This window comes from Rhinopithecus bieti, unplaced genomic scaffold, assembly GCF_001698545.2.
Source record: "Rhinopithecus bieti isolate Rb0 unplaced genomic scaffold, ASM169854v2 scaffold_11941, whole genome shotgun sequence".
Classification (NCBI taxonomy): Eukaryota; Metazoa; Chordata; class Mammalia; order Primates; family Cercopithecidae; genus Rhinopithecus; species Rhinopithecus bieti.
Window position 1 is genome coordinate 176,826 of NW_016807068.1, and position 68,020 is coordinate 244,845.

Consider the following 68,020-nt stretch of genomic DNA (forward strand, 5'->3'; position numbering starts at 1 on the left):
TGTGGTGTTTTTTTGTTTTTTTTTTTTTTTTTTTTTTTTTTTTTTTTTTTTTACACCTCAAACTTGGAATCCCTAAGCCCCCTTCCTCAGACACCTGGACCCCAGGAACACAAGGGCAGGGAAGGGTTTTGTTACTGGGTTTCTTAGCTGGGGCTGCAGGGCCCGTGCTTGCCACCAGGGGGCAGCGGGCCCAGCTGTGCTCAGAAGGCACCTGAAGCCAGGGAAGCCCCCAGGGTCATCCTGGCCCCCGCCGCCCGCCCTGCCTGCCCCTCCCATCCCGTCCTCTCCCCGCCTCCCGCCCCTCCCCTCCCGATCCTGCCTCCTCCCCGCCTGTCCCTCCCGCCCCCACGTAGTGCCCGACAGGAAACTTCCCACCTGGCACTGCCCCCAACCAAAGTCATGAGGGCAAGACTCCGGTTCCTGCCCTCACAGGGTCCCAGAAACAAAGGCAGTGAGGACCTGGCCCACGTCCCTGCTGCAAGTCCCTGGCACGGGGTGTCTGATTCTCCTTCGCTGTGGCGGGAAGCTGGCCGGATTTGAAGGTAATACCCAAGACCCCGATTCCCGACACGGGGCAGAGGCGAGGGGAACGGTCTAGGGAGCAGGCAGGCCCTGCCTTGAGGCCGAAGGCCTCTGATGTGAGCAGGCACGCATCTCTGAATGGGGCTGCGGGGGTGGACACTCTGGTGCCTTCCTGCAGGGGAGGGGGATGGCAGGCTGCAGAGGAAGGCCAGAATCCACCGGCCTGCGGCTCCCTAGGCGGGGCCAGGGGTCCAGGCAGGGTCTGTTTGGGGCGTGGGGCCCCAGGTGGGGTCTATTTGGGGTGTGCTTATGCAGGATTCTACCCGTGGATTTTCCTCTAGCTTCAGGACAGGGTCTGGCTCTCCCAGAGGAACAGGGTAGGAGCCCAGCTCCTGCTGTTTTCCTGTAGGTCAGAGCCTGCAGTGGGAGGGTAACTGGGGCCTGTGGAAGGGGACTTCTGGGGTCAGCCCCCAGGCAGGAGAGAGAGGCCCAGGTCCCTGGAGTTCCTGCCTCTAGGGCTGCTGAGTTTGGGGGTACAGACCACAGGACACTGGACATCTTGCTCCCTACCCTTGGCCAAGCTCAGGCCCAGGGCTTAGGGAAAAGGACTGTCCATGCTCCTCTAGTGGCCCAAGGTTGTAGCCATTGGCATTGACCACATGACTGACCACCTGGGCTAGGCCAGGGTCTCCTGGATCAGCCCTGCAACTCTGAGGATAATGTCTTTCCCCACCCCACATCCCCTCTCCCCTTTCCTGGACAGATGGGAGGGAAGCCTGTGAAGCCAGGGCTTGGAAACGAAGCCTTCTACGCCAGTGGAAGGAATCACTGACTTGGAAACCAGGGCCTACCTTCTGTCTGCCTGGGGATCCAAGATGCAGCTGGTAGTTGCAGTTGGGTGGAACGCTGGCACCATTATCTGCCACAACCACCCACAGTGGTGGATGGGCGACAGGGCTGAGGCTGACACTCTGGAGCATGGATGAACAAAGGGTAGGATGTGGCCCTGTATGTGGCTATCAGAGATGCCCCAGACCTGGGATGTGGGCTTCAGGGTAGCTGGCCAAGGAGTTGCCCCTTCCACTGGCTCAGTGGGCGGAAGGGCACACGCACGAGGATGGTCTTGGTCCCTGGGGGAGACACCTTCTCCAGAGGCCACAGCCCTCTGGATGCAGGGAAACTGGCTTTGCCACAGCCAGCAACAACTTGACTTGGGGCTCCTGTCTCTGCCTCCACGGATTCCAGCCAACCACAATTGCAAGCTCAGGGCAGGGCAGGCACGTGCTAGAGGTGCTCATAGGCCCCATCATGCTCCCTTGCTCTGTGTCCTCCCAGGCCAGAGTCTGTGCAGACACAGCAGGGCCTGACTTTTCCAGCCTTCATGTGGGGGCCCACAGGTCCCACTCCCCAAGGAATCTGGGCCACTGCATGCCCTCACCCAGCCATGGTGGGGTGCGCAGCCATTGTCCCCACACTTGCAAGTATATCCATCTTTGTGCAGCAAACACGTAGCCTTAGGTCGAGCATCTGCATTATCTGACCTCTTTCCTCTGGAGCACCAGTTAGCTGCAGCCTGCCTGTCCTTTCTCACACTTGATAGGGATGACACGCAAAGGGCAGGGCCTAACTGCCACACATCTGCAGCTCCTTACCTCGCCCTCCAGGAGGCTAGTTCCCAGGGCAATGCAGCTTTTCAGGCTTCTTGCAGAGGCGCGATTCACTCTGTGAAGACCCTCACATGTGCTGACAACATGCATCCCCAACCCTGGACAGGATCCCAGGGCAGCATACTTGGGAAAGGGGCATCCTGCCTGACACTTCAAACTGCTGTATAGCCACACTCTGCACAGCGGCTGCCCCACAACCCACCTGGCCCTGGTGTCAGCATTTTTGTTTTGTTTTGCCAACCTGGAGTGAGGTAGGCAAAAGGACTCATGGTCTTTGACTATGGAGTCATCGATGCCAGCTGCAGTTCAGCCGTTGCCCTGTGGAGGGCTCTATCTCCCCCACAGAGCTTCTGGCATTTGCTGCTTTGCTGCATCTGTAACAGCCCCGGCCCGAGATTCTCAATGCTTGCTTTAAGAAAGTGACTGAGGCTAGCAGGGCTCTCGGGAGTGTCTGTGCACTGCCTCCTGACTGCGGAAACACGAGGGCCTTCACACACAGTTCAGGAGTGCAGGACCACGCAGCCTGAATGATAATGGGCTGCGACCTGTGCTACCTTGAGCTGCCAGCTCGCATTGGGCCCTGGCTGCCCTGGGGTCCTCAGTGCTGCCTTCATCATGAGAAGCTGAGGGACACCTAGCACCCACCACCTGGTGGTGCCCCTCCCCTGCAGGTGCTGGACCTGCCGCTCAAAGGGGAGCCCCAGCTCAGGCAGAGGTACCTCAGCTGCCTGCTGGCAGTGCCCAGGGCACATACCCCAACCCTTGGCCTCAGCCTGTGCGGTAGGTGCCAAGAGGCCCAAGCTCAGAGGTTACTGGAGGGGCTAAAAGGGTGTGCTATGCCCACACTCAGCCTGGGCCTGGTCCTGGCAAGTCTGCAGTCATGCATATTTGCTACCTCCCCCACAAAGCACCTTTGCCGCCTGTGGTTTGGGCAGTGCCAGCTCCATCTGTAGGAGGCCGGATGATGTCTCAGGGCATTTCCGTGCAGACCAGGGATCCCTGGGAGCTAGCAGGGGGGCCCAGCATACAGGTCCCTGGAAAGTTGTTGGCTGGAGCTCATTCATTGGACAGACACATATGAAGCACCTACTGTGTAAAGCTGCTTTTGCAGGCACTTCACATGATTCATTGAACAGAGCAGACAGAAACCCCGGCCCTTCTTAGGGGCTTCCATCCTAGACAAGTGCCAGCGGCCCCAGTGGATGCCATGGGCAGGCAATGCACACAGCCATGGCACGTGCCATCCCTGCGGATTCAGATGCCTCCTCCCCTGCTGGGGTGGGGCAGCCAACCAGGGGCCAACTGAAAAAGTGCTGCACTCTGGGTCAAGGACAGGGCTGGCAGAGTGCCAGTCTCCACAAACTGTGGATCCACTAGAGGGTTCAGGCCTGGGGCATCCTCTGCAGGAGGATCCCACGAGAGTCCATTCCCCATCACAGGCCTCCACTGCTCACCGCTGTGCCTTGATTGGCCTGGACAAGCCCACCCACACCTCCATCATGCCCACTGTGAAGAGGGGCCGGAGACCCACCACTCCTGAGAACAGCATCCTTGCGAAGACCCAGCTGTGAGCGCACAGCAGGCACAGCCCCTCAGGCCCAAGTGAGGATTCAGCAGCAGATGGGATTCCACCCCCACACCCGTGGCCTCTCCAGGTGCCCACAGGCCCTGCGAAGGCTACTCCAAAGGTAGGGAAGTGGCAGAGGCCAGCCCAGCCCAGCCCTCCCCTCTGGGTACCCAGAGGAAGGCCCTGGCCACTGGCTCCAGAGCCCATCACCTGGAGGTGATGGAGGCCAACCCAGTCCTGCCTGGAAGCCCTGGTGAGCTTGCCCAGCGCTGTTCCAACCTCTTCCTGAGCCCACAGGGCAGAGCCAGGGGGTGGCCCAATGGCCTGAGACGAGGGGACCGGGCTGAGAGGAGACTCCAGAGAAGGCACATCAGACAGACTCCTATCAGCTCAGGCATCCTGGCCTAAGGAGGCAGGGCCCCCAAAAGAGCCAGGTCATGGCGCCATCTCCAACCTCCCAGCAGACCTGCTGCAGGTCAGAAGGGCCACATCCCTTCTTGGGTCCCTGACCTCATTGGTCCTCACCTGAAAACGGGCACCCAGGCAGTGGCCATGAACAGGCAGGCCACGAGCCTCGACAGGGATGGGCCCCAGGTCACAGGGAGGGCAGTTTATTTCTGGAAGGGCCCTGGAGCAGGAGGCTGCCTCTCGTCCACCCGTCCTTCTGTCCTCAACACAGGTGCTATGGGGCCACAGTGGCATCAACAGCCTCCCTCAGCTGCTGCAGCAGCTCTTTGGGCTGTGGTGAGAACGCACTGGTGTCCACTCTCTGGAAGTTGGGGTGCGCAACCAAGGAGGCCAGCACCTCTGTGATGCGCCCAGCATCAAAGGCTGCCTGTTCGAAGCCCAACCCAGCACTGTCCTCAGCGGCTGCCTCCCTCAGGACCAGGAGCCTCTTCTCAGCAATGACCTTGAGGAAGTGGTAAAAATCTTCAAAGTTGATGCCCGAGCAGGACCTCATGATGACCTGGGCAGACGGAAGAGGCCAGTGAGCTGACACCATGGACACAGTCCAAGCTGCAAAGCATCCGACATGCGCCCAGTCCCCAAGGACGAAGAGGGGACCAATAAGACAGAGGCACTGAGAAGCCGGACAGTGACCAAGGGAATCTGAGCCTGAAAGCCTGAAATGCAGCCTGAAAGCCTCCCCCAGGGCTCAGCCCAGGCTGTCCCACAGTCACAGCCAGCACCTACCCACAGCTCGGCCTGACAGCCACACCCGCCCTGAGCCTGCAGGCCTCCCAGGGACCTGGCACTGATAGCCTCCACACGCAGCTGCTCCACCTGGCAGTGGTGGTGCCAGTCGGGCATGGAGTCCCTCCACTCGCTGACCTCTTCCTGCACGGCACATAGCTCCTGCTGCAGGAAGCGCCACATGTTAGCCAGGTTGAAGCCATTGACCCAGTTGTGGTTGATGGAGATGGTGTCGTCCTGGAAGGGGCACAGTACAGGCAGGCCTGAGCCCATGGCAGGTGCCTCCCAACCAGCCCACATCTCCTGCACCAGGAACCCACTGTGGGGTCCAGCCCTCTGCAGCCAAGAAGGCCTTCCTATCTCCCAGCAGGGCTTGCTCAGCAGGGAAGTGGGTGGTGGGCTCGGACCACCTCAGCCAGTGAACCCAGAGCAAGTAGACCCAGGGACCGGCAAGGGGTGAAACAGAAGTTAGGCCTCAGTGACACCACCTTGTGAAGGGGTCAGCCTCACCCATGAGCCACCCCATTCCAGCCCCACTCTGGCTGGGAGAGTGGGTAGGTGGTGCTATCGTCTTCCTGCAGGAAAGCCCCTCACAGGGGGCAGGAGAGCAACACATTACCAGGTTGTGCACCTGGTGGTGCCACCCACTGGGCACAAACACCATCTCGCCCGCCTCCTGCGTGATCTCCAAGGGTGGGCCTGCAAGCTGGCTCCGCGGGTGCAGGTGCGTATCGCAGAGTGCCGGGGAGGTCACGTCATAGGGCAGGTTGCCGTGGCGGTCCCGCAGGGCCTCTTCCTGCCCTGGGGGGAAGAGGAGCCACTTCTTCCTCCCACAGACATTGACAGACCAGCTGAAGGAGCGGAAGATGTCAGCATGGAACGGGGACCTGCAGCAGCAAGAGCGCCTGGTTCGTGCCTGTAGGGGCTGGTATGGGCTTTGTTTGGCACCCCAGAGGCCTGGTCCAATTGAAGGAGGGGTGGCCCCTTGGTCTCGAGGAATGGCACCCACTGTGAAGCCTGTGCCAAGCAGACCCCTCCTGCCACCCTGAGCCTCCCGGGGTCCGCTCCGTCACCAGGTCCCTTTGGGTTCCACATCCGTGGCCTCACCAGCTGCCTGCAGGCCCTGCGTAGACAAAGCGGTAGTCATCCACATCCAGTGCATCCCAGAACTCATTCAGCCAGTCGGATGAGAAGTACACAGGCAAGGTGAAAACGTCCTCCACCGGGAAGTCCCTGTGAGGAGGGCGCAAGGGCACCACCGACAGCACGTGAGGCACGAGGACTAGGGCAGCACGAGTGGGGCAACTGAGATCACTTGGCTTCAGTGGAGCTTTCAGATGGTTGCAGCCCCCAAAGAGCCCCAGCACCTACTCTGAGCCAGCTGCTGGTGGGGGAGTGGGGTGGGGCAGTCTGACCACAATGGTTCTGCTTATGAAAAAGTACTAATCATGCCTATAATCCCAGTGCTTTGAGATGCTGAGGTGGATGCATCACTTGAGCTTAGGAGTTCAAGAACAGCCTGGGCAATATGGCGAAATGTAGTCTCTTAAAAAAAAAAAAAAATTAGCCGGGCGTGGAGGTGCATGCCTGTAATCCCGGCTACTAGGGAGGCTGAGGGGATCTATCTAAAAAAAAAAAAAAAAAAAAAAAGGAAAAAAAAAACATATTGATCTCCCAAAGAAGAACACTTGCAGCCATGCGGAAGACAATCCAGTTTCTTTTACACCGATTAAAATGCCTCACGGGGAAAAATAGCTCCTCTTTGTGCAGCTAGGGGCCACCTTCATCAGAAAGGCCTCTGGATTCCCGCAGCGATAGGGAAGGTAGCGCCTTGGTGCGTCCCAAGCCCCATTACCTGCACAGGTGCCAGTCTTTGAGGTAGAGACAGCCCCTGGGAGAGGAGTAGCCCCCCTCGATGTACTCTTTCCAGTAGGTGATGTAGTCTCTCAGAGGCATGTGCTCTTTGGGGTTCGAGTTGTATTCTTGGACCCCACAGTTTGCAACTGGTACAACCACGTCTCCTGAAATGAAAGTCAGGCACGGTCCATGCCATCTCCCTGGGCCCCGTCCTCACTCCAAACCGTCTGCAGAGAAACTCTCCGGGGTCACGCGTCTGGCCCCCCTCACCCTCCCTGGTGCCCCTCTCTAGGCAGAGGCCTCCTGGGCCTGGGTCCCGCCGGCCTGTCCTCCCCGCCCGGGGTCTGCGCCCGCCGCCCCACCGTAGGTCCGCAGCAGATGGTCGAAGTCGGGCCTCCCCGCGGGCGTCACCCAGCGCCGCCGGCTGCCCCAGCCCTGCGTGAAGGCGCTGGAGAACACGCAGGGCAGGTTGGGCAGGAGGAAGCCCCGCACAAAGTCGGCGTAGGAGAAGGCGCCCGGCTCCGAGACGAAGGCTACCCGGCCCGGAGCCTGGCCGATGCCGGGGACACCACCCCCCAGGCCTCGGAAGTGGCGGTCAGCGAGGGCGAGCGTCTCGCGGTCCATCCAGCTCGGCACGGGTCGAAGGACCCTTCTCCTCACTTCCGCCGGAGCGGAAACGGTGAGGACCAGCCTCGAAACCAGAAGACAGAGAGCGCCGCGTTTCCGCTGGACCAGCGCCTGGGGCTTCGGCCCTACACGCATGCGCGCGGCTCGCCGCGGTCTTCACTGCGCAGGCGCCGAGGCGTAGAGGCGCAGCAAACGCCTGTGGGTTACGTCTGGCTTTCCCCAGGTGAGCGACGGCGGTGGTCTGTTGGGGGCCCGACCCAAGCCGTAGCGTACGCCCTCGGCTCAGTCCGCGCGCTGTGGCTGACAGCCCGAGTCCTCCTTCCCACATCCCCGGGGGGTGGGGAGTATGCGGGCTGCGCTGGAAGAGGGGCGGAGACAGAGGCGGTTCTAGGGGTGGGAGTGCGGCGGTGCGGGGGCGCCCAAGGATGGTGGGACCCAGAGGGAGAGCTGGGGGGCCCTGGGATGGTGGGATCTAGCGGACATGGTAGGGTCCTGGAGGGGACGGTGGGGACCTGGAGAGAACGGTGGCACTTGGAGGGGATGGAGACAGTGGGGATCTGGAGGGGACGGTGGGACCTGGAGGGGATGGGAAGAGTGGGGACCTGGAGGGGATGGTGGGGTCTGGAGGGCATGGGGACAGTAGGGACCTGGAGGGGATGGTGGGATCTGGAGGGGATGGGGACAAATGGGGACCTGGTGAGGACGGTGGGGACCTGGAGAGGACGGTGGCACTTGGAGGAGATGGGGACACTGGGGACCTAGAGGGGATAGTGGGGATCTGGAGGGGACGGTAGCCCTTGGAGGGGATGGAGACAGTGGGGACCTGGAGGGATCAGTGGCACCTGAAGGGGACAGTGGGGTCTAGAGAGGATGGTGGGGACCTGGAGGAAAATGGTGGGGGGGGGGGCGCTGGAGGGGGCAGGGTAACCTAGATGGGAGAATGGGGCCCACAGGGGACCTGGAGGGCATGGCATGGGGCCCCAGGGGATGACGAGTGTCTGGAAAAGATGGTGGGGAATGAGGGAGGGTATGAAATGAAGATGTGGTGGGAGTGTGGGTAGGCATTTGGGGCTGTGTACACATGAGCGGGGCTGAAATGGGAGGACATTGGAGTAGTGACATGAGTAGTGTTTTGCCGAATTTACAACTGGAGTTACCCCAAAAGTGGCGGCAAGGGAGTGTCCCACACTGTCCTCAGGTGGGACCAGTTGGGATACCAAAGAAAGAAGTGCTAAATGCATGGTGAGCCCAGGGCAGTTTTTTTGGGGTGGGGGAGGTGGGGAGACGGTGTGCAGTGGCGCGATGACAGCTTACTGCAGCCTCCACCTCCTGGGCTTGACTAATTCTCCTGCTTCAGCCTCCCAAGTAGCTGGGACTACAGGCATGAGCCACTATGCCCAGCTTAGTTTTCTGGTTGTTTTGTTTTGGTTTGTTTTGTTTTGTTTTGTTTTTTGTAGAGACAGGGTCTCTGTTGCCCAAGCCAGTGTCGAACTTTTGAGCTCAGGCGATCCTCCTGCCTTGGCCTCCCTAAGTGCTGGGATTACAGGTGTGAGCCACTGTGCCAGGCCCTGCCTAGAACTTTTGTTAGGGTAACTTTCATATAGAGTGGGCTGCAGCAGTCCTCGAGATGGGCAGTAAGGGAAAAGGGATGTCCTGCCTAGGTATGTCTCTTGGAAGAGGGATGGGTTATGCAGTTTATAGGAAGGTTTCAGGAATTTGGCTCAGGGCCAAGGTCATTTTCTTTGTAGTGAACCTAGATACTTTCTTCCATGCCTGGAAATGTTCAAGGCCCTGGATTGGGTTGAAGCCTGGTGGGGAAAACCTGTGGTTGGGGCACAGAGGGGTCAGGGTACTCTGATTTTCGACCAGGACACAGAAGTGGGGGCCAAGGGGGACCCTATGTGATGTATGTCTTGGTGTGCTGGAGAAATCAGCTCAGACTTACCCACATGGATGCAGAAGGGAAGATAGCAAATTTATTGCCCACAAAGCCTGGCAGGCTGTGTGCGCATAGGCGCTCTGTGAGAGAGTGCAGAGTCTGGGCAGCATTTCCCAGGCATCTTGACAGGGAGACAGAAGGAGGAGCAGTTAGAACCGCTCATCTCTCGCAGAGAAATGAGAGGCAGCTTGTGCTGGTTTGCACACAGTGAGAGGCCTTTGAGTTAGGTTTGGAGGTCTGATGACAGTCTATGGGCCATCAGACCGTGACTGTGTCTTGTAAAATGTGGACACTGGGGTGTCTCATTCCAGACCAAACAGAGGCATCCTAAGGGGGAGAGGGGCACCTGCCTTCCCCTTATGAAGCAATGGAAATGTTTTATTTACCCTTATGAGCGGGGAAACGGGAGGTTCTAGGAGTGCTGGGGCTCTGGGCCTTGCTGGAAGACTCTTTCCAAGGGGTGTGAGGTTTACCCAGGAGAACAGGGAGGAGCAGAAGAGGGAGGACTAAGGTCTGAGGAGTTGGAGGGAGGACTAGGAGGAAAGTGAGTTTTGGGAGTCTGAGTCCAGGTAAAGGTGGGATATGGGGGCAGGAGCAGGAGGTGGAGAGTTGTTTTGGGGATTGTGTGATTCAATGTGTGCTACGGTCCCTTCCTGGTCAGCCCCATTGTGACTTGTGTGGTAACGGTATGCAATCGTTTGTTGGGTTTTTTTTACACTAGAGAATCAGAATGTCTGGAGAAGCTACAGTGCGGAGAAAGAATCACCTCCAGTTCCATCCAGAGATGACCGGGTTTTTTTGCTTTGTTTGTTTTTTGAGACGGCATCTTACTCTGTTGCCCAGGCCGGAGTGCAGTGGCACGATCTTGGCTCACTGCAACCTCCGCCTCCCAGGTTGAAGTGATTCTCCTGCCTCAGCCTCCTGAGTAGCGCCTCCCAGGTTCAAGTGATTCTCCTACCTCAGGCTCCTGAGTAGCGGGGATTACAGGCGCATACCACCATGCCCGGCTAATTTTTGTATTTTTAGTAGAGACAGGTTTCACCATGTTGGTCAGGCTGGTCTCAAACTCCTGACCTCGTGATCTGCCCGACTTGGCCTCCCAAAGTGCTGGGATTACAGGCGTGAGCCACCACGCCTGACTGAGATGACCGGTTTTTATTTCCTGGTGCAGAGCCAGTTTTTCCACGTTCCTTCACATTCATTCATTCCTTCATTCTCGCTCTCTGCTCTTCTGTCCCCCTAGTCCTTGCCTATACGTTCACGCACAGGTGCGCACACACACACACATACACAGAGTCTCTTTCTCCATCGTGTATAATATACATATGTAAACTTTTGCTGCTTTTAGCCTTTTGTTTTTTACTTGACAGTATGCTGTAGCATCTTGCCACATATTGACCTCAATATTGACAATTAAACTGACCTTAATCGACCTTGGTCCCTAGTCCGCAGGGTGCCCCCTGGGGTCAGTGTCACTGCTGTATACACAGGAGGCCTGGAGTGTTATCAGCTCTCATGGGACTGGAACACAGGCTTGTGTCACCCAGAGCCCCCTAGGTCAGCCCTGGGATCGCTTGGGAATGGCAAGAAATCCACATTCTTGGGCCCCACACAGTACTCCATTAGGATGTTTTTATTGTTTTTGTTTTAAGACAGGGTCTTCCATTGTCACTCAGGCTGGAGTGCAGTAGTACAATCTTGGCTCACTGCAACTTCTGCCTTCTGGGCCGAAGTGATCCTCCCACCTCAGCCTCCCAGAGTGCTGAGATTACAGGTGTGAGCCACTGTGCCTGGCCAGGATGGGTTTTAAGTCAGCACTTTGGAGAAAATGCAGTACGCTTTGTGCTGAATGTGTGCTCCTCTGTCACTGTGTTGAATGCAAACAGCCCCAGTGAGCGTATCTGCACCTTATGGCTAGAGTTGGGAACCTCTGAGGGAGTGGAAAGAGGGTCTGGGGAGCAGGGGAGGGGACCCTGGAAAGATTGGCCGCACCCTATCGCCCCTGTGGGCACACACAGCCACCACTGTTCTCACTGAGCTTCATGGTCGCAAGTTAGTGGAAGGTGTGCAAGATGTTTGTTCTGTGACTGTGGAAATTAACTAAAAATAAGTTGTTTACTGGGTACTGAGCCTCACTCAGGGGATCCTTGAGTGATGGAAATGCTGAAAGAGACCCATTGTACAGATTGTCCTGCGTGCTGAGCCATCCCTGTGCTGCAGACTTCCTCCCCGAGAGCGTCACTTGTGTGAGTTGGCTGCAGACACCCTTGGGCCCCTGGCCATGACCTCCCTCAAGGATTCAGCTGTGTGTTCTCAGGGTCAGCCCAGGTCCCCAGGCCCATACCTGCACTGGAGGAGGCAGGTTGCAGATTGCAGCAGGCAGGGACACTGTGAGGGCTCCAGGACTTAGACTAATTGCAGAACTGTGTGGTACAGGAGGGCATTGGCACAGCCCTGTTTCCATGTGGTGTGGTTGTGGTCGACTCAGCACAAATTCACTGGGTGCCTATGGTGTACAGCGGGCCTTGCAGCCCTCCCATGACAGTTGCCTTCTCTAGTGTGACAGACATGACAGCACCAGCTCTCTTGAGTTGTGCTTGGGCCGTGGTTGGTGACAGTGCCTTAGGAAGGTGAGGAAGCCCTCTGAACAGAGACCTGAGGAGTGGAGCCACCAGTGAGACTTCCTGGCATGGAAAGGCTGCTGGGAGCAGAGGGCAGAGGAAGGCCAGGGCGGGGAGGCCGCACATCCCGTAGAGCCCATGAGGCTGCGGTGAGGAACTTGGATCCCATTCCAAGTACACAGGGAAGGGCTTTGGGCAGAGAAGTGACATATTCTAATTCTGTTCAATGACTGTCTCATTGACTGCTGGAGGGGGAGTGGGTGATGGGGACAGGATGAGGTCAGGAGGTTGCCTGAGAGGTTGTCCAGGTGTGGAGGGAGGGAAGACTGCCTTGGATGGTAGAACTGTGGAAAGTAACTAAAAGTAGGTTGTTTCCTGGATATTGAGTATCACTCGGGGTCACACATATGATGGAAAGACTGAAAGAGACCCATTGTACAGATTGCAGTGTGTGATGAGTGAGTCCCTGTGACTACGACTCCTTCCCCAAGTGTGTTGCTTGTGCTGGTTGGCCCAGACAATACCTGTGCCAGGTCAGTGGTGTGGTCTTGGGGTAGAAGGCGGGGACACAGCTGCCAGGACATGCTCATGGCATGTTTGTGAGGGGGAGGAAGAGAGGAGTCAGAAGTCCTGGGCCCGTGGTGCCTTTACTGAAAGAGGAACCGACTCTGGTGCTGCTACACTGGGGTGCCCATTAGGGGTGGGAGGAGATGCCCAGCAGGTGATAGGGGAGGAGCTGAAGGAGGGGCTGTGAAGTTGGGGTACCCATTAGGGGTGGGGGCAAATGCCCAGTGGGTGATAGGGAACGGACTATGAAGTTGGGGTGCCTGTTAGGGTCAGGGACAGATGCCCAGCGGGTGATAGGGGAGGGCCTGTGAAGTTGGATTGCCCGTTAGGGGTTGGGGCAGATCAGCAGGTGATCAGAGGTCCAAGTTTGAAGCGTGAAGGAGTCTGGCTGGAGTGGGTGTTTGGAAGGTAGCGGCTTGTGGGTGATGTTGAGTTTCTGGCCTGTTGTCTCACCTGGAAAAAGAGGGTGTGCCCTGTGCAGTCAGGTACATGAGGAGGCTATGGCCAAGGAGAGTGGATGCAGGCACTCATGGAGATAGGGTTGGAGACCTGGAGAGAGTAGTGGCCAGGGAGCCAGGGTTCAGTGACTCTCAGCAAGGCCCCTCGGCTCAGGGACCAGGTCCAGCTACCACGTTTTTGTAAGTGAGGTCCCGTGGGGCAGCACACCCTGTGTCGGTGTCTTGTGTGTGGCCACTTTCATTCCACCCCAGCAGAGCTGTGTAGTTGTGACAGAGACCATGCATGGTCCTTCACAGAGAATGCAGTGCCTGGCATGGGAGGGGTGGAGAGGTCTTGGGGCTGAGAGAGAGAGGGTGGGATCAGGGCCCCAGGAGGAGGGTCTGGCCTTGGAGGTGAACAGGGACCATGTTCTCCCATGGCCTCTGTGTGGGGCCAGGGGTGTCGTCGGGTAGGAGAATGCCTGGCCAGCGTGGGGATCGTGTCCAAGATTGGGCTGCTTCTGATGTTCCATGGGGTGTCCTCGATTCTGTCGTTGCACTGCATCTCTGTTGGCTAAGGTTTTCTGGGAATGAAGCCCTGGAAACCTGCAATTGGAAAAGCGAGGCTACAAGTTTCTCTTCTGGCTTCTTCCTGGGTTGTTGTCAAACTTGAATACTTTCCTTATATTTATTGTTTAAAATGTGATAATGAGAAGAGCCTTGGTTGTTCGTGTCCTAGTTGTTTGGTCTGTTTTCCCTTCTTTCTTTTTTTTCTTTTTTTAAAGAGACGGAATTTCACTCCATTGCCCAGGCTGGAGTGCAGTGGTACAATCACGACTCACCGCAGCCTGGACCTCCCAGGCTCAAGTGATCCTCCTACCTCAGCCTCCTGAGTAGCTGGGACCACAGGTGCACACCAGCATGCCCAGCTTTCTTTTTGAATTTGAAACATTTTAGAGCTGGTGACCTTAGGTCTTCTGGTCTTATTTTAACAGTGGGTAAACAGGTCCAGAAGGTAAGGTGATGTTTCCAGAGCTGTAAACTGTGCTGCAATACCAGTAACAGGATTTCTCCGGGAAGTTTGTGCATAATTTCCCTCCACACTCCTGGAATACCTCCCAACCATGCCTGCTTAGCAATGGTTAGCACACGTTCACTGTCCATGCCGTGTCTAGCTCTCTGTATGGAGGTGGTGGTGGTAAGGTGTGGTCCCTCCCCTCAAAGGCCAGGTATGGCTGAGGTCTGGGCAGCCTCTTCAGCCAGGAGCACAGGCACAGCAACTCCAGGGCTGAGCAGGGAGGGCCACGGCCCCTCCTGTGGGTACTGGCTTGCCTGACTTTGGGGACCATGACTGAGTTGGTATGGTTTTTCCTCCTCCTAATTCTGAGAAGCAGACATCTTTGTGTACCCATAGTCCAGAACCTGCTGGGTGGCCCTGCAGCTGCTGTGGCAGAACAGCATCATAGGTCCTGTGTGTGGCCTGCCGGGCCCTCGCCATGGCCCTGATGGGGAACAGGTGGCCCTGGAGGGGGCGGGTCCTGTGTATGGCCCACTGGGCCCTTGCTGTGACCCGGGGGGTGCTGGGGGTGTAGCTAGGTTGGCCATGGTACTGAAGGTCTTGGCGCCCTCTTCTGTGTCTCCTGAGGGGTCATGTAGGGTGCTCAGGTGAGTGTTCCCCTGTTGCAGAGGAAGGTGCAGTGAGATACCTGCTGCCTAGGGCTCCCTCTGGCCTCCACCTGGTGGTGACAGATGGTATCGCCTAGGAAGGGCAGCGCTGGCCCACCCGTGGATCTGCTTGGCCTTGGTATGTGCCAGGCACTGGTGTGCCAGGCCCTTGGTGTGTGCTGTAAGCCCATCTGTCAGGCCCTCCCCAGAGGAAGAGGCCAGTCTTAAATCTCCCAGAGCCTTCCTGGGCAGGGAGAGTGCGAGGTGCTTTGTGTGTGTTGATGTTGGGATTGCCTGCAGTCTGGCTGAGACAAGTTCTCACAAGGTCTCCCGTGGGCTCCAGCCTCCCTGAGCCCCGGCTCTCCTCTGTGACTGGGTGCTGTGGTCACTGCTAGCCTTGGCCCGTTGCTACCCCTGCATTGCGTGTTCCTCAAGACTGCAGAAGCCTCCCCTTCCCGGCAGTCCCAGGCCTTGCAGCCTCTTCCAGAAGGTTCTCTGGCACCTGCTCCCTTCACTGCTCAGTGGCAGTCAGAGGCCGTGTCATCATTGCTGGCCTTTAAATGTCTCTATCTGTCTGCTCCCCTGGACCTCCCTTGGTGCCTGGACTGTGTCCTGTGCCTCCTTAAGAGCTGCTTTCTTGGAGTTGGGAGACATGGTCAGCCAAGGTGCCCTGGGTTCCTCGAGCTTTCATCGTGATAAGCTGCCTACAGGGTCCCTCAGACCCTGACATTTTTGTTATTTCTAAGTCTCGTATCTTATTTTGTGTTGATGATAGAATTCTGTTACTTAATATAGCAGCTTCCTTTTCGGCTTCTCCTAATTTCAGGTATAGTCAACCCTCAGTACCTGTGGTTTGCTCCCAGGACCTCCTGCAGATGCCCAAGTCCCTGGTGTGAAGTGGCGTGGTATCACGTGTCCCCTCTGCACATCCTACCGTCAGCCTTACGTCATCTCTGTCACTTACAAGCCTGCCATGGTGGCATGCTGTGGGGGTAGTTGGTGCTGTGTTGCTTAGGGAATAAAGACAGGAAAAACAGTCCGTGCATGTTCAGTGCAGGGACAGCTCTTTTTTTGAGTATTTTTTGACCTGTGGGTTGCTGAATACACAGATGTGGAGCCCAAGGATGTGGCGGGCTGGCTGTGCTGGTGATTAGTGATTAGTTCACACGACCGATGAGAGCTGGTGATCTGGACTGATGTACAGAGTGGACACCAACAGCTGATTGGCATGTATGCGTGTCTGGGAAATTCAGTCCTGACCTTTCTACAGAGATATAATAGGAGTACTGGGAGGTATTTGTGGAACACTTGAGCCACATCAGCGTAAAAGTTAGATTCATTGTGCTGTGAAGGAGTTGGGTCATTTCACTTTAATGTGACACCTTACTTTTGTATATATTGAGCACATTTCCAGTGAAGTTTCTTCTTCCTCTCTTCCCCTTCTCCCTCTCTCCGCCTCCTCTCCTTCCTCCTCATCCTTCTGTGTGTGAGTTTTTGTGGTTAGGTGTTGTCTGTGGCCAGTTCTGTTCATATACTAAAAACAGAGAGACCAATGGCAGATCCTGGGTGTGGCGACGCCCTGGCAGTCATGAAACGGGTGGATTCAAGACAATGGCAGGCTCTAGGCACTCTTGCCTGCCAGGCCAAGCCAGTGCTTGTGGGTGCTCCTGGGTGCTCACAGGGATAGTCCTGCCTCAGGGAATGGCTATGCTGTGCCGAGCACCTGAGAGTGCCCTGCCTGACCTCATGAGGCTGTGGGGCCACACAACTGTCAGCCCTGCTCAGGGATAGGGGCAGGAGGGAGGGGTTCACTCACTTGCCTGAGCCCGCAGACTCGGGTCGAGCTGGTTGCCCTGACTCTGCACCTATGTTGCCGGTGAGAGAAAGCGTGCCAGGATCTGTGTGGCCTGTGTGGCTGTGCTCTTCTCCCTGGGCTTTTGCGTGAGGCAGTGGTTTGAAATGCTCTTGGAATTGTAGCACCCAGCTGAAATTAGTTCTGGTACCCCCGTCATGCATGCGTTTATTAATTTTAATGTGATTTTCTGTTGTTTATTATAAACATCCAATAAGCCTTTTATTGAACCATTATGTACAGAAATACCAACGAATCAAAACAGAGCCTGCAAAATCACAAGTGCACCCGGGGCACGGGGTGGACAGAAGCAGCCCTATAGAGGCCCCTGCAGGGCCTTCCCCTCTCCCCAGGTGCAGCCATCTTCCTGACCTCCTAATGTTGAACTTTTCATATGCTTACTTCCCAAATGAAATAAAATTTGTACAAAGTCTTGATGTTCCCGAATAGAAACATCTTAGGGTGTTGTGAGCTGAGAGTGGGTGTGTGGCATTTGCTGCCTAAATATTTAGTGGCATCAGAGAGCAGTCTGGTGGGAAGGACCCACACCCTGGAGCAGAATGGCCTTGCAGATGTCATATGCATCACCCAGGGGGTGCAGTGGGTCTGAGATGGCTTCCACCTTCCTGTAGGGGGCCCCAGCCTTCGTGGTCTCTGCCATCTTGGCACAGTGGGCTTCCTGTCTGCCTGGATCCCAGGTGGATGCTACACACGTGGTGGATCTGCATCCCAGCTGGAGAGCCCTGGGTTCAGGAAATCCCTCATGCTGTAATGGGCATGTCCGCAAGGCAAGCCTGCTTACCTCTGCCCCCCAGAGGAGATGGCATCCTTAGTACCCAACTCACATCTTCTCTCTGGCCAAGAGGGAGAAACCAGTCGCAGCCCCAGGCTGCTTGCCATGCAGGCATTCTGGAAAACAGTCTGGGCCGAAGCTGCCGTGGACACACAGGGATGTAAGGAGAGCTGCATCCCATCCACATCCACCCAGTCTCTTCCTGTCTAGGCTTCCAGCAGGATTTCTCATTGATTAGCCTGGTTGGGACCGAATCTGTCTGGTCACAGGGCATTCAGTCAAGGCCACCCCCTCAGCCATGTCCCAGGGGCCCAGCTGCACAGACATCCTAAAGTCCCAAACATCCATCCCATTCACTCAGTGACAGGTTGTTGCCAAGGAGGGTAATGAATGAAATGGGGCCCTTCCCCCTCACAACTTCCAGCCAGATGAGCAGGTGGCACTCTCCATGTGCTGAGTGCCATGCTCTGGAGGGAGGGCGGATGTGGGAGAAGCTGGGTGGTGGCTCTGCCTGTGGCCACATGGGCAAGCTGTGGACTGGGGAGACTAGCGAGGCAGCCACCACAGTCCAGCCACACCTCCTTCCCTGCAGTGGTTGTGCACCCTGTGGTCTGCGTGTGACAATATATTGTGTGTTCTCAGATGGCTGCGTACTCATATATCATATAATTAGGGTCCCATTTGATGCAGTCTCTTCAAATGCAGGTGTGGCTTTTCAGTGTGTCTTATCTAGCCTTGTGTTGGGGACATGGTGTCTAGTGCAGCAGTTGCATGAAAGACCTGGCTCTCGAGAGTGTAAACTGCATGAGCTGCAGGAACCAGGGACCGGATCAGGGTAGGTGGTGCCCAGCAGGGCATTTGGCACACAATGGGACTCATGAACATGCTGCCAGAAAGCGGAGGACCCCACAGCCTCTAGCTGTGCCATGGAAAGCCCACACTTTTTGATGTCTGGGGGAATTACACTGGCTGGCTGTCCTGTTTGTATAAGTAAAGTCATGTTACAGCGAAATTCTGTGAGAGAAGTGGGAGAAATGCCACTCTACCCTTGGACCCCTCTCTGCTGTCAGAACCTTGGCTAGGCATCCCCGGCCTGGCTCTGACCCTGGCAGAGTCCTGCACTAGTGCCTGGATCTCGCACAAGGCCCTCATATTAACTTGCACAAGGCCCTTAACCTTACGTTATCTGTACGATGAGAGAGTTGGGCTACATGTTCCATGAGGGTTCGTTCAAATCTATCATCCAAGACTTTCCAAACTGTACTGATAAATGTAGACGTGAAAACATGATAGGACACCTTCATTGCTTGCAGCTATGTAAAACTACATACATACAGTAAGTTAGTACATGTACGTGTTACTACTCAGTTCTGTAGAACGCTGTAAGGTTAGCTGGGGTTATGAGAAGGGAAAACACTTGTCTGCAGGATTGTTTTCTCTATGCAATGAAGTTGATGAATGGAAGTTTCCGAAGGGGAATGTGCATCTAAAGGGAACATCACGGCCAAAAGACAGTGCTCTTTGGAATGGTCTGAGAGTACATCCTGGGACTGAGGTCTAAGGCCCAGGGCCCTGGCAAAGTCTCCAGTGATGTCCTCCTCAAGTCTCGTCCAGCAGTGGACACTGATCCAAGCAGGGTGGCTTTGCTGGGTGCAGGGGCACAGAGTGTGGTGAGGGAGATGACAGTATGAACCCTCTGCCTAGGGGATGGGCATGAGTCTGGGACTCAGGGGTCCTGGTTCCAAACCAGCCCTCCTGCTCTGGCTGCTCCTCCTTCACCTGCTGAGAGGGTACAAGGGCTTTGTCCTGCAGCCACAGGTGGATAGAGAGTCAGCCGTGTGCTGCAGCCTGTGTGAGCCCAGAGCTGCAGGGGAGGCGGCATCCTTTCGTGGTTGCTTGTGTCTCCAGTCCACGGGTGATGGCACAGCGTTACTGTCTCTTCTCCTTCAGAGGCAGAAGAGGCCTGACCTTGGTGCAGACAGACCCAGGAACAGATGAGCAGGGACATCTGCATCCACGCCTGGCCGTGCACCTACTACCTGGAGCCCGAGAGGCGATGGGTTGCTGGACAACTGTCCTTAACGTTGCTGTCACTCAGGTTCATGACTGACAGCACTGGAGAGATTCTGGTCAGCTTCCCCCTCTCCAGCATAGTTGAGATCAAGAAGGAGGCTTCTCATTTTATCTTCAGCTCCATCACCATCCTGGAGAAGGGCCATGCCAAACACTGGTTCAGCTCCCTGCAGCCAAGTCGAAATGTGGTCTTCAGCATCATTGAGCATTTCTGGAGGGAGCTGCTGCTGTCTCAGCCTGGAGCTGTGGCAGACGTGTCTGGCCCCAGGACCCGGGGCAAGGAGCTGACGGGACTCATGGCCGGATCCCAGAAACGCCTGGAGGACACAGCGAGGGTCCTGCACCACCAGGGCCAGCAGCTGGACAGCGTCATGAGAGGCCTGGACAAGATGGAGTCAGACCTGGAGGTGGCGGACAGGTGGGCTTGCTGTGTACACTTTGCAGGGCACACACAGAGTAAGATGCACATGTGTGGGGGCTCATTGTGCCAGGCACCGTTCCAGGCCACTGCACCATATTTGCCCACATCCAGCATTCTGAGATCATGGCTGTTCACCTGCTGTACATGCTTAGTGGGTACACACAGTAAGATCCAGCACTCGGAGACGGAGGCTGTGAATACACTGTGCGCTCTGCTGGAAACACACAGTGAGATCCGAGTGAGTGCTGGCTCACTGGGTTCCTGGCACCACTGCTCTCCACTGCACCATGCTGAGTCCACACCCAGCAAGCAGAGACTGTGCTGTGACCTCCTATTTCTGGCTTCTGTGTGGTGATGGGGATAGGCCCTGGCCTCTGAGGTCACAGAGGGTAGAGTGAGGTCTATCTTGATGATGGCCTCTGTTAGTGAGGTGTCCCCTGTCAGTGTCTGTGGCTCGTATGTGGTAACGGGGATGGGCCCTGGCGTCTGAGATCACAGAGGGTGGATTGAGGTCTGTCTTGGTGACAGTCTCTGTGAGTGAGGTGTCTCCTGTCAGCATCTGCCATTTGTTCATGAGCTATGTTCTCCTGTTATGTTTCTTAGTATGAAAATCCTCGTGTATGTCCAGAAAATTTCTTCAGTTTGTTTAAGAATGCTTTTCTTTTTCCAAGTCCCATTTTTGCTTTCTGAGTCCTGCTGTCTTCTGTTTGGGTACTCATTTCTTATTTGGCTTTCTTTTAGTGTTGCTATTCTAGTGTATGTTTCTGGTTTTTATCTTCCTACCATTTCTCATTTGTACTTGTAATTTCTTAGAACTCTTTTGTGTTCCTCCAGTTTCCTGGAAAAACCTTTGGGTCTTACATCATGGCCTGGGCATCTTCTCTGGATATTATTAATAGTCTTGTTTTGCTTATGGTTTCTTGGTTTTCAAGGTGCTTGTTTACTGCCTGTTTTTTTTTTGTCGCAGTCATTTTTCCTGAGATGGTGTGTGTGGGGCTGAGGTATCAGCCCCGGCCCCTTTACTGGGACCCTCAGTTCCTCATCCTGGGGTCTCCTGTCTGGAGCATGAGTCTTGGAGGGCTGCTTTCTGGCTCAGGTAGAAGGTTCACTCCCTCTGCCCTCGGGTTCCATCCAGTCCCTCTTCTGGGACTGGGGGGTGCCCACTTGGGTGGGTCCATCTGGGAGCTGAGGGTTTCCCAGTGCAGTGCCACATGGACTTCTGCCTGCGTGTTCCTGGTTCTTCCTGCCCCTGCTGGGAGGGTGCTGGTACTCCCTCCTCGTCACCCCATAGGGCTCTGGCATCCTAATTGCGTCATCTCTCAGCATCCCACTGCTGGCATACTGTCCGCCTTCCTGGATTTGCCAGTCTGCCCCCTTTTCAGTGTCAGGCTGCCACTGTTTGTCTGTTTCCTTTGTCTTTGGAGAAGTGTGTGTTGAGTTTGCCGTCCTCTATTGCTCTCTGCCCCTTTTTTAAGGACATGTCTTTGAGAGCACATGTGTGTGCGCACGCGCGTGTGTGTGGCTGTGTATTGTCTGTGTATGTGTGTCTGTGTGTGTCTGTGTGTTGTCTGTGTGTTTGTGTCTGCATGTGTATTTGTGTGTGTCATCTGTGTGTGTGTGTTTCAGTACACATAGTTCAGGTTTTTAAATGCTTTCAATTATTTTTATTATTTCTTGAAAAGTCGTTTTGAAGCGTGTTGTTTCTCGTTTTGTGATTATTTGGAGGAAAGTGAGAACTTCCTCCCAGCACCCACAGCTGCAGTGGGCAGAACCTCTGTGTCCCTGGAACCCCACCTCAGCATTGGCCACTGTCCCTCAGCCCTAAGGTAGGGTCGTATTGGTGCATCAGTATGGCATGCGGGTTAGTTGGACTGAGGTCACATCTTCTATTTGACTAAGAGGAGATCCTTTCAGCCAAAGATTTGCTGGCACAAGACTGGAGCCGGAAGATGACAGAGCCCCCGACAATCCCAGCTCCTCTGTGTAACTGGCAGGTATGTGTTCTACCCTGGCCAGAGTCTGCAGGGGGCCAGCAGCTGGAGCCGCAGGGACAGTCATAGGCCCAAGGCCATGACTCTGTTGCTCGGATCAGTTCTTGTTCTTTTAAGGCCTTCAGCAGGTTGCATGGGGCCTGCCCACATTACAGGCCCAGCTGCTTTCCTGGGAGTCTGCCAATTTCTATTTAATCTCATGGACACATACACCATCACAGACACGTGCAGAGTAGTGCTTGACGACTGGGCCTCGTGGCCCTGCTATATGGGCACTAATGTGACCTCCTGGTAAGGTCCCAGCCTCCTGGTGAGGTCCCTGCCCTGGTGAGCTGGGACCAGCCCTCTGCCCTCCAGCCCGTGGGATTCTGGAGCCCTCCTCATGGTGCCTCCACCCTGGCTCCTCCCTCCCCTGACTCACTGCTGAGGGGTGTCCCAGGGCTGGACCCTGAGAGTGTCTGCAGGGGGAGGTCCGGGGATATTCGCAGAAGACTGAGCCCTAGCCATAGGTGAGGGTGCTGTGGTCCTGGAGCGGAGGCTGTGGGTGCACAGTGTGGCTTTCCTTGCTTCCTGGGGTGTCGTCCTCCTCCCAGTCACAGACAAAAAAATGCCATGGAGAAGGAGCATCTTCTTCTGTGCCCAGCCGAGTTTCCACGTGGCCACCTGGCATCGGTGCCAGCTTTGTGTGCACCCAGAGACTGTGTAGAGGGAGATTGGGAGGAGGCTGCCAAGGCAAGCGACCTGCAGTCCTGCCAGGCTCACGACCTCAGTCCTCCTGCCTGGCGGGAAAGAGCTCTGAGCACCAGCGCTAAGAACGAACCAGACACGGACGCAGGCAGGCACAGGGCCTCACTCTGACGTGCTCCTCGGCACATGAGAATGGGGGTGCCGAGGATCAGCTGAGAGCGCGCCTGGCCGGCAGCGAGGCCTGTGGTGGCCAGGATGGGTGGTGGGACAGGTGGTGGGGCTGACGCAGGGCGGGCTACTCCTGGGAGACAGCTACTGAGCAGGAGAGAGACGTGGTGGTGCAGGCCGACGCAGGTGAACATAGGACAGCCTGTCCCATGAGAGTGGGAGACACGAGGTGGGCTTTTCACCTCACAATCAAGGCCACAGTGGTCAGGGAGCACTAAAGGGGCCCAGGTGCTGGGTCAGATGCTGGTGTTGTGGGTGGAACTCTTGTTTCTTTGGCTCAGCCCATCTTTGGGTAACCCACTACATTTCCAGAAGGGACAGGCCCATCGCTTGGTGCACGGCTCATTTCCCCAGGCCCACAGGCAGGGCTCCCAGCCTCCAGTACATGCAAGAAACAGAACAGACACAAGCAAGACAAATCTGACACAGGATTTTGAAAAGCAGGTCAGAAAAACAATGTGAAAGATTGGGGCCAATTACATAAAGACTTTGTTTTTAAGTATAATTATTTTTTGCAGCTTTATTGAGGTATTGCTGAGAAAACCTGTGTATGTTTCAGGCATGTGGCTTGGTGATGCGATGTTTGTACCCACTGTGAAGTCGCCACCACAGTCATGCCCATGAGCACAGCTCTCACCTCATATGCCTGTCATTTTGTTCCCTTTTTCTTTTTTTCCTTGAGAGTGTTGAGAACACCTAAGATCTGTGTTCTTGGCAGATTTCAAGTGTACTATTAGTATGGAGAGCTGCAGCTACCATGTCATTACTGCCCAGAGCTTGTTCATCCTGTAACCAAAGGTGGCCCTTGGCCACCCTCTCCCAGCTTCTCCACCCGCCCCACATCTGCCCTTCTCTCTGCTTCTGTGAGTTTGGCTTCTTGAGGTCCCACATGCGTCATGCAGGGTTTGTCTCTGTGTCTGGCGCCTTTCACTCAGCATAATGTGCTCCATGTCTGTCCATCTTGGTGAAATGGCAGGATTTCCTTCTTTTTTATGGCTGAATAAAATTCCATGGCGTATAGACACTATATTTTTGTACCCGAACTCAGGTCTCGGCCACTCATTGCTTGAAAGCCAAAACCCAAGAGATGAGCTTTGGTGAAAGGAAAGTTAGCTTTATTAAGGAAGCCAGCAACCTCTGGGTGGTAGACTCGTTTTCAAAAACCACCTCCCTGAGTTGTGACTACAGGTCAGGGGGTTTTAAGGGAAATTAGGGGAAATGATTAAAACACCCTTGTGAAACCTGCAAAGTCTCAGATGGGCAGTTAATCCTTGCTTTCTTGGTCAATGCTTTGTGGCCTTCTGCAGGCATCATCAGCCTGTTCTCATCAGACTGATCAGCCCGTTCCCAGAGCTGTTGGTTCCCAGAGCTGTTGAGTCCCAGAGTGAGTTGTTGGTTCCCAGAGTTGTTGGTTGGTGTATTTTCTTTTATTTCTGTTGAAGGTCCTGTTTTCCCAAGGCATTTTTAATAATCTACAGACTCAAGCAAAGCAATAATTATATTCAAGTAAACAAGCTTTTCTCTAAGTTGGAGTCAGTACTGTTCCATTTTCTCAATCCATTCATCTGTGGATGGACATGTGGTTTCCATGCTTTGGCTATAGTGAAGCACGATGCAGTGAACATGGGAGTGCTGGTGTCGCTTTGAGATACTGGTTTTATTTCCTTTGGCTATTGTGGAGGCTAAAGCAACTCCATCTTGGATGCTAATCGGCTTTGTTAACATCTGATTAACCCCAATTCTGGGGATGCCTCTTAAGATTTCTACCTCACTTATTGTTCCTTGTGTAAGGGCAGGTACTTACCACATACCCTGCCCTTGGGCAGGTTCATGTGGCATTCTTATCTTTTCCTGCGGGGTCTGTCTTACATATATGTCCCCTGTGGTGCAGAAGCCCTGGGTCTGGGGGCCATGGCGTGGGATCCACTGCCTCATCTCACTGCTGCCCAAGACACAGACCTGCCTTCGTGTCCATAAGTCGCTCTTAGATGCTTCCTTCTGAGAAGCGGGGTCTGTCATCTTCTTTCTGCAGCCTCTCAGCTTCCTCACGTCGCAGGCAGTTTTACATAGGCTTGCCCACTGTGGAACAGGTGTAAACCCACAAGCAGGATTGCGAAATCATGGTGGTTCTGAAAAGGAAAGGTTTCCTTGTCCCCCTCACAGGGCATTCGACAGGGGGAGTGGCTGGCTTCTTCAGTGCCCTGCTGCCCAAACCTCTAGGGGAGCATACAGACGGGCAGGCTGTGGGTCTCCAACCCCACGATAGCATCTAGGGGTGGATGTTTACAGCTCCTGGAGCCCCAGTGGGTATGTGCTACTATGTGCTCTTTCAGTTTAGCCATCTGTAGGTGGCTTGTGTTAACCATCTCAATCAGATCCTCTATCCTTTTACAAGGACAGAGGGCTTTCTGTATCCTGGGATTCTTGCCTTGGTGTACCAGAAGAATGAGACTGCACGTCGGCTTGGAAAATAAGTGCAAGGTTTTATTGAGTGGAAGTAGCTCTCAGCAGATGGGGAAGCCCAAAGGGAGATGGTTTTCCCCTGGAGTTGGGCCACTCAGTGGCCTGGGCTCTCCTCCAACTGCCCCAGCCAAACTCTACATCATTCTGCCCGTTGGTGGCCTGCAGCTGTGCTGATGCCTGTTGGTGCATTCCTGTCAACATCCAGCCACCCTTGTATCCCTCTGCTGATGTGCTCCTCTTGATGTCTGGCCACCTGTGTGTCTGCCTGCTAGGGTCTCAGGGTGTTTATAGGCACAGGACAGGGGTGTGGCAGGCCAGGGTGGTCTTGGGAAACGAATTTGGGCAGGAAAACAAAAATGCCTGCCTGTCTGTCCGTGAGGATGGAGCCCTAGTCAGGGACCATGCCCTCCTCTACCCAGCATTTCCCTTCCCCTTTTCCATATCATTTAAAGGGACTATGCCCTCCCCTTTCCAGCACTTCCAAAACTGTTCCTTGTTAATTTTTTGAGGAGCCTCCATGCTTTTTTCCGAAGTGGCGGGATAGAGAGATTTTTAAAGTGTGTGCACCCATGTCATTGTGTGCTTGGCAGGTCACCTCACAGCACTGTGATCAGAGCTGGTGGCCTGCCCTGCTCCTTCAGGAGGCACAGGAGCATTGTAGGCCTTTGAGGGGAACACTGAGGAAATGAGGGGGTCACAGGAAATTGAGAGGACTAAAACCAGGACCTGTGAGAGGGAATCAAAAGTGTTTTGCCTGGAGAGGAAAGCTGACCAAGACTGCCTAAAATAACTGATGGCTGTCACTTGAGACCTTTTTCTTTAGAAAGCTAAACTAGGTCCTTTAGTTGTGTAAACTAAAAGTAAAATCCTAAGCACCCCAGCTGACTGAATGGATCCCGTCTTATCCAAGGGGATACCAAAGTAATTCTGAAAAACTAGTTCAGACCATGAAAAGAAGGAGGGGTTCAGACATGCCTCATTATGCCCTCCTCCTCCTGCAGGTTGGAATAGGAAACACTTGCCATCAGTCATCTCTCAGTGCAGCCACCTATAAGACCTAATCTCCGTAACAACCTTGTCCCCCCCCATCTCCAGCCCAGACACTCCTTTCAGTTGATTCCAGGTTTTTATTTATTTTACTTTTTGAGATAGGGTCTTACTCTGTCACTTGGGCTGGAGTGCAGTGGCGTGATCACAGCTCGCTCCAGCCTCCAACTCCTGGGCTTAAGTGAGCCTCCCACCTCAGCCTCCCATGTAGCTGGACCACAGACATGCATTACGACGTCTGGCCAGTTTTCTTTTCTTTCTTTTCTTTTTTCTTTTATTGGAGATGGAGTCTCGCTCTGTCACCCAGTCAGGAGTGCAGTGGCGTGATCTCGGCTCTCTGCAACATCTGCCTTCGAGGTTCAAGCAATTCTCCCACCTCAGCCTCCTGAGTAGCTGGGATAACAGACACACACCACCATGCCCAGCTAATTTTTGAATTTTTGATAGAGACAGGGTTTTGCCATGTTGGCTGGGCTGGTCTCAAACTCCTGGGCCTCAAGTAATCCACCTCAGCCTCCTGAAGTGCTGGGATTACAGGTGTGAGCCACCGTACCCAGCCTAGTTTTTAAATTTTTTTGTAGAGATGGAGTCTCACTTTGTGCCCATGCTGGGATTCCAGGTTTTTAGATAATAACTCTTAACTAAAGGTGACAGGAATGCACCGACAGGCACCGGCTCGCCTGCAGGCCACCAACTGGCAGAACGACATGGAGTTTGTCTAGGACAATTGGAGGAGAACCTGGGCCACTGAGTGGCCCAACGCCAGGGGAAAACCATCTTTTAACCAATTGCCAATCAGAAAATCTTTTAATCTACCTGTGACTTGTAAGCCTCTGCTTTGAGTTATCCCGTCTTTCCAGACTGAACCAATGCATTGATTGATGTCTTATGTCCCACTAAAACATATAAACCCAAGCTGTAACCCACTACCTTGGGCACATGTTCACAGGACCTCCTGAGGCTGTGTCACTGGTCATGGTCCTCACATTTGGCTCAGAATAAATCTCTTAAAATATATTACGGACTGTGGGTTTTCTTTTGTTTTGTTTTATCAACAGTGGTAAAATAATAGGAAAGAAAATTTGGCTTCATAAAAGCAACATTTCTGACTATATACAGTTGTTGAAAGCCTAGTAAGTTATCACATGAGTTATCACTCATCTCTGTTGGATTGTGTAACATGACTCACATTGGACACTGGCCCAGAGGACCTTCAGTCCCCTTTCAGTTTTGAGATTCCTAGGTATGAGTATGATTTTTCTTCTTCTTTTTCAATATCAATTTCCTTTAAGATCTAATTTGCAAATTAGTCACCTTTAAGAAAATCCCAGCCGGGCATGGTGGCTCACGCCTGTAATCCCAGCACTTTGGGAGGCCGAGGTGGGCAGATCACAAAGTCAGGAGATCGAGACCATCCTGGCTAACATGGTGACACCCCCGTCTCTACTAGAAATACAAAAAAATTAACTGGGCATGGTGGTGGGTGCCCATAGTCCCAGCTACTCGGGAGGCTGAGGCAGGAGAATGACATGAACTCGGGAGGCGGAGCTTGCGGTGAGCTGAGAGCGTGCCACAGCACTGGAGCCTGGGTGACAGAGCAAGACTCCGACTCAAAAAGAAAAGAAAAGAAAAGAAAATCCCCTGTGTGTGACCAGGTGCCACTTTGATACACAGAATATTTCTGGACCCGGCCTCAGCCATTTAGATCAGGCTCCTGCCTGTCCTTCTGTCTGCTCAGAAGCCTCCGACCATCCTCAGCAGTACCCTGATGGTGGTGCCTCTTCTGCCCACGTGTATTTCCAGCAAACAGGGCGCTGCATGTCTGAAATGGGGTAGGTCTAGGAATGGATGTCCCAATCGTGTGGAGAGGCTGGCGAGGGGCTTTGCCTGGGGTCCTGGGGATTACACCTCCCGTGGCGTAGTACTGCCCAACAGCTGCTCTAGGTGTCTCCTTAGGCTGAGTTACTGTGCACAGCACCCAGGGCTGAGCGTCCTGGTCCTGCCGTGCCCCACTGTTTCTGGCTGTGCTTAGGGCCGTTTCTTCCTTGGCAGTGCTTCCCATGGGTTCAGGTAGGAGCATGCCTCCTGCCAGGGAGCCCAAGAAGGCAGGGAAGCAGGTTGTTCACCTCGATCTCTTTTTTTCCAGATAGGAGACTGAGTCAGGGGAACTTTATCCGGGTGAGGAGTGTCTCGGATGTGGAAGGTCAATTCCCTTAGTCCTCTGTTCTGAATTGTTCCTTTCTCTGTGGCCCCAGAGGCCATCCCATTCTCACATTTGAGTTCTGGGATATTGGTGGTGCTGTGCCTTTGTTTCTGGTTTTCAGTGGGAGGAGTGGAGCCACCTGGTGTCTGTGGCATGATTTTGGAACCAGAAATCTCTGCGTTCATCCCTAGACCTTCACTATAGTGCTAGGAGTCATCACTGTAAAAGAAAACGTGTGAGTGTTGCTCTTGGCAACTAAAACAGACCATTTTGGGTGCAGCTACCACTTTGACATTTCACATCCATCTACTGCACCACAGATATTACGGTCACTTAGAGGTAAGTCAGGGCAAGGAAGCCACGGAGTGCTCACTCATCTACCTTCATCAAAATCCCAAATGCCAGTGAGCAAACTGTCTGCGCACCTTTTGTTTTAATTTGGATAATAATACATAATCTTGACTAAGAACGGCCTATAATAAATGCAGGCTGAGGTCATATGATGTCTTCCTATTGATGTGTGAGATACTGAAGCCAACGGCAGGTCTAGTAACTGCAGTTATTTTAAAGCAGGGGTTGATGTGATATATTGAGATCTGCAATAACTAATGTGATGAGATTTCTGTTGGTGACAGTCAAAGGTTCGACTAATACTCAAGCTGTCTACATTCAGGATGGAAGGAAATGCCACGTTCAACCGGAAGTTAGTGAAAGTAGCCATGATTTTCCCCATGTAATCTTGCTAATAATTCTAATAGGCTGGCCCATGGCAGTTAGCTTAGGTGCAGTGTCACAACCATGGGAGCCATTCCTTCAAATAACCCCATCCTTCCCTCCCCCCGACATACCCACTGATTCTGTTATCTGGAGAACTCTGACTGGTGCAGTCACCCCTCTGGGCAGTATGGGGAAAGAAACAAATGAGCTCAGGGTGCTCCAGGAACAGCCTGGACATTTCTGGATCTGCTCCAAGGGAAGCCCTTAGCTCCTGTAGTTGCAGGACAGAGCTTTCTGAAAACAGAATCTGGAGTCTCCTGCTGCAGGTGGCTGAATTCTAACTGCGCATGGCATCTATTGTGACATTGAGGGCGTGACCGAGACGGAACGGGACCCTGAGAACCCCAGTGCAGACATGTGACTGCAGCCTGCAGAAGCTGGGGACGCTGAGTCCCTGAAGGCTGCAGAAACTTCCTGGCCAGTAGAGGCAGCCCTTCCTCCCAGTCTAAGTAGATTCATCCTGCAAGATGTGCTGGGTTCTCCTCAGCTCCTGTCCCCACACCTGTAGATGCTCAACTAGACTCCAATTCCAGCAGAAGCTGAAAGGATACAAAGTGTACTCTGAGGAGGAGGTGCAGTTGGCACCAACAGGAATCTGGAGCATGCGGATGAGAGTGGGTGCTGAGAGTGTGGGTGGTGGGGAAGCACTCTAATGCTGGGTCTGGCCGAGGCTGGGGGAAGGAGCCTGTTAGGCAGAGCTTCAGTTGTCACATGTGCCTCCTACGGTATGGACAGCACAGACGTAGAACATTCCATCACAGCAGAAAGGTATGTTAGATAGCTCCCTAGACAGTAAGTACAGGTTTTATTTTGAATCAAGATGACCCGTCAAGGCAGCATGGTGTGGGCAGAGCGATATTCTAGGCAGAAGGTGTGCATTTTTGCTGTTTTTTTGCTGGTTGGCTTTGCATCTGTGGATGAATGTTCTCACTGCCCTGGCCCCCAGCTTTCTCTTCTCACACTGGAAATAAAAGTCCCTGTGCCTCCTGCTTCATGGAGTGCATGTGGAAATGAAGTACAGTAAAATGGCAACATGCTTTACAAAGGTTAAAACAGTTTTCCAAAAAAAAAAAAAAAAAAAGGTATTACTCCTTAAACATGAATTGATCCAGTTTTCCATGTTTTGTTTGTTTTTTCAGATTGCTGACAGAACTGGAATCTCCTGCTTGGTGGCCCTTTAGCTCCAAGCTTTGGAAGACGCCATCAGAAACAAAGCCTAGGGAAGGTGTCTCTGTGACCAGTTGTGAACCCTTTGGGAAAGAAAGGATATTGATAAAAATTCCTGCCATTATTTCCCACAGAACAGAGTCTCACGTTAAGCCAGGGAGGCTCACTGTCCTTGTGTCTGGGTTGGAAATACATGACTCCAGTTCTTTGCTCATGCACAGGTTTGAAAGAGAGGACGTGGATGACATCAAGGTCCACTCACCTTATGAAATTAGCATCCGCCAGCGGTTTATTGGAAAGCCAGACGTGGCCTATCGTTTGATATCCGCCAAGATGCCAGAGGTTATCCCCATTTTAGAAATGCAATTCAGCAAGAAGATGGAGCTGTTAGAAGATGCGTTGGTGCTCAGAAGCACAAGAACCTCTTCACCCGCAGAGAAGAGCTGCTCAGTCTGGCATGCAGGTTAGTGACTGACAAGGCAGTGAGTGCATGCACAGACTTCTAAAATTACAGCCAGACTCAGCACGCCTGTGGGAAATGCCTAACAGATGCGTCACCTAGAGCAGCTGCTGGCCTCCAGCTTGCTAGAGACAGCTCGTTTGTTTATACATGAAAACAATTCCAGACCATTTTCCTTGTACTTGACATCTGTGAATCTGAAATCACTGAGAGTTAACTATACACTTGATAGGTGCATGGATTCCAAAGCAGGTCGGTACCATGCTTTGGATACAGTTTGTCCTCACCGAAGCTCATGTGGAAATTTGGTCCCTGGTGTGGCAGGGCTAGGAGGTGTTTGGTCACAAGGGCTCTGCCCTCTGGATGGCTCAGTGATGTTCTCGTGGTAGTGAGTGCTTCCTCTGGGAAGCCTGGATGAGTTCTGGGAATGCATTAGTTCCCAAGAGTGAGTTGTTAGGAGGCAGGATGCCCCTCTGATTCTGTCTCTTTGCCTATGTCCGCTTCCACTCTTGAGTGTCTCTGCCACAACGCGAGAGTCCTTGGTGGAAGCCAGGGCATGCCCTTGGACTTCCCAGCCCACAGAACTGTCAGCTGACTAAAGCTCTGTTCTTTGTAAATTACCCAGTCTCAGGTGCTCAGTTATGGTGATGCAGAACCTGCTATGACACAGTAAGGGCTTTCAGAATGATTGCATCAGAGCAAAAGGAAGCTCCTGCTGTTGTCTCTCTCATCTCCCCTCGTTTTGATGTGGGAACCAGCACCTCAGGATTGTGACTGGCACCATCTCACTTCCCCTGGTGGGGCCATTCCCATCACCCCTACTTTGCCTACTCCTGTTTCCCTGGACATTTAATCTAGGTTTTCCCAGCCTGGCGCCCAGACATGCTATTAGAGATATGTGTGTTTGAGAACTGTGCAGCATGATTCTGTGTGTTTGTGGCATTCTCAGATGTGTGTGGAGTGGCCACGGTGCCTTCCTGCAGACTCCGTTGTAGATTGTGAATGCTCAGCTGGCCTGTCCTTGGGGCCGGGCTGAGGGGCAGACACCCTGCTTCTTGGCATGTCCACCATGTTTGGCCCACCTCCTCCCTAGCACAGGACCGAGGCTCATGTGCTAGGAGCCACCATGGTCCTGCCTGTCTGATGGGAGGCTGGTGGCCCCTTGGTGTTATTCTTGCCTTTACCCTTTCTTTGGTTAGGAGGTGGGACCTCTGATGCATTGTATTTGTTTTGGCCCTGCAGGTTTTGCTCTATGGATGGCCTGTTGTGTCTTCTTCTTTCCTCATATGCTTTCTTCCCCGACAGATGTGCAAGACTTTCCTGCTATCCTGGACCATCAGCCTTGGCTGGCTTAGAAGCTGCAGCCACTTCCTCTAGACTCTCTTCCTCCCTTACAGGAATCTTTTATCTTGCTATGGTAAAATCCACCAATTTTCCCCTGCAGTTTGTCTTCAAGCTCTGATTAAGAAATCTCAATGTCATAAAAGACTCCATTTTCTAATATTAACATTATAGCTAATACGCATGCATGTATGTATATGATGTACACGTGTACCAGTGCATATGTATTGTGCATGTATGTGACATGGACATCCATACTCTAATGCGTGTCTATACGTAAAGCATGTAAAGCTGTGCTCTTAGGGATTTTGATCACCAGATGTCTGCTAAAAGGAAGAGATATTTGCTACCCTTTCGATTTCTCTAATTTTTCTCTTGAGAGAAAGATTTCAGTTCCCATGACCTGTTTCTCTAATATGAAAATGTTTTGCTTTCTATTCCAAATGGCTTCAAGTTTCAGAAAGAAATACACATAATAATAGATTGAGTCCCATGAGCCCCAGGGCTGAACACACACCCTAAAAATGAAAGGTGCACACCTTAGATATGCAGCATGTGGTTGAATCACAGAGAACCTACCACCTTCCTGTGTATGCCTTAAAGTCAGGGGTTGCAAAGACAGGCATTGACCCCTATGGAATGGAGCACATGGTGTGAAATGTAACGAAATCCATTGATCAAGATGGGAGATCAAAGGTCACCATGAGCTGCTGTCACTAAAGTGCAGGCCCAAACCGAAGTGTCCTAGTGGGAGACAGGCTACAGAAGCATAGGAAGTAGAGGTCTTCACCCACATTCAAGGTGAATGGCACAGGTGCACTGCTGCACATGGCTTCAGGGAGGAGGTGTGTGACGTGCTGTGGAGTTGGGGACTGTCCTGGTGGTATGGGGACTGAAGAGGGATCCCCGGGTATGGCTTCAGGCGGGAAGTTTGTGACACTCTGTGGAGTTCAGGACTACTCTCCAGGGTCCCAATAAAGAAGCACTCAGTGTGTTTAGTGGCCCTGCCATGTCGCCAACCTGGCTGCACCGTGGTGGCCAGCACTCCTGTGTTCTGCGGGCTGGTGTTTGTAAGTGGGTTCCTGCAACCTGTGCTGTTTGAGGTCGGAGGGGAATCATGACCTTTTCTGGGGGCCTCAATGTGCATTCAGGATTCAGGACTGATGGCATCACCCTTCCTGCTTGGCTAGGAGGGCCCCGTTAGTTTAGGTCACCTGAGTGCGGGTTGTAGCCACAGCGAGCACCATCTTTTCACTTGCACGGCTGCTTCTTCCCTTGCCGCTGCTGGCCGTGGTGTTTCACGTACCTGGGGCAGCCCATTCTTGCCACGTGGCCACGCAGCCCTAGTCCCACGGACCTGCCGCATGTGTGGGTGGCCTGGCTGTCTCCTGTGGGGACTGTTCGTCGCCCCTCCTGCTCACTTTCACCCATGGGCACCTGGCCTGTCCAGTTAGGTGCTGGTCTCATGGGGCAGCTGTGCCTCCAGAGGGTGTTCTTGGAGAGGCTCCGTGCAGGGGTTGGAGCGTGCAGTGCCCTGCCTGGTGCTGTGTTAGCAAGAAGGCGGCGCCCCGTTTGCTGGGAGCTCAGTAGTGTGTGGGGCACTCGCAGCTCTGAGGCCTTGCCTCTGCCTGCTGCCTGCTGCTGTTGTCCATGCGTAGGCACAGGGACTCTGTGCCAGCTTCCTTGTGTTTACTGCTCTCAGCTGGAAACTGTGGGCTCCCTGGAGGTGGAAACCATGACGGATGTCTTAGAAATCTCTGCCTCTGGGATGAGCGCTGGTGCACGTGTGGCCACAGGGTGGCAGCCTTATGATGCTGGATGGGCACTTGTCAGGGAGGGCACCCAGGGCAGGGAGCCTTTCCAGAGACCTCTGCAGGGCTGTGTGCCGAACGCACATTTTATTTTATTCTAGACACTCGTCCTTGCCTCGAGGAGCACCCAGGGCCGCACGATCACCCTCCTCCGTGTCTCTGGGCCCTATGGGTTCTGACAGCCTTCTGGAGGCCAGGCTAGGGCTTGCACAGCAGCCTCCGTCTCAAATTTTCTTGCAGTCAGCCTGGGCTGTGGTTTGGGAGGAAGGCCACAGGGTGAGGTTTCCTTCCCACACATCCTACCAAGGGACATGTGCAGTATTTTCTTTTTCTTTTTATTTATTTTTTTCTTTTAGAGACAGGGCCTTACTCTGTCACCCAGGCTGGAGTGCAGTGGTGTAGTCATAGCTCATTGTAACTTTGGCCTCTCAAGTAGCTGGGACTATAGGCACATACCACCATGCCCAGCTAATTTTTTTTTTTTTTTAGAGATGGGGTCTTGCTGTGTTGCCTAGGCTGGTCTTGAACTCCTGGGCTCAAGTGATTCTCTCACCTCAGCCTCCCAGAGTGGTGGAATTTCAGGCGTGAGCCTTCAGCCTGCTGTGCACAGCATATTTGAAGGCTGTTTGTTCACTGAGTTTTTTCTTTGTCACTCACTGCCTGTCTTAGGGCTAAGGCCTGCCTGGGCTTGCAGCTCTCCGATGACAGCCTTTCCTGTACCTCTGCTTCCCTGGGCCATGTGTCTGTCTGCACAGCAGCACCAGCAGCAGGACAGGGCAGGAGGCCGGCATGGAGAGTGGGCAGTTAGTAAAGGACCAGAGCATCGGGGTGGCTGAGGTTGACTCTGCAGGTCGTTAGTGCCAGGCATCTTTTGAGGCAGGGAAGTTCCCACTGGAGCCGAAGCACCCAGGAACCTGCTGTGGCACCGCAGGCCCAGGATGGGCTGACTGGGGAGCCCGGGGGTACTGCGTCAGCTGGCCTAGAGCCTGTCAGAGGAAGCTGCTCGGCCCCCACCTCCATGCACGTGTTGGTCAAGTGGGAGATGGAGCACACAAGCTGCTGTCTCCTCCATTCAGCTCCCTATGCTGTCCTTAACCTTTGTGCTAGCTTCACAGGCCCACCAGGCCTAGCAGAGGCCTTTTCCTGGGTGACAGGTGAGTGTTGGAGGCCAGGGCTGAGGGAAGGGACTTGCTGGGGAAAGACAGGCTGGCAGCCCAGATCCCCGCTCCCAGGCAGGTACAGGCAGCCCCTCATGAGCACTGGCAGTGAAGACGGAGCTGTGTCTTGCACAGGGGCTTCTGGCCTCAGGGCACCCTCTTTCCAGCTGACCCACACATTCTGCAGCCCGCAGTGTGCCCTGGGCTCTTCCTGGGCTGGCTTCCTGTACCCCCAGGCCAGCAAGGTGACTCCCGGACAGTCGAGTCACCCCACCCCTCTTGCTGTGAACCACCTGTGATGCTTTTGTTTAATTGCAGTCACTCATGACCCCAAGACAGAAACCATCCTTACAGAACCACATTAAGCTTTCCTGGAAGAAATGTTAAAAGCGTGACTCAGCAGCTCCATGAGCACTGTGGCTCTGGAGATGGCGGGGTGCAGCCTCACCAGGACCCCAGCCATCACGCCCAACAGAAACATTGTGGCTTGAGGCTTAAGCGCTCTGTCCAGCCTTCTGAGTGTTTAGGCAAAGTCCTTTTTGTTAAAATTCCAGAACGGCCTGAGTGTCCCTGTCACGCAGCCTCAGGTGCTGAAATGAAAGCCATGTCCTAGGTAGGGAGGCCTAGGGGCTCTGCCCTTAAGAGCCTGTGTGGGCTGGGCACGGTGGTTCATGCTTGCAGCCCAGCATTTTGGGAAGCCAGTGTGGGAGGATCACTTGGGTGCAGAAGACAGAGGATCAACTGGGTAACATAGCAAGCCCCCGTCTCTATAAAAAAATACAAAAATTAGGCCAGGCGCCATGGCTCATACCTGTAATCCCAGCAGTTGGGGAGGCAGAGGTGGAATCACAAGGTCAGGAATTCAAGACCAGCCTGACCAATATGGTGAAACCCCGTGTCTACTAAAAATAAAAAAATTAGCCGGGTGTGGTGGTGGGCGCCTGTAGTCCCAGCTACTCGGGAGGCTGAGGCAGGAGAATCCCTTGAACCTGGGAGGCGGAGGTTGTGGTGAGCTGAGATCGCGCCACTGCACTCCAGCCTGGGCGACAGAGCAAGACTCCGTCTCAAAACAAACAGAAACACAAAAGTTAGCAGGTTGTAGTGCTGCATGCCTGTGGTCTCAGCTACTCAGGAGGCGGAGGCAAGAGGATCACTTGAGCCAGGAGTTTGATACCAACCTAGGGACATGCTATCTCTACAAAATAAAGCTTTTGTTTTGTTTTGTTTTGTTTTTTAAAGTTCACGTCGTAGCCAGGGAATTGCAGCTCAAGAAGATGCTGAGGAAAGCACATGGTCCTTCAGCTCCCAACACCCAGCAAGTCAGATCTGGGGCACCAGCACGTAGCAGTCTTATAGACCATCACGCAGCACACTGCAGACAGCACACTGCAGACCAGACTACGAGAGCCTTGGGCAGGGCAGGGTGGGGTATAGGGCTCTTGGAGGAAGGGGCCACTGGTGTAGCACAGGCTGGGCAGTTTATGCCCCTCCATTCCTGTGGCCTAGGCTGTGCTGGTGCTGTGAGGTGGACGGGGGCCGCCCTGTGATCTCAGGTCACCAGGGGCATGCATCCTCTGAGTTTGTGGCTGTGTCTTCCAGCCTAGCTTGGCCTGTGCACTATGGCTCAGCATTTCAGAGAAGGGCTCCTCAGTGAGCAGCTTCTTGTGAGGGCCTGCGGACTCCCATGGGTAATGTACAAATTCGGAGAAGCACAGTAGTGGGCCGCAGCTTCCCAGAGAGCACCCATATACAGCTTGGGTGTTGCAAACTTACGTTGTAAAATTGTTGTGCTTGGTTGCAACCAGATTCTGTTTCTGAAGAGTGGGATAGGAAAACAGCCTTCTGGGCGATCTGTCCCACTGGTACTGTCTGTGAAGGGAGCCCCTCACTTCCCACCTGAGTCTTACCCAACTTCCCCACTCGCACCTGCACCCATCTGCTGGGCCTGGAGCCGCTCCCTCTTTAGGGCCATCTCTGTGCTCAGTCCCCTGTGGCCCTGGGCAAGGCTGTTCCTTCTCTGCTCAGCCGAGTGCTATCGGGTGGTGAGCTTGTCAGGATCATTTGGGGGGTGATAGGCTGGCAGGGGTGGCGTGTTGGAAGTGGCATCACTCCTGTGGAGGGTGGAGTTGGAAGGTGAGCTTATAAGTATCATTTAGGGGGTGATAGGCTAGAAGGGATGTGCCCTCAGCCCCAGCAAAAGTGCACTCCCAGATATCCCCCCTTTCCTCTCCTTTCCTGAGGGCGTGCTCGGCCACTGCTCCCGGGCTGCCACATTCATCAGGAGTGAGGAGGGCATAGACTCTGCTGGCTGAGGTAGGACCCTGGGAGGGATGCTGAGGCCGCGCACCTGCCTTCCTGCCCCATCGGGAGCTGGCACTGCAACTGCACTCTCCCTGCCTGTTTCCTGGCATCTTCCTAGATGATGGCTACACCAGATGTCGGGGAGCTGCCTGTGCTGCGGAAGAGCAAACAACATTGCGCACTTATCTGGGCCCCGGGGTGTCAAGGCTGCCGTTGAAGCTGCTCTGTAAATAAAGGGCAGGTGGCCTCTGCAGGAGGCACACTGGGCCACCTTCTGTGGAGCGAGACTGCTCTGGCAGGTAGCCTGGAGCCCCGAGGCTCACTGCAGGGAGGAAACACCCAGGTCCTCTCTGAGCCTGACCACGGGCAGCTCTGACTCGCCTCCCACCTCGGTGGCGCAGACGTGTGGCTGTGCTTGGCCCGGGCTGTGGGCCACTTCCTGTGCTCTCCGGAACCGCAGCCTTCTGCAGAGTAGCTCAGATGTCACTGCACTTCCCCAGTCTTGTGTGACGTGCATTTCACCAGAGTTCAATGATTCTTGTGTTGTATACTACAAATCTTAAGCCTTTCTCAAAACAAAACAAAACAAAACAAACGCACCTGGATGTAGGCTTTTACTTCTGAGAAGGTACAGATGTGTGTCCACCGAGTGTTTGCAGTGGTTGCCAGATCTCTGATCCTTCGGGGCTGGTGCAAGTGCAAGCTTGCACAGGTCCGAGAGAGTGAAGCAGTCCTGTGGTGTGGTGGCAGGGAAGGAACACCACCCCGAAAGACCGACGCTCCTGCCATTCCAGACCACATCAATGGTTGTTGCACCTCCAAGAGATGTCACTCTGACCATCTGTCTCCTTGCAGATGCATCGGGCTGATGGGCCGTACCCGCTGCACCGGTGAGCCACCCATAGTAAACCAGGAGTGGCACAGCACTGATTGCAGACAACCTGCCAGCCCTTTCCTGAGGCGGAATACCCAGGACGAACACAGGATAATTATGTCCCCAATGGCCCATGCCAGCCCAGCGCTGTGGTCCCCAGTCTTCCCACAGGTCTGCTCCGTGTTAACTACCAGCTCTTTTGACCACAAACAAGCCTCTGGGTCACTCCCATATTCTCGGCACTCGGGAGGACCTGCTGGCCTCTCACATCCAAGCTGCAGGGAGGAGAAGGCGCAGTGTCCGTCCTCCAGGTCCACACACTTCCTGGAACTACAACATGCACCAATTCAGACACATTTGTATTTGTATGCCACACATAGCTGTGCCTTGGTTTACCACCTGCACCCATTGTACATTCTGTGTGTGTGTGCACAGGTGTGTATGTTTACTGTGCATGTACATGTGCATGCTGTGTGTAGTGTGCATGTACTGTACACATATTGTGCATTTATGTGTACTGTGTGTGCTATGTGTACATATGTTATGCATGTACTTGTACTGTGTATATGTCCATGTGCATGTGTGTATACTTGCACTGTGAGTACCTGTGTGCCTTGTGTGTTGTATGTGTATGCACGTGTGTGTGCTGTGCATGTGGTGTATGTGTTGTGTGTACTGTGCATGTATATGTGCTGTATGTGTACCTTGTGTATACTGTGCATGGGCATGTGTATATGTGTATGTCTTGTGTGTGGAGCGTGCAGGCACTATACCTATACATGCATGTGTACTCTGTGTCTGTGTGTGCTGTGCATGTGCATGCATGTGTACTCTGTATACTGTGCGTGCATGCAGGTACCTGCCTGCTGTGTGTTACGTGTTATGTGTGTGCACTGTATGAGTGCATGCACAGTCGGGTGCATGACTCACTCAGCCCTCCTGTGCTGAGCACTGGTCCTTAAGGAGGCTCAGCACTTTGTGCCTGGGAGACTGGAATTTTAATGTTCAGTGTAAATACTCCTGTCTTGTCCCGAAGTTGCTGGTTAATATGCTGCCTTTCCAAGCAATTTTTGAAGCTATACCCAGTCATCATATCACTTCATTTGTAAATACCTCCATATGTATCATTAAAGAATAAGAGTCATTCAGAAAGAACCATACTGCCACTATTGCCTTAGGAAACAGGAAGTCATTCCTCAGCACCATCCAGTATCCAGGCAGTGCTCCAACCTGCTGAGCCCTTACTGAAGGGCGTGTCCCACAGGGTGTGTGGCGCACACACAGCTCATCTCCAGGTGCAGCTTCCGTCTCATCTTCCCTTGCAGTTGATTCCTTGAAAAAGCGAAGCTGTCTGTTGGGCTGAGACTGTGCACTTTGGATCTTGCAGTTTTGTGTCCACGCAGGGCGTGGGCTCCCCATCCCTGAGCCTCTGAGTCGGCAGGTGGGTCTAGGGCTCTGTTAGGCCTGGCCCTGTTTTTGTAGGGAGTGTTTTGTGGGTGGCTCCCACAAAAAAAAGGAGGTGGATAAAGACGCTCTGTCTCTTAAGCCTGTTTTTAAAAACCAATTCTTACTTTATGTGTCTGTGTAGGCGTAAACTCCTTTGAGGCCAGCTTGTCTGGGGAAAAAGGTGTTCATCTTTGCTCTAGGGTAATTCAAGTGGACACGGCTTGTCACTTTTTCCTCTCGGCCTCACTTAGTCATGTCTGGTAATGGCACACACAGCACTGCCTGGTAGGTGTAGCCAGCTCACTCTGCAGGTTCCTAGTCACCTTCAGATATACTCACTGCCTCCAGAACATTCTTGGCCTGGGTCTCATTTGCTTGGGGTTTTTGAGAAAGCCCAATACTATAAAGACAGACTTACCTGATTCTTCCCTAGCCATCCTCCTGAGTGCCTCAGGGCACGTGGCTGAGACTGGCAGGATCTGAGCACACCCCACTCCCACACCCCGCAAAGGTGTCCATGGCCGAGACGCTCGCTGTAACCCACGGTTGTGTTTAGACTGAAGTAGGAACAAAGCTTTAAGATGAAAAAGTAGGAATTTTACCTGTTAATTGCAATGGTAGTCATGTAGTTGGAGAGGCCCTGAAGTGTCCACACATCAGACTCTCCTGCCATGTGTGGCGTGTTCTTTGCCTCAAAGCCTGGGAGCGATGGGGAGGTGGTCAGGTGACTGCAGAGAGCTGAGGGTGAGTGGCACTCCCCACCAGCTGTCCAGGCTGCATCTCCTCTGGGGCTGCATGGGTGCTGCCATCATTAGAGATCCAGCAAGCCCAGTGGCTCAACACCGGGAGGAACAGTCTTCACATTCAGGACTCTGGCATCAAGGCCAGTGGCAGAGCGGGAGGAAGCAGTCACCTGAGGTATGGGGTTGGGAGAGCCTAGGAAGGCCTGGCATGCCTGGGGGGCAAGGGCAGCACGTTGGTCAGATGTGGCCTCCCTTCCTTGCAGGAGGAGCCTAGTTTCACAGGAGACTGTCTTTTTGAGGCAATACATGTGTTTCCTATTTAGAGAATTCCTAGTGCACAGTTGAAGCTCAAGCAAAAGCCAGAGTGAGTTACATTTCTGGGGAAAATAAAAATGCACGAAACCCCCCTTCATTTAGCTGTGGTTTTTGTTGCAGATGCTATTAAAGCCATCACGCTGAAACGTGTCCCAGTACTGTGGGTTGCAAATGGGGTTGCTCAGGAGAGGGTGGCTGTGATCACACAGGACAGGCACGGGTGGCACAGTGAGCCCTGCTGTCTGTGGGGCCCTGGCCACTGTGTCACTGTGGCTGTGGAGGGTAGAGAGCCGGGGGCTGTAGGAGGTGGATTTGGCAGAGCCCCCGACTTGCTTCTGTTGTCTGCTCCTCTTTGTGGCTGTGGAATCCACTGCAGCCCATACCATGGACATGGGGCCTGGACACAGTATAACTGGAGGTGGTGTCGGGCAGTTCCCTGGGACACTCCATTTCATGCATCTGTCTTGTCCTGCTTTGGGGTTGCTGTGTCCACGTCCCTCTGTCCCCAGGGAAGAACCAAGTGGACACTCAGTGTAGACAGACACTGGGAAAGTGGGTGGGAGCCTCGCTGGTGCCTGATGGTGGGAAAGAAGCCTGCTGCACTGCTGCCGTGGTTCCTGATAGGAACGGATGTGCCATGGCCAGTCCCGACGGGCACAGGTCCCAGGGGATGCTTGGGTGACACCTCAGCCTCCTGCCTAATGGCATGGGGCAACCAGCGTGCCACTGCCTGCGACGTCTCCATAAACAGCAAATGCAAACACACATGGTAACAGGAAAGCCATGCAACTCATTCCGTTCAAAGTCAAAGGGTTCCCAGGAAGCCAAGCCTGGTGCTGGGATGGGGGTGAGTCTGAGGGTGTGGCCAGGCTCACATGAGGCTCAGGTAGGGCTCACGTGGGGGTGTGGGATGGCAGCATCTGGGCATATGGGGACCCAGGTGTTTCTGTCCTCGCATCTTTGGCAGAAACCCTCTGCCCACTCCACAGCGTCATGTCCCATGTGGACCAGTTCTGGTGATTTGCTAGAACATTCCGAAGTCATTCTGGGGCTCCTTGCCTTCTATGAAACTATCTTCAGAAGGTAATATCCCTTTCTTTCCTTTTATGTTTCTCTTTTTTAGGAACCGGAGAACGCATTGCATCTTCCTCAGGACCCCCGTTCCTGGTCTGGCTTCCCTCACTTCCCTGTCCCTGATGTCTCTAATCTAAACTTCCCTCAATTAATCTGTGTACTCTCCTAGTCGGGGGAAAAAAGTCAATGGTTTCCTGCGTACCTAATGACGATCTTCGCAGAGTGTCTCCCTACTACTCGGAGTAAGGGTATTGATCAGTGCATGACCGCCCTGGCTTCTTTGAGCTCATCGACCACGTCGGGAGCCAAAAGCCTCATGTGACTTTGGGGCTCCGCAGTCCCCGGGGCCAGGAGAAGCTGCATGGACACCGTGCTCTGTCCTGAGCGCACCTGACACAAGTGTTGCTCTCCTGCCTGGCCCCAGTGGGAGTGTGTGAAGCAGGCGAGTTGGAGAGCAGGTTATGGGCAGAGGGGATGATGAGACTGGCCACCCCCAAGGTGACTGGGCTCTGCAGGGGCACTGGATGCAGCACCCACTCTCCGAGACTAGCTGGGCAGAAGTGGGCCTTGCTTGTGAGTGAGGAGGGGTGGGGAGGCCAGGCTCCTCCCCCACTCAGGCTCTCAGCGTCCCATGCCTTCCTGCTTTTCCAGGCTGTTCATGTCATGTGTTAACCACAACGTAGGTAGGAGGTCGATTTTGGGGGGCTGTGAGGTTTTGTGATGCTGTTTTTATTTATGGCTTTGATACCAGTCAGATAGGAGAGCTGAGCTGAGCCGCGTGTTTGGGGATCTGTGCCTTCACTGTGAGTTCCTATTAATCATGCTGCTGACACCACATTGCATGCACTTTCTAAATGCTGATCCGTAAGAAGAGGCTGGGAATGGGGACAGCATGCCCTACAGCCCGACATCCACACAGCAGGAGGCCATGTCCCACGGGCACCCTGGACCAGGTGTGGGGGCCCTGCATGCATGTGGCTTGAGGGCGCCCTGTAACTCAGACCTCTGGCAGCTAGGTGGAGGCAGCATCACAGGGAAACACCACGCCTTCCCTTTTAACCTGTATGCTCTTTGGCTAATGGGTTCATGACAGTGAACGCCTGCTCACCCACCTCTGTGCACCCTGTCCACCCCCACCCACACCCTCTGCTTTTGCGGGTGAGCCACTCCTGTGCCTGTGTCCCCCAAAAAAATCCCATTGCACTGGGCAATGACTGCAAGAGGAAACCCAAGGAACCCTGGGCTGAGCAGGGCCCGTGGCTTCAGAGCGATGGGGGCAGGAGGCCATACCAGGCACAGCCCTTGGGGTCCCAGATACTCACACCAACGGGTACCCAGAAACCACCTGGGAAACTGCCGGTGCAAGGGGCCTGGCAGGATAGAGTGCAGGACCCGTGCTGAGGGCTGGAGCCCAGCACCTGACAAGCCCTCCCAAGGCCACTCCCAGGCTGTACCAGCTGAACAGGTCAAGCAGAGACCGAGTGCTGAGTGCGACTTCAGTCTTGGAGGACTCGCCCCACCCTGAGCCTTTCCTGTCCTCCCAGTTGTCGCGTTAATGAAGGCCAGGTGTGTACGGCAAGTGCTGGGTGTCATGGAGGCCCTGGCTGTGGAAGGTAATATGTGTTATAGCAGTGGGGAGTTTCTCATTATTCACTTTTTAAAAATTGGTGAAATATATAAACACAAATTTTGCCATTTTAACCATTTTTTAGTGTACGATTCAGTGGGGTTAATGAAATTCACCACCATCGTCCTGCACAGAAACTTTCTCTTGAGACACAAACCCACGTTTCTGCCCCAGCCCCCCACCCACCACTCTGCCTTCCATGTCTGCTAGCCTGCCACTCTGGGTTCCTTACAGCAGGGGAGTAACGCAGCCCTTGTCCTTTTGTGCCTGGCTTATTTCACTTGGCCCATGCCCTGAAAACCCCTCTGTTGGTGGATGTGCGAGCTCCTTCCTCCTTTAGGCTGCTATGGAGAATGCTGCTGTAAGTGTTCACATGTGAGCGTCTGTTTGAGGCCCTGCTCTCAAGTCTTTGGGGTACACAGTGATTCCCCTTATTAAGGAAAATGCTCTAAGACCCCCAGGACGTAAAGCTTTACCCCCATGTTTTCTTAGGAGTTCTGTGGTTTTGGTTTCCTCTTTAGGTTGTGAACCCATTCTGAGTTAATGTTTGTGTGCAGAGTGAGATGAGGACCCAGATTTATTCTGTGTGTCCAGATCGAGTTTTCCCAATACCATTTGGTAAGCCAACCATTCTTTCCCCATTGAATGGTCTTGACACCCTTGTTGAAAATCCGTTAGCCATAGATATATGAGTTTATCTCTGGTTTCTGACTTAATTCCATTCTGTGGTCTAGTGTCGCTGTTTTGATTACTGTAGGTTTGTAGTAAGGTTTTTTGTATTTTTTATTTTGAGACAGGGTCTCACTCTGTCTCCCAGGCTGGAGTGCAGTGGCATGATCTCTGTTCACTGCAACCTCCACCTCCCGGGCTCAGATGATTCTCCCACCTCAGCCTCCCAAGTAGTTGGGACTATAGGTGTGTACTGCCATGTCCACCTAAGTTGTTTTTTTATTTTTTTGTAGACATGGAGTCTCCCTATGTTGCCCAGGCTGGTCTTGAACTCCTGGGCTCAAGCAACCTTCCATCCTCAGCCTCCCAAAGTGCTGAGATTATGGGCATGAGCCACTGTGCTGGCCAAAAAAAAGTTTTAAAAGTAAAAAATAAAATAAGTTAAAAAGAGAAAACAGCATATAGGATAACAATATAAAGAAAAATTATTCTGGCACAGCTATATAGTGTTGGTGTATGAAGTTTTATTACAGAAGAGTCAGAGTTAAAAAAAATCATAGTTTGTAATATACAAAAGTTACAGGAAGCTAAGGCTCACTTATTACTGAAGAAAGACTTTTTAAAATAAATTTAGTGGAGCCTTAGTGCACAGTGTTGATAAAGTCCACAGTAGTGTTCAGTCAAGCCTAAGCCTTCACGGTCACTCACCACACACCCAGGGCTGCGTCCAGTCCTGCCTGGACTGCTCACGGGAAGCACCCTATACTGCGTGCCATTTCGTATCTTTATGCTGCACGTTTACTGCACCTTCTTCACATTTAGATGTGCAGGTGGTTACTGTGGTGCTCCAGCTACTTGTGCTGCTTGGTGCTGTGGTGTGCCATGCAGGCCTGCAGCCTGCGGGGATGTGCCCCACTACGCAGCCGGGCACCACAGGCCCTGCCCCCTTGGTGTGTGTATGTGTGCTCTAGCATTGTCCCACGATGAGACCCTGAGCCATGGTTCCTCAGGATGCATCCACATCATTACGCAGCACATGACTATTTTAGTATATCATGCTTTTGTTTTCATTCATCTCAAAGAATTTACTGATTTCCCTTCCATCACCTGTTGGTTGTTTAATTTGTGAACACTTCAGTTTGCCATGTTGCTAGCTTCCCTCTGCTATGGTTGGAGGAGACACCTGCTGTGGATCTGTCTCTCTAGGCTTGTTGAGGGCTGCCTCCCAGTCCGTGGCCCACCTCCCAGCCTGTGGCCCATGGAGGCATCTGGTACAGAGGAGAATGGGCTCCTGTGGTTGTGGGTGGAGCGCTCTGCACAGGTCTCCTGGGCCATGGGTTTATAGTGCTGTGCAGGCTGCCTGTTTCTGTATGGATCCTCTGCCTAGCTGTTCTGTTCATTTTGATACATTTGCTAGCCTTTAAATGTGGTCAGCAGATATTACGCAGTCTTGGTTCAGGCTGGGAAGTGGGTTTGTGCAGCTGTTGACACCATCTGTTGAAGGATGAGAGAGCAATGCCAGAGGCAGGTTCACTGGGCCAGGCATCACCCACTGGGAGAGTGAGGCTGCAGAGTGGCCCTGGATGGCAGGGGTCAGCACTGTGGCTGCTTCTGAGCTGTGTGTCACAGCCCTGAGTGTTGGGTCCTGTTCCTGTCCCCTCTGCACAGCAGCGTCCCGCCTCAAGTTGTAGATGAGAGGCAAGGGGGACAGGGCCGCAGTGTACAGGGCAGAGCATGAGGTGCCTGGCAAGTTGGGAGCAGATTCGTTGGCCACAGCTCTGGCCGTGTTGGTTCAGGCTGGGAAGTGGGTTTTGTGGGGCTGTGGCCGACCCCTTGGAAGAGCCACATTGTAGTGCGTTTTCAGTTTGTTTCCTATTTTGAGGGTACCACTGAGGTTCTTCCACGTGTGAGATGCACCTTCAGTGGCACTCAGTTCACATTCACTGAACACTTTAGTGAGGATTAATCGTCCCTCAAGCACTTGGCTCTCTTAATGGGAATCTCCATCTGTGGTCTAGGAGCAGGGAGCGCTCTTGGGCAGGACAATTTAGTCCAGGCCCGGCTCCTTACTCTGCACGGCGTTTCCTGTGCGCGCCTGGAGTGAGCTCAGCTGGCCCGGCTGACTCAAAGTCCCCTCTGAGCAGCAAGGCCTCTGTGCTCATTGCCTCAACGCACCGCCGCGGGGGCGTCCTGAGGAGGGGGGCCCTGTGCCTGCCCCCCTGCTAGTGCACAGACCACCTTGGCCTCCAGGAATGCAGCAGAGGGGACTCGGGCGGGCCTCAGGGTGGTCTGCGAGTGCCGAGTGTGACAGATCGCAGCAGAGAGTGTTCTTTACAGCCTCCAGAGCTTGGCTGTGGTGAGAGCCAATTTTCCCCCTTTACATTCTCTGCAGCATATTAATGGCCCCAACTGGTAGAACTATTTTGAGTTGTAGACAGCTTGATTTATCCCAGCTCTGTTCTTAAATGGTTGCTAATTTCTCACTGCAAGAAAATTCACAGTTCCTCGGTGAGTCAGCTTAATGACACGGCCAGGGCAGCACAGCTAACAGCAGACTGCTCTCGATGCTTGGCTTGGTGCGGTGATGTGCCGCACTCCGGCATTGCAAGGCGAGCCAGAGCAGACATGTCGCGTGGGACACAAGAGCCGATGTCCCGCAGAGTTTGGAGGCTCAAGGCCCTGCGTGCCTCTGGAGCAGCGTCTTCCCGGGCTGCTGGTGGCAGCGAAAGCACAAGCCCGGGATGTCTTCAGGCCCCCGGCACTCAGCCTTGCCCTAATGGTGCACGCATGGACACACAGCAGCTTGGTAGGTGGGCCCACCCTACTTCATTAGGCTATTTTTCCATATTTATTTTTTGTCTTTATAAACAAAATGGAAATGGTGAGAACGCTAAACGCTCTTGTCTTTGTTGTGCAGGGCTTCTGGCCTATGTCACTGTCAACCCAGACAGTGTTGGTGATGCTTTGCTCTGAGTCTGCAGGAGCTTCATGGAGACAGAGGCTTTCCTAGCAGGGCGGCGAGCAGAAGCTTTTCTTCCAGAACAGCCTTTGCTTAAGGGCACGAGGGAGCCGGCCAGGCCCGCAGCACACAGGGCATCCTCCTCACAGATGTGTTGGAGGAAAGTGGCTTTGGTGCTATCCTAGGGGACCATGGCCATAAGCTGGCAGTGTCGGCCACACTCAGTTGTGTTTCTTTGTTCAGGTTGTGCCTCCTGCTGCCTGCCTAAGTCACCTAGGGCTGCTCCCCTTCCTGGCTCTGACGCCCTCAGCGGGTCCCACAAGCCGCTCAGGACCACAGAGTCTGGGCCGAGGTCTGGCCAGGCATCCACTGACGTTCTAAGCCACAGCTTCTCTTAGGAACACTTCTCTCACGTCCGGCTCGCAGGCATGCCCCAGGGCCTGCCTAGATTGTACTGTCCTTCAAGCACTCCCTGCTCTATTTCTTTGAAGTTTATAAAAGTTTGTTTCCCCTAAAACCCAAAGCACTTTTAATCAGGTGGTTTCTATGGAGGTCGAACTGGCTGGAAGGAAGGCCGGTTCCTGGGTTTCTTTACTTATGTAGCAGGGACTCAAGGAAGTCTGATTTGCACCTGGCCTCTGACTCAGAGCCCATGAGGGTTCCTCCGTGAGGCCACTGGCTGCCCCGGAGCTGACAGCATCCTACACAATGGCTAGATGGCTTGTCACCCCAGGCCGCAGAGGAACAACTGTTTCTAGGGTTTGGCCAGACTTCACATTCTCCGTTCTTTCCATCCCCGTTATGTGGAATGCACACGATGCCATGTAATTACTTCAGTCCCTTCTTAAAGGAAAAAGAATCCGGACCCGCACTCCAGGACACTGGCAGATTGAAGGTTCGCTCAGGAATGTTATTTGTCTGCAGACCTAGCAGCCGTACAGATCGCTCTTGTGTTTTTGCATTATTAATTAACTTCAAGTGCAATTTTGGCAGGCAGGCCAAGGGTCTCAACAGGCTATTTGGAATGAGTTCTCTTTTAAGGCCTTCAACGTGGTGAGACATTTTCAAATCAAAAAGTACAGTAGGAGCCAGCCTTTATTTTGTCTGTGTACACAATAAAATATTCCACTTCTGTAGACAGATCAGCTGGTCTTGGTCACAAATTAAATGTACATATTATTACTGTGCTTATTAGGCAAAAACCGAAACTATAGAAAATTTTGCTATTTCCACTGCTTTCTTATGCACTAGAAAAAGGCATGAATTTGGTGTCTTTTTTAAAAAAAGGTTATGTTCTTCTTTATATTCTGGGGAGATGTCATAGATAATATTTTTAGGTTGAGAATAATTGTACATACTCATGGGTTATGTAGTGATGTTTTCCATACATGGAACATAAAGTGATCACATCACACCAGGGTCACTAGCACAGCCAGCATCTTGGGCATACACCACTCAGCCTTGCAGAAAAGGTGGCAGACAGGAGTGCTGGCCTGCCTGGGTCTGTTGGAGATGACCCGGGGGGACAGGCGTCATGTGGGGAAGATAGTGAACAGGAGTGTGGGGCTCTCGGGGTCTGTGTGGAGGTGGCCCCAGGTGGATGGGCTTTACACCTCCCTGTGGTCCTGGTCTCCATGTGGCTCCTGATCTCTGAGTTGTTGCGGGTCTCTGCTGGGCCTTGCCGTGGGTAGTATAACCTTCATGGCGGCTTGCTAGGACTGTGTTTAAAAGAAGATTATGATGTATGTTTAATCATTATTGGCATTGATGTATGTCAAATGGTACTCTGTGTCTGTTGGGTTCAGTACAGGATTTTGTTTTCCCTATCATTTTTACCTTTGAACATCTGGGTCAGGGTTAGACAGATTAATATGGCTTATTCTGCTACCCTTAGTGTCATCCTGCCGAAGACACTCCAGTCTGAGACCCACAGCAGGTCCTGGCCCAGCCTCCCTTGGATGTCCCAGGGCCCTGCCACCACCTATAAAGGCTATGGGACTTCTGGCAGTGACCTGGGACGTGACCTGGGTCATGCCGCACAGCATCTCTATGTGCAATGAGTGTATCCTCAGGACCAGGGGCGGGTCACCCTGTCTGTGAAACAGAGGTAAAATGTGCCACGTTTTTAGAACAGTGTCAGCTTACATTGCATATCCAATAACTCAGCTTTCATTCAGAATAGCTATGGGATGGTAAAAACAGAAGACAAAGTTGTGTGTGTACTTTAATCTCAAATTTGAGTTATTCGCAAGAGTGTATGGACATAGCAATGGGGGAAAAAGCCAGATGGGAGTGTGCTCTTGTCACTGATGGTGCCAGCCTAACAGTGGTCTGGATTATGGACAGGTTTTGTTTTCTTCCTGAACTTCTCTCTTGTTTCCTGGTTTTCTACATGCAGTTATTAACAGAAAAGACAAATAGTGGTGTCTCCTGATAGCACTCCACGCCGTGGTTGTGGAGAGGGCAGGGCTGACACAGGGGCTGGTGGGATGCCTTAGAGCAGTGGGTCCTGGCAGGGGCTTGGGCCATCTCCCCAGCTGTCAGCTTACAGGAGCCCTATGGCCCTGAAGGACATTTAAATTCTCAATATGCTTAAATCACATTTTAGCATGGTTGACGAGGGACATAGGGACTGAGACCAGAGCCCGAGCGGATCCATATCCCTGGCTTCCGGGAGGCCTCCTCACGGGATATAGGCACAGGGACGGTGTGAGTGTGTAGCCCGGCCATCCTTTCCAAGGACTGTGCCTGCTGGTTCCAGCAATGCCCTCAGGATCACACTGAGAGCAGTGGCAGGTGAGAAGGGAGCGGGTTAGCAGAGCCAGCGAGGGGTGGGCTGAGGCTTTCTTCCCTCTCATGGCACAGTTTGGGTGTGGGCCACGTGAGATCATGGGCCAGGCGGTGGAAAAGACCTCCTGTGTGAGGTCATCTGCCCGTCCTCCTGGAGCCACTGACCCCACCATATACTTTCCAGAGCCCCATCCAGCGATCTAAGTCATGACTCAACAGATGGAGTTTCTGCCAGCTCCTGAGGGTGCAGGAGCCCTGCTGTCTGGAACTGGGGCTCTAGTCAGGCATTTATTCATCTGTCTTATGACAAAGATCTCAGCAGGAAGGCCACGTTTGGAAAGGGACATGTGGCTCATTTCACCTCTGCTGTGTGCCTGTGAGTGACCTCAGCCCCCAACTTCCTATGCTGTCTGCAGAGAGGGGCTGGGCACCCGGCCGGGAAAGGGCTCCTGCAGCGCAGCAGCGACCCTGGCTGGGCCCTTTCCGGTTTTCACAGCTTGTTCGCATTTGTGATCTATGTGAGCCTCACTGTTCAGTGGAGGGAGCTGGATCTGACTGACTGGCCCTCTGTCCTGGCCGCCTCCATACTGTTTCTCATGGGTCAGATGAAGGCCGGACCATGGGCGGGGGCATTGCTTGTGACCCTGAATCCCGAGATGCATGTGTTCCACCGCTGGCCGCCCTGCTGCTGGGGAGCACTGAATCCCCTGCCCTGACTGCCCAACCCTGCAGGACGTTGAGCCTCCTGCCATGTCACTGGGCGGAGCATGGGGAGGCCGCTCCCCGAGGGCTCAGGTGTGCTGTTCCTAGAGGCAACCAGAGGAGCTGTAGGGGCTCCCCTCAAGATCACCACCCTCTGGACCCTGGGCGGTCACTGCCGTCCAACTGATGGGGACACAGAACACTAAGGGTTCCTTCTCCTGTCTTAAGCAGTGATCCAGAGCTTTCCCTGAAAGAGGACATGGACATTTATTGCAAGTGGTGGGTCACTCAAGTTTCCTTTCCAGTGTATTCTTCTTCATTGTCAGGTGGTGGTATGAGGCTTCTAGAGCTAGGCTGAGTGTGTAAAGCGGTGCTTCACAGTGAGGTTCACCTTCCTAGATTCCTCATAGAACACAGCCGGTTAAGCCACAGACACAGCACCAGCTCAGCCCTCAGCTTATCACCCCCGCTGCACCCAGGGGACACATCTCTGTGCTGTCGTTCCTGGGGCAGCCCACCCATCCAACCTTCCCTATCGACACCTGCCTGGCCCTGCGTGCCTCCAGCTTCTGCACCTGCTGGGCCGGGGACTGTCTCCCACACCCCCACGGTGCTGGCTGCCCTCCACCGTGTGGAGAGTTTCGTTCTGTCATTTGCAGTGTGCATGAAACATCTCACACTTAAGAGACAAGAGAAAGGGTTTGTGTTTCTTTTTAATCCTGCTTTCCCAGTCCGTCTGCAGTTAGGGACCCACATGCAGACCGGTCATGAGCATAGTGGCCAGGCGAGAGCTGGGACTCAAATCTGAGCTGCCTACCCAGGTCCCCAGCTGCCCTGCTGTGGGCAGGAATTCCACACCCACATGCAACGCTCCCACAGGGTCAGCCAAACAGAGCACTCCACAGCCTGGAGATGGCAGGCCAGAGTGTGGCCGCTGCACCAGGCAGGAGGTGGGGCAGGCACCTCATCTCACCAGACCTGTACTGGCAGAGGCAGAGCCATGACCTGACCCTGGTGCTGGGCTGCTGGCTCCCTCCTGCTGGCTCTCAGATGGCATCACCCAGGTAGTCACGCAAAGGCTCTTGGATGTGTGAGACGGGGAGATGTTGTCTCTGCTAGGGTTTGCAGAGATGGCAGCCTCTGCTGTGATTTTGTGCTTCTCCCCAGATCCTGAGGAGGATGAAGGGGCTGGCCCTGGAGGCCGAGAGTGAGCTAGAGAGACAAGACGAAGCCCTGGATGGCATCGCAGCAGCTGTGGACAGGGCAACCTTGACCATCGACAAGCACAACAGGCGAATGAAGAGGCTGACCTAGGGGCAGAGTGTCTCTGCATTCCTGTCTCTGCCTGCACATCCCCCTGAGATGGAGAGCTGGGAGTTGGTGCCAGGGCTGCAGAGACCTGTGGCCCTCCAGTGTGGTCTTCCTCTGGATGGGGCTGCTACTATGGGGCCACCTCCACACTAGGGGCCTCCCCAGGTGTCTGCTATGCCTGCCCCCTACTCGGCTCTCCCTGTTGCCAGACAGGACCCGGTGACATGTTCTGCAGATGCCGCAGAAGTGTGGACCATGGCGGGACCCCAAGGACACTTGGCACAGGCCTGGAAGAGGCCAATGCACCGCCCTCGTCTTGTCTTGGCTCCCTTTCATGGACAGACTGGCCTTCTTAGCTGTACTACGAATTTGTGAGTGAAGTTAGAACCCAGCTCACTGAGCCAGCTCACTTTGAGGGCATCCTATAAACACCCAACTATTCTTTTATCGTCTCGGTTTTAGCCAAAAGTGAAATTAGCATGACTGCACTTTTCAAACAAAAATATTGATTTCTGCTTTTATGGCCCCATTTCCATCCAGAAATAAAGGGAAATGCTGGCTTTAGAGTGGTTTTTGAAGGTGGGTGCCAACGTTTCTACCTGGTGCCTTGTGTCTGGGTCAGCGGCCACTCCCTCAGAGGCCTTGGGGGAGGTGAGTATGGCCTCTGGCGGGACTGCACATCACGTTACGGGTGGTGCCCCTTCGCCATGCTGCTTCCAGATGCCTCATGCAGGGCTGCAAGGAAGGGTGCAGGCACATGGGAGGCGAGGCCCAGGATGGTGCCACGGCCCAGCCTGTGGGGCCTCCATGCTGGTGCACCCAATGCCCAGTGGTGCTGCCTTCCTAGGCTGCTCAGTGAGCCTCACACAGAGGGGGGTCCTCGCAGCTCTGCAGCCGGAAGCCCCACATTGAGGTATCCCAGGTGTGCTCCCTCCAAAGGTTCTGGGGAGGACCCTGCACCCCGCACGGCCTCCTTCAGCTCCTGGTGGCTCAGGCGCCTTGGGCACGTGGCTGCACACTCCAGTCTCTGCCCATCCTCTTATGGCCAGTTCCCGATGTGTGCACCTTAAGTCCCCCTCCCCTTTCTCTTAGAGGGTCACCTGCCACGGGTCCAGGGCCCACCCTAATCCAGGATGGCCTGGTCTCGATGTCACTCACTGAGGATGTCTGCCAAGACCCCAGTTCCACAGGAGGTCTTGCTCTGAGTCTCCAGCTGGACTAGGGGCTGCAGTGCCAGCTGCCAGAGCCAGTGCAGGTACCTGGCAGGAAAACTGGGAAGCAGCCTCTCTAGAAAGCCACAGCCTAGGGAGCTCTGATTTTTTTGTTTGTTTTTGTTTTTTTGAGACGGAGTTTCCCTCTTGTTGTCCAGGCTGGAATGCAATGGCTCGATCTTGGCTCACCACAACCTCCACCTCCCAGGTTCAAGTGATTCTCCTGCCTCAGTCTCCCGAGTAGCTGGGATTACAGGCATGCGCCACCACACCTGGCTAATTTTGTATTTTTAGTAGAGATGGGTTTCTCCATGTTGGTCAGGCTGGTCTCAACCTCTCGACCTCAGGTGATCCGCCCGCGTCGGCCTCCCAGAGTGTTGGGATTACAGGCGTGAGCCACTGCGCCCAGCACCCTGGTGTTCTTTTTTGATTTGGGAAATTGTTTTCTGCTCTCTTTTTCTTACTTGATTTACACTTAGCAGCCTGCAGAAGGAGATCTTGCCCTCTGGGGTCCTTACACTAAGGCCACAGGTAAGTGAGTGCTCCCAGCCTGGGCACCCCAAGGAGGCCAGTGTTGGCCCCCAAGCCCAGCCCGAGGCATGCGGACACCATGGCCCCTCCCTTCTCTCAGTGCTGGGAGGCAGCAGCAAGAGCTCACCATGCCTGCAGCCACCATGTGCACCCCCATCAAGCCTGGAGGAGGCTGTGCCCTGTCCTCAGGACTTCACAGTGTACGTGGGGTCTCCCCTGTCCCTGACCCCTCACTGTTCTCAGGAGCTCACAGTGTGGGTGGGGTCTTCTGTGTTTTTAACCTCTCACTGTCAGCAAGTCCTTGCAGTATCAGTTGAGGCCTTTTGTGTCACTTGGTGGTTCCTTGTCCACTGGACCTCAAAACTAACATGATATACTGTAGTAAGAATGTAGAAACTTTCCCACTAAAATCATGACCAAGGCCCGTACGTCCGCTCTCACCACCTCCTTTCAGCACTTTAAGCTCTAACAGATGGAACAAGGCAAGAAAAGGAAGTTAAAGTTTAATGATACTGAAAGAAGAAACAAACTCTCTTTGTTCACAAATGACATTTTCAGGTAGAAAGTGTAAAAGGGATCAAGAAAACCCCTAGAATAATGAACAACTATTCAAGATTTCAAAATATACAAAAGTTAATCACTTTCCTGTATACCAACAATGGATGAGTGGATTTGAAGTTAAAACAAAATACTTCTACATTAGCACCCCCAAACAATAAAATACTTACGTATAAGTCAAAAAATGTGTACTCTTTCTATATATATGAGAAAAACTACAAAACCCTGATGAAAAAAGAACCAAATAGAGAAAAATTCCACGTTTATGGATAAGAAGACTCAGTATTTTCAACATGTTCTTTCCAGCTTGATCTATAGATTCAATGCAATTGCAATCAAAATCCCTGCAAGTTATTTTGTGGATATTAACAAATGATTCTAAAGTATATGTGGAGAGGCAAAAGACCCAGAATAATCAATTCAATACTGAAGGAGAGGAGCAGAGTTGGAGGACTGACACTACCTGACTAGAAGACTTAGAAAGCTGCAGTTACCAAACCAGTGTGTTACTGGTAAAAGGAGAGACAAATAATAGAACAGATTAGAGGACCCAGAAATAGACCTATATAAATATAGTCAACTCATTTGCTAAGATGCACAATGCGGAAAAGACAGTCTTTTCAACAATGGTGCTGGGACAACTAGACATCCACATGTGCAAAAGAAATCAAACAAAGACCCTACACCCTAAACAGAAATTAATGAAAAGGAGCTGGGCACTGTGGCTCATGCCTGTAATCCCAGCATTTTGGGAAGCCAAGGCAGGTGGATCAGTTGAGGTCAGGAGTTCGAGACCAGCCTGGCCAACATGGTGAAACTCTGTACTAAAAATACAAACTTTGCTGGCAAGCACCTGTGATCCCAGCTACTCAAGAGGCTGAGGCAGGAGAATTGCTTGAACCTGGGAGGTGGAGGTTGCAGTGAGCCAAGATCGCGTCACTGCACTCCAGCCTGGGTGACTGAGATTCCGTCTCAAAAAAAAAAAAAAAAAAAAAAAAATTACTAAAAGGGATCATAGACCTAAAAGTAAAATGCAAACAGAAATGTCCTGGAATATATCATAGGAGAAAATGTAGGTTATCTTGGGTACGATGATGGCTTATCAATTTTTTTTCACTCATTTATTGTTAAACTGTTTTCCCTAGTGGTTAATTGATGGCTAATTTACATTCCCTTGGTGATGGCTTTTTAGATATAGCATAATACCAAAGCCATGATCCATGAAACAATAAATTGACAAGCCAGACTTTATTAAAAAGTAAAACTTAATGCTCTGCAAATGACACTGTCAAGAGAATGAAATGACAAACCACAGACTGGGAGAAATATTTGCAAAAGACGTCTGACACAGGACTTCATCCAAAATAGAAAAAGAACTCTTGAAGCCAGGCATGACTCCCAACGACTCGGGGCTGAGACGGGAGGATCCTTTGAGACCGTAAGTTTGAGACCAGCCTGGGCAATCAAGCCAGACCCCATCTCTAATAACTGCTAAAAATCTAAAAAAAAAAAAAAAAAAAAAAAAAAAAAATTGAACTCCTAAAATTAGCAAAAAAAAAAAACCTTAAGTAAAAATGGAGACCATAGCAAACACCTCACCAAAAAGATATAAGCAAATAAGCATCTGAAGAGATGTTTCACATTGCATGCCATTAGGAAACTGCAAATTAAAACAAGGAGGTGCAACTACACACCTGCTAGAATGGCCAGAATCCAAAACACTAACACCAGCAGTTGCTGGGGAGGACGTGGAGCAACAGGAACTCTCATCCATTGCTGATGGAAATGCAAAATGGTGCAGCCACTTTGGAAGACAGTTTGGCAGTTTACCATATGATCCAGCAATCATGCTCCCTGGTATTTACCCACATAAATTAAAAACATGTTCACACAGAAACCTGCACATGAATAAACCTGCAGCTTTATTCATAATTGTCCAAACATGGAAGCAGCCAAGATGGGCTTCAGCAGGTGAATGAATCAACTGTGGCCCATCCAGACAATGGTATTATTCAGTGCTCAAAATAAATGAGCCATCAGGTCATGAAAGGAAATGGAAGAAACGTGAATGCATATTGCTAAGTGAAAGAAGCCAATGTGAGAACTAGGGGACACACTGGAAAAGGCTGAACTATGGAGACAGTGAAAAGATCAGTGGCTGTCAGGCATTGGAGGGGGAGAGGGATAAACAGGCAGAGTGCAGAGGAGTTTTAGGGCAGTGGCACTGCTCTGTTTGATGCTCTAATGATGGATGCATGCTGTCATACATTTGTCAAAACCCCTAGAATGTACAACATCAGGAGTGAACCTTCATGTAAACTTTGGGTGATACTGTGTCAAGCTAGGCTCATTGATTGTAATAAATGTTACCACTGTGGTGGGGGATTTTTATATTAAGGGAGGCTGAGGGTGTAAGCTGGGGTATATGGGAACTATCTTCCACTCAACTATTCCGTAAACCTAAAACTATTCCTCTTTTTATTTTTTAAGATGGATTCTCACTCTGTCGCCCAAGCTGGAGTGCAGTGGTGTTATCTCGGCTCACTGCAACCTCTGCCTCCTGGGTTCAAGCAATTCTCCTGGTTCAGCCTCCCAAATAGCTGGGATTACAGGCATGCATCACCATGCACAGCTAATTTTTGTATTTTTAATAGAGGTGGAATTTCACCATGTTGGCCAGGCTGGTCTTGCACTCCTTACCTCAGGTGATCTGACTGCCTCAGGCTCCCAAAGTGCTACGATTACAGTGTGAGCCACCGCACCTGGCTTCTTTATATTATTATTTTTAATTATTATTGCCATTTTTGAGACAGTGTCTCACTCTGTTGCCCAGGCTGGAGTGCAGTGGTGCCATCACAGCCTTGACCTCCTGGGCTCAAGTGATCCTCCCACCTCAGCCTCTTGAGTAGCTGGGATCACAGGCATGTGCCACCATACCCGGCTAATTTTCGTGTTTTTTGTAGAGACGGGGTCTCACCATGTTGGCTAGGTTAGTCTCAATCTCCTGCCCTTATGTAGTCCTCCCACCCCGGCCTCCCAAAGTGCTGGGATTACAGGCGTAAGCCACCAGACCCAGCCTAAAACTATTATTTAAAAAAGAAAAAGAACGGAGTCACCATTCCCAAGCAATATTGAAATCCAGCAGAACAAATTTCATTAGGTTTCAGGAACTGAAAATAATTTTCTGGGATTCAAGGTTTTGGCCTCTTAAGCCAAAGCTCCACCTGTGGGGTCATCCTTTTTCTTTAAGGGTAGAACCTGGTCTGTGGTCCAGTAGCTCCATCAGCCTGTTTCCTGCCTTTAAGATTTTGGGATTCCAACAGCCCTTTTTCACACTGCCCCGGCTCTGCACCTTTCATCCAAGCTGGAAATTTTTCTGTTGATCTAACAATCTCAAAATCCTTGTGAGTCTCCTGTGCATGTCACAGGGATCAATGCCTTTAGATAAGTGGGTCCTCCACAGAGCTTTGCTGCCCAGCCCCATGTTGACTGCTGGCCTCTGCTGAGAGGGCAGAATGCACCGTGAGTCCCACAGCGAGTCACTGTCCAGTTACTGCCCAGACTTCTCTGCAGATCACACTTTCCCAACAATGGCGCTCCTCATTCTATCATCTTTTGCTATCTGGACAGGCTGAGAATTTCTCAAATCATCAAGTGCTGGTTGTTGTTTTTTATTTCTGCAGTTCCATCCTCAGTGCTTCTTTCCTTTTGCATTTTACTACAAGCCTCAAGGAGAAAACAGGCCCACACTTCCAACACTTGGCTCAAGCCTCCCAAAGTGCTGGGATTACAGGCGAGAGCCACTGTGCCCAGTCTAAGAAACACCTGAGACTAGGTGATTTACAAAGAAAAAGGGTTTAATTGACTCACAGTTCTGCATGGCTGTGGAGGCCTTAAGTGCCTTACAATCATGGCGGAAGGTGAAGCAGAAGCAGGCACCTTCACAGGGCAGCAGGAAGAAGTAAGTGAGTGCAAGCAGGGGAATTGCCAGATGCTTATAAAACCAGCAGATCTCGTAAGAACTCACTGTCACAAGAACAGCATGGCAGAAACGGTCCCCATGATCCAGTCACTTCCCACCAGGTCCCTCCCAATGACATGGGGATTACAGAGATTACAATTCAAGATGAGATTTGGGTGGGTACACAGCCAACCCATTTCATTGGGCCTTAATGACACCCGCAGAATCCTTTCCAGCCCTTAGTGTTTGACTGAGGGGTTGAGAGAAGCTGCCAGTGCACTAGGGCCAGGAGTCTCAGGCATCTTGGGATCCACCACCCAGCGTTTCCTCCATCCAGGAGGCCATGGGCCAGCCCTCCCCCTCACTTACCTGGTCGGTGTGGACGCTTCATTCCTCCATGTACTGTGTGCCAGGCCTCAGGAAGGTACCTGCTGTCTCTGAATGTCTGTCTCTGAATCAGTAACGAGGGGATGTCCACACATCCCATGCACAGTTCTGAAAACACAGTGTCCCACCCACTGGGAACCTCACCCCAACCCCGCATACAGGTCCCAGTGAGTGGGCATTGCCACCTCTCTGCAATTTCTTGTCCCACTCACAGCACATGTCACCACCTGCCACTGCTGTTTCCTCCCTCAGCTCAGGGGCTGATGGAGATGTGCTGATGCCCCTCCTGAAGGTCACTCGTGTTCAAAGTCCCACAGAGGTGGTTAGCCTGGGAGACATCCCCTTCTCCCTTGGTGTCTTTGAAGGAGGTGGAAGGCACGCAGTGCACTGTGGAGAGACCCTGCTGCTGAGAAGGGTGTGGCACCTGTCATAGGCACGTCTGGCTGCTACAAGTTCCTGGGCATGGCAGCTGCAGGGTGGCAGCCAGCCCGGAAAGCCAGGATGGGCCAGGGAGGTGTAGCGGCCCACAGCAACTGCAAGCCCCAGGAAAAGGAGGGCTTCCTCTGCTCTGTTGACTTGCTGTGAAAAAGGTCAACTGGATACAAGCCCTGCCATGTAGATGCTAGAATTTGTTCCACATGTTTCAATTCAGTGGTCTCTATCGGTGGAGTATTTACAGCAGTGAAGTCAGGAGTCCAGTACAGGGAGCACTGCTACCGGTCAGGCCGAGAGGGGAGGTCACAGTTTGCCCACTGGTCTCGAATATGGAACAATTGATGGGCACCTCAGTCCCAGGGAGGAGTCAGCAGGAGAGGCGGCAGGACCAGGGGCCCGGCCTTTAGCGGCTTGCTCCACACACTTGGGGTTTCCTGGCCCTCTGGCGCTGGGGGAGTTGGGTCGGTTGTGCATGCCGCACGGCCTGAGGCTCAGGGCCAAGGCCACCCTCCTGCACCCCACTCTGGGAGGCTCCAGAGCGCGGCCCTGAGATCGTGCTACACTCAACCCCTGGGAAGGAGGCAAGGCCGCCCTGGACCAAGGCGACTCGGAGTCCCGGGAGGAAGGAACTGGCACATGGGCCTCTCTGCGGAGGAGGGAGAAGTCGTGGTCCCCGGTGGTATCAGGGAGAGGCAAGGTCGCTGGTGAGGAGGACCGGGAGCCTCCACTGTGACTCCGAGCAGGGGCCCAGGGTCAGAGGTGGGTGTGTGTGGTGTGTGTCTCAGGAGGGCACAGGGCACAGCTAGTCGGAGGGAACCAGGGTGTGGAGCAGGGCCAGCCTGGCAGGCCGCAGTGCCTCTGACTGAAATGCATTAGACAGAGCAAGACACTGCAGCTTTGCAGCTGCGGAGAGGTGGGCGCTGTTAACAGGCACAGAGCGACGCTGACACCGGCGTGTCCCCAGAAAAGTCAGGGTGCCTGACCTCCACAGGGTCTCTGGGAGGCGGAGAAAGTAGGGGTCTCGGTGTGGCCGGAGCGATTCACTGTCCGGCACCCACGATACCGGTCTCCTTTGCTTTCTTTCCATTTTGCACCATGAGTGGGAAGGAATCCGAGTGCAGGAGGGAGGAGCGGGGCCCCGCAGGGCGGGGCCGGGACAGGCAGGGCGAGCCCAGCAGAAGAGCGGTCCTGAGGCCCCCGGGTTCCGATCCAAGGCCCAGAGTGTGCACGGCAGAGCCGGGCTTCATCGAAAGCACACGCTCAGCTGCCGTCCCGGCCAACCGCAGCCCCAGTGAACCAATGGCTCAGCATTTTCAGAAGAAAGCCTGTAGGCATAGACTTTCAGTGATTTCAAAGGAGACGCTTCCAAAACCAAGGGCTTGGCCTAGATTTGGAAGCGATCTCTCCAGAGCTTACATCTGGAGACCGGTAGAGACCGGGCCTGTTGGGACGACAGCCCCGTGGGCTACGCTGCGTGGACGAGGTTCCAGACGCGCTGGGGAGGCGCCTCCCGGCTAGTTCCCAAGTGCGTTAGGGAGGAGTGTGCGCCGCACGTGCAGGCGCCGGGACCAGCCCAGGCAGAGCTTGCAGGCCGCGGTGGGCGAGGGAGGGGCTGTGGGTGTGGCAGGGCGGGGAAGGGGGTTAGGGCGCGACCTGGGTGGGCCGTGACGGTGAGCGTGAGCTGGGGTATGCGTGGGGAGATAGGCATGGCCTAAGGGTGAGCAAGACACAGGGGCGGGCCCTGGGTGGGCGCAGAAGGCGTGGGTGGGAGGGGAGGGAGTGGATGGGAAGGAGGGCGGGACCATGGTATGGGTGGCATGGTGGGCGAGGTCCTGGGTGGGTAGGGGCGGGCGGAGGACGTGGGAAGCGATGGTTGGGTCCTAGGTGTGGGCGTGGTAGCGGGGCTGGAACGAAGTGAGCGGGCCGTGGGTGGGCGCGGAAGGCGTGGGGTGGGGACGGAGGGCGTGGCCAGACGAAGTGGTCGGCCTGGGACGGGTCTGTAGACACCGGCGTTGGGATCTGGGCGGGGCGTTTGGCGCGGAAAGAGTGTCCGGCCCGGGTCCGGGGGCGGGAGCAGGGCGTCCAGCGGAGAAGGCAGAGGAGGGGAGATGCGGGCTCCTCCAGGTAGCGCAGGAACCCCTCTGGCTGCCCGAGCCCAGCGAGGGCGCGAGTGGAGGATGGGAGCCGCGGAGGCGGAGGAGCGGAAGGGATGCTGCGTTGCCTTGGAGTGTCAGGGTGGGGGAGGAAACACCAAGGGATCCCCGTCCTTCGCCCCTGCCGCGGAGTCCCGGGCCTGCGAGTCTTCCGCAGCCTGCCCAGCGCCCGGCAGCTAGGGCTTCGCAGGAGTCCGCCCGGGAGCGCCACCAGAGCGGTCGTCCTCCCCGCCGCTCCAAAGGTGGCTTGGGGCAGGTGGGGCGTCCCCGAGGGATGGAGGGACCCTGCCTAGGGAAGGTGAGTCGTGTGTGCTCGAGTGTGTGTGCACTGCGTGGTGTGTGTACACTCAGGTGTGTGAGTGTGTGTGTGCACTGCGTGGTGTGTGTGCTCAGGTTTGCTTGTGTGTGTGAGTGGGGGAGGGGCCGTATCCACTGGACACTAAGAACTCTGTTGCTTTCAAGCCCCCATTTGGGGACCATTCTGGATTTTTCACATTTCTTCCAGTCTGGCACACTCCTCCCTGAACACCGGCGTCTTCCCATGGCAGGAGGGATTTCCCAGCTTGTGGGGTTTCCGTGCTGAACCAGGCAGCCCTGAGCAGACCAGGACTGAGCTTCCCAAACCTCACGGAGAAGGAGCCCTGGTGGATATGGGATCCACGTGGTCGACAGAGAATCAGCTCACAGCTCACCACCCCAGCGACTTCAGGGCAGCCCACCTTCCCCTGGCGCTCCTCAAACGAGCCAGGGAGTGGCCCCTGCTCAGACTCCCCTCCTGCATCCCAGACTCTGCAGGCCCACCCGCCCCAGCTGCCCTGTGCCCTCCTGCGGCCTTCTGGGGGTGCTATGTGTCTGAGGCCCTGTCTTCTGTCCTGCTCCTCCTAATCAGGGGTCTGGGCACTCTCCCTAATTCATCGCAAAGACTGACACCACTGCCCATCTTCAGGCCCCAGCACACGCAGAGACGTGGGCTTCACACCCACACCTGCCTGACCTCAGGTGCTGGCTCCTGCAGCCACAGCCCTGAGCCTCGGCCCCTCCAGGCTGTCTCTTCCTTCTCCAGGTGGGCATGAGCTGGTCAGTTCCTGGCCGCTGCCCTTCAGACCCCATGCCAGGACTTTGGGTTGGGCTCTGGGCATGGCACTGGCCAGGTCTGGGTGCCTCCTTGAGCAGCCAAGGGCTGGGAGGGATGATGATGTGAGCGGCTATCTGGCTGCAGGCCCAGGCTGGCCACCTGGTGGCCATAGCTCTCACAGGCTGGGCCCCTGCTTCCCCTGGCTCTGCTCTTAGGGGCAGGAGGCCCTCAGCGGCCTCACCGCGGACGGCTGGACAGGCCCTGTGTGGAGGCGCCACGCAGGTCTGCTGTGCCTCGTAGGTCAGAGCATCCCTGTGAAGTTTGTGGTGTTTTCTGTGGCTGCCACAGGAGGCTCTGGCCAGGGTTGCACCCCACTGTGGCTCTCATTTTTTTCAAAACCCAGCTCACCTACTTCCTGAGCCGCCAATGCCTGCACAGAGCACAGAGCCAGGTGGATTGGGAACCCAGATGATGAGAAGCAGAGGCACTTGGTTTAAGCCTGATCTTGTGACAGACAGGAAGCGGAGACCCACTAAGGGAGCTCAGGCTGCCCGAGGCCACCTGCCCAGCGCCACCTGCCCAGCAGGCCCCACAAAGTTCTTCCGCTCTAGGAGCACTGCAGCAAGGTGCCCTCTTATAAGCCAAAACAGACAGCTTGACTCCACTCAGGACCTCGAGTGGTCGACCCCTGAGTGGCCCCACTGGGCAAAAGCATCCCTGCCCAAGGAAGGCTTCCTTAACTCAATTTTTAAAGTTTAAGAAAATCAAACAGAGGAGGAGAAAAATAAAGCCACAAATACGGAATCATGGAATAATGAGGGTCCACCATAATTGTCGGGCCAATCCCTTTATCCAAGGCCTGTTTTTTTTTGTTTGTTTGTTTGTTTTTGAGACAGAATCTCACTCTGTCGCCCAGGCTGCAGTGCAATGACACTATCTTGGCTCACTGCAACCTCCACCTCCCAGGTTCAAGTGATTCTCCTGCCTCAGCCTCCCAAGTAGCTGGGATTACAGACACCCGCCACCACACATGACTAATTTTTGTATTTTTAGTAGAGACTGGGTTTCACCATGTTGGCCAGGCTGGTCTTGATCTCCTGACCTCAGGTGATCCACCCACCTCAGCCTCCCAGAGTGTTGGGATTACAGGCATGAGCCACCATGTCTGGCCGAGGCATGTATTCTTATGCTTGAGATAGAACATCTCTAGCAACATTGAATAGAAATCAGGGAGTGCTCACTGTTTGGAAGAGAAGGCAGACAATGAAACTGGGTAGACAGGCAGCCGTGGAACATGGCTCTGGCCTCTGAGATGCCTGGGGCCGAAGCCAAGGGTGGATAGATCTGTGTTTCTGTGCCTCACAGCATGAACCTAGATAGGTGATGCTTCCTGGGAGAAGCAGGCTTAATCCAGGCACTGATTTCTACAAAGAGCTGTTCTCAGAGGGCTTCTCTGAGGTCAAGGCAGGGTCTCCTGCCAAGGCATGCTGGGTGGGTGGGATTCCAGATACCCACAGCTGCAATGGGATTTGCAGGAGATGCAGATCACCTCAACCCAGTGCTCTTTGTAACCTGCCCCAGTGTCTAGGAGCTCCATAACACTCATCCTATGACCCTAACACTAACCCTGATCCTCTACCTAATACTGACCCTACCAATAACTCTGACACTAACCCTGACCCTAACACTGACTTAACCACTGACTTTAAAACTGCCCACCAGTGATCCTGACATGAACCTCTGACCTAACCCTCCACTGTATCCGCTGCACCTCTCACTGTAACACTGTGACCAAGACCCTGACCCTGACCCTAGGTCTAGCCCTAAACCTGATCTTAACACTAACAGTGACCATGAGCTTGACCCTAATTCTAACCCAGGCTCTAACCCTAACCCAGAACCTGACCCTGTGATACTGATACCCTAATGCCGACCCTGACCATAAGCCTAACCATGGCCCCAACCCTAACCCTGACCTTATGACGTTGATCCTAACTCTAATCCTGACCCTAACTATGACACTGACTCTAGTCCTGACCATAATTCTGATCCTAATGCTAACCCTAACCTTGACCCTGCCCACCCAACCCCAACCATGACCAGGACCCTAACCCTATGTTTGAACTAAATGTCTTCATGTATTAGGGATGTTTTAAGGTTCTTGAAAGTTTGGGATGCATCTTGCTGACTTGCATTACTTATAATTACAAACACAAGCAGCTATGATTGAGCTTTGCAGCAAATGTTTTCCTTCTCTTGAATTCTGGGTGAGTTTAATTAAAATGTGCTTTGCTGTTGCAAGTCAAGATTTTTAAAAAGCCATTGAATTTATTGGACAAAACACAATATGTTGTAGCTCAGACCACATGGCCATTCAGAGTCCCAGATTTTGCATTTTTGTGTGTATCAAAACAGTCTTGTTATCCTTACTGCCTTTAGAAGTATTCTGCTTGACGTACATAAAAATGCATAATTCAGAATACTGATTTCATTTGATTCATTGCCAAAAGTAAGTTTGAAATCCAGAAACACATAGACACAGACACATAACAGCAGGCAGACGCTGAGAGACCGTCTCAGGCACATGGGATGCACACACAGACACATGGGGAAACACACACACACAGCATGTGCATGGAGCATCGTGATGCACAGAATATCTCAGAAAGTAAATATGGAGTTACCAGAAGGTCAGGCTGCTTCCTCAGGTGAAGCACAGAACTCCCCTGCAGGGGCTCTGGGATCTCATTTGAGTAGTCCAGGACGGGCCCTGGCCCCAGCAGGCTCCCTTCAGAGGCCTCGGAGGTCCTGTGGTGCCTACCCTGCATCCAGGCTCCAGTGCCCCAGATCTCCATGCTTTGTAATCTTCAGTGTCTGGGCTGTCAGGGACTGTCCTCTTGGGGCCAAATGTGATGTGGGGATCACAGCGGGTACTTTGAGGAGGGGCAGTGTTCACATTTGGAAACCCCCCCCAACACACCGTGTCCAATCTCCTCCCTCTGTCAGGACAGAGGAAGCCTTCATGGCCCAGAGGCCTGTCCCACCTGGGTCACCATGTGCTCTTTGGCATGTCTCTCCCTCCACAGGCCTCCATTTCCCCATCTGTACAGTGGGGATCTCAGAAGCCCAGCAGAGGGAGCTGTTGCTGCCAAGGCCCTTGTGCATGAGTGTTCGTGAGATCCGGTGGAGTGGCAGGGCTGAAGGTCTGAGCAGGGCTCCAGAGGCTCCCAGGGCTGTGTCCTCCACCTCTCCCATTGTGAATGCTGAGAGCCACATGGACCCCGCAGCTGAGGCTGGGTGTCTGCTGGCTGTGTTCGGGGCAGCCTGGAGCCTTCAAGCTGCCCAGCCAACCTCAGGCCACAGAAACCTAGCCTGGGGACGGGCTCCTGGGTTGCTGCCCCAGCTGGGGGCAACTCAGGGACACACAGGCCCCAGAGGTTGACCACAGGCTCCTCAGTCAGGGCCTTGGCCAATCATGGGTGCTCCAGGGGCCTCTGCTCTAGAGCATGGGTCTGGGGGCCGAAGGCCTCCACCTCAGGGCTGTGCCAGGCCTCACGGGGGTCAAGGGCCTCTGTGGCATCTCTGGCAGGCACAGCTCACCCCAACCCATGGCAAACGCTGTGCTAGAGACAGAGGCACAGCCTGATGTGGGTGATCCCCCTGCAAGGGCTGTCTCCCTGCCCCAGGGGTCTGTGCTCAAGGGGGTGCAGGGTCCCATAAACCTCCCAGGGGTAGATCCCATACCAGCAGGAGCCTCTTCCAAAGAGGCTGGGAATCAGGGTCTGGGCCCCTCAAAGTGTCCTGGGAAGTCCTGGTCACTCCAGCATGACCTCCTGCACAAGTGACCGAGTGTGCCACCCACTGCTTTCCCAATGCTGAGCCAGGGCAGCCCAGCCTCCAGCCAGCTGCATGGAAGAGGGATTGGGAGAGGAAAGCTGGGGCTGCTCAAGTCAGGGCTAGGCTGCTCCAGGGTCCTGGGGGCTTCTGCCCTTCCATTTTGCTGGGCAGGCCCTGTGGTGCTAGGGGATGGGAGGTGGCCTGTGGGGCTATCTTCTTGCATGCCCCAGAGCTCAGAGCCTACTGTGCTGGGATCAGCCAGTGCTTGGCCCTGAGAGAACAGGCCTCATGCCTTCTGAGGAGGCCTGAGCCAAAAGCCAGCATCCCTGGGAAGCCAGGCCATGGGAGGAGACCTCTCTCCAAATACGTCTTCTGCTGGAAGCCACATCCTAGCTGTACTTCCCAGGAGCTCCCCTAGCCTTCTGGGGCCAGGAGGAGTTAGGAGCCATGCTGCCTGCGGCTGCTGGGCTGGAATGTGGGATGAGGGACTGGGATCACGTTTCCTCCCCTGCCTGACTTGCTCACTTTAGGAGGGGAGCTGGGCCCTACTCTAATCAGGACCAGCTGTGCTGGCTGGGGCAGTGGGGGATGTGCCTGCGGGGAGAGCAGGACCATGCACTCCCCCCTGGCTCCCAGGAAATCCCCAGGAAGCTCTTACGGTGGGAGAAACTGAGGCCTGGGGTGCGGAGCTGCAGCACACCCCTGTCCAGCCACACAGGGCACTGCCCTGAGAGACACTGGCTGCCCACATAGGCTCCCAGCTTCCGCAGCACCCAGTGCCATCAGAGCTGGTTCTGCACCTCTGGTGGCGGGGGGGCAGGGACATTGCCCACTGGGATGCTCCTCAGGCCAGCTTCAGAGGGCCGTCCCAGGAACACCACAGTTGTGGCGAAGGGAATTTCATACTGGGAGCCCCCTGGCATCCCAGCCGTTGCAGAGGGAGGATCTAGCCATGTCTGGGCTGCTGGGCCAAATTCCACCACACCAGCTTGGGCACAGGACCAATGCCGTGGGCGGCCACGGCTCTGCAGGAGCTGGAAGTCAGGCTGGCCTCCAGTCGGGGAGCCGAGGTGGGTGGGCCCACTGGGTGCTGGGGAGGAGACAGAGATCAGTTCCACTTTGGCTGAGACTTACAGAGAGGCTGGGCCCTGGACTGTGGGATCACAGAGGGTAAGAAGGGCACTGTGGCTGGCTAGCGGCTGAGGGGTGGTGTGGGCCTGGCAGGAGGGTCCCTGACAGGACACAGAGGGCAGCTGGGAAGGTCAGGCATTGGAGCAGGGGCTGCAGGGCCCAGCTCGAAAGGAAGCAGTATGCTCAGACACCTGTGCTCCAGACCCCAGGGGCTTCTCTAGGTGGTGAGCCTCCAGGCCACCCATCTGCCCTGCACCAGGCCTCACACTGCTGTTGTCCCATGAGGGGCAAAGAGGGTTGGAGGAAGACACCTTGGGACAGGCCCAGCTGTGGGGAGGGGCAGCAACACATAGGCCGGGCTGGACCCCAGGGCAGGTCTCTTCTCGATAGACCAGGCTGCCTTGCAAGCCCAGCAGGCAGCAGAGTCACCATAGCCTTGCCAGGGCCACAGCAGGTGTCCTCCCATGACCTCCTGAACTCCCCATTCCCTCAGGAGGTGCCCCCAGCCCCTCCTTCCCACAGGAGCCCACCACAGCCCCTCCTTCCCTCAGGAGCTCCCCCCACCATCCCCTGCTTCCCTCAGGAGGTGCCCCCCACCCCCTCCTTCCCTCAGGAACCCCCCACACTAATCCCTCCTTCCCACAGGAGCACCCTCCACCACCCTCTGCTTCCCTCAGGAGCTCCCCCCACGCCTCCTTCCCTCAGGAGCTCCCCACACTAGTCTCTCCTTCCCACAGGAGCTTCCCTCACCACCTGCTGCTTCCCTCAGGAGCTCCCCCAACCCCCTCCTTCCCTC

At 53.8% G+C, this 68,020-nt stretch overlaps 3 protein-coding genes and 1 pseudogene across 12 annotated transcripts; 3 read left to right on the forward strand and 1 right to left on the reverse strand.

The window, feature by feature from the left end:
* Positions 1 to 3,231: 3,231 nt before the first annotated feature.
* JMJD4 (jumonji domain containing 4) lies at positions 3,232 to 7,657 on the reverse strand. Of its 4 annotated transcripts, none has more exons than XM_017880077.1 (6): positions 7,170 to 7,657; positions 6,806 to 6,971; positions 6,058 to 6,183; positions 5,570 to 5,837; positions 5,089 to 5,187; positions 3,232 to 4,723 (listed from the first exon to the last, which is right to left on the reverse strand). In XM_017880077.1, exons 1-6 carry the CDS (start codon positions 7,567 to 7,569, stop codon positions 4,439 to 4,441), a joined length of 1,344 nt encoding a protein of 447 aa, XP_017735566.1. In that variant the 5' UTR covers positions 7,570 to 7,657; the 3' UTR covers positions 3,232 to 4,438. The 4 variants fall into 4 exon arrangements, with proteins under 4 accessions (XP_017735566.1, XP_017735565.1, XP_017735567.1 ...); XM_017880076.1 differs by having other exon boundaries at positions 5,041 to 5,187; XM_017880078.1 differs by having other exon boundaries at positions 3,235 to 4,723; positions 5,041 to 5,115.
* SNAP47 (synaptosome associated protein 47) lies at positions 7,568 to 32,546 on the forward strand. 5 transcript variants are annotated; one of them, XM_017880080.1, is made up of 3 exons: positions 7,568 to 7,657; positions 19,259 to 19,799; positions 30,338 to 32,537. In XM_017880080.1, exons 2-3 carry the CDS (start codon positions 19,303 to 19,305, stop codon positions 30,831 to 30,833), a joined length of 993 nt encoding a protein of 330 aa, XP_017735569.1. In that variant the 5' UTR covers positions 7,568 to 7,657; positions 19,259 to 19,302; the 3' UTR covers positions 30,834 to 32,537. The 5 variants fall into 5 exon arrangements, with proteins under 5 accessions (XP_017735569.1, XP_017735574.1, XP_017735575.1 ...); XM_017880085.1 differs by having other exon boundaries at positions 7,583 to 7,657; positions 30,587 to 32,546; XM_017880086.1 differs by having other exon boundaries at positions 7,607 to 7,657; positions 19,500 to 19,799; positions 30,338 to 32,540.
* Positions 32,547 to 44,636: 12,090 nt separating this feature from the next.
* LOC108534622 (uncharacterized) lies at positions 44,637 to 52,507 on the forward strand. 2 transcript variants are annotated; one of them, XM_017880087.1, is made up of 2 exons: positions 44,637 to 46,989; positions 51,802 to 52,507. In XM_017880087.1, the coding sequence occupies exons 1-2, from the start codon at positions 46,768 to 46,770 to the stop codon at positions 51,946 to 51,948; spliced, it is 369 nt and encodes a 122-aa protein (XP_017735576.1). In that variant the 5' UTR covers positions 44,637 to 46,767; the 3' UTR covers positions 51,949 to 52,507. The 2 variants fall into 2 exon arrangements, 1 of the variants encoding a protein (XP_017735576.1); XR_001887005.1 differs by lacking the exon at positions 44,637 to 46,989 and adding an exon at positions 48,952 to 49,938 and having other exon boundaries at positions 51,802 to 51,891.
* On the forward strand, positions 48,914 to 52,507 carry LOC108534623 (uncharacterized; annotated as a pseudogene). Its single transcript, XR_001887006.1, has 2 exons — positions 48,914 to 49,045; positions 51,148 to 52,507. The product of XR_001887006.1 is annotated as an uncharacterized LOC108534623 (transcript).
* Positions 52,508 to 68,020: the final 15,513 nt, after the last annotated feature.

Excerpts from the sequence above, each read along its gene's own strand:
- JMJD4 (XM_017880076.1), bottom strand. The coding sequence starts at position 7,569 with ATGCGTGTAGGGCCGAAGCCCCAGGCGCTGGTCCAGCGGAAACGCGGC. Across the intron at positions 6,972-7,169 it reads CCATCTGCTGCGGACCTACG|GAGACGTGGTTGTACCAGTT; the intron begins GTGGGGCGGCGG and ends CTTTCATTTCAG. Across the intron at positions 4,724-5,040 it reads ACTGGCACCACCACTGCCAG|GTCATCATGAGGTCCTGCTC; the intron begins GTGGAGCAGCTG and ends CCGTCTGCCCAG.
- SNAP47 (XM_017880080.1), top strand. The coding sequence starts at position 19,303 with ATGAGCAGGGACATCTGCATCCACGCCTGGCCGTGCACCTACTACCTG. Across the intron at positions 19,800-30,337 it reads GACCTGGAGGTGGCGGACAG|ATTGCTGACAGAACTGGAAT; the intron begins GTGGGCTTGCTG and ends TTGTTTTTTCAG.
- LOC108534622 (XM_017880087.1), top strand. The coding sequence starts at position 46,768 with ATGTGCCGCACTCCGGCATTGCAAGGCGAGCCAGAGCAGACATGTCGC. Across the intron at positions 46,990-51,801 it reads CATGGACACACAGCAGCTTG|ATCCTGAGGAGGATGAAGGG; the intron begins GTAGGTGGGCCC and ends GCTTCTCCCCAG.